The 72,089-nt window shown below is 36.3% G+C and overlaps 1 protein-coding gene across 3 annotated transcripts; it reads right to left on the bottom strand.

Annotated features, from left to right (window-relative positions):
• Positions 1-36,932: 36,932 nt before the first annotated feature.
• Positions 36,933-46,957, bottom strand: LOC149183498 (uncharacterized). Of its 3 annotated transcripts, none has more exons than XM_089417155.1 (5): positions 46,805-46,957; positions 46,435-46,635; positions 37,607-37,693; positions 37,421-37,513; positions 36,942-37,248 (listed from the first exon to the last, which is right to left on the bottom strand). In XM_089417155.1, the coding sequence occupies exons 2-5, from the start codon at positions 46,549-46,551 to the stop codon at positions 37,051-37,053; spliced, it is 495 nt and encodes a 164-aa protein (XP_089273281.1). In that variant the 5' UTR covers positions 46,552-46,635; positions 46,805-46,957; the 3' UTR covers positions 36,942-37,050. The 3 variants fall into 3 exon arrangements, with proteins under 3 accessions (XP_089273283.1, XP_089273281.1, XP_089273282.1); XM_089417156.1 differs by having other exon boundaries at positions 46,726-46,944; XM_089417157.1 differs by lacking the exon at positions 37,607-37,693 and having other exon boundaries at positions 36,933-37,248.
• Positions 46,958-72,089: the final 25,132 nt, after the last annotated feature.

Below are 72,089 nucleotides of genomic sequence, written 5' to 3'. Positions count from 1 at the left end.
GTGGTACGTACGTTTATGACTAGCAGGAAGGATATTGATTATTGACAAAAGCATAGGATGGATAAATACCTTTCCTTGGTTCTGTCTCCCTGTCTCCCATTCACCCAGTATCACGGTACGGTACGGAAGGATATTCGGTCAACTATAGATTTCTGTCTCCCTGAAGGTCTTCTTTCTCAGGAAGTCGGTCAGCCAGAAGGTCTGTCTTCCAGTCAGAAGTAACGAGTTACCCCGAGATATTGAGAGGGAAAGAACCTGATCACTCACCCCCAAAGCATTATATAGGGGGGGCTTGACCGCAACAAAAGAGAGGGCGGGTACGAGACCTTTCAAGCATCAGAGCCCACTTTCTACAGAGATGACAAGTCTTATCAACCACTACTTACTTTCGGACCTACCCGGCTCATTCTCAACCTCTCCCCCAACCAGCTATCTCTCTCATTAGGAATCATTCTCAACCTCTCTATCCATCTCACTCTGAGATGGGGAACGAATACTGAGCATCGTATATAATATAATCACCCTGAGATCACGAGAAAAGAAAACCTACCCTTCCTCTCCTCTCCTTAACAGTCGAGCCCCCTAAAGGGTCCTTATCAGTCGAGCCCCCTAAAGGGTCCTCATCGACCAAAAACGACTTGTTCATAATTAGAGTTATGTTCTCCGGGAAGCAGCTCATGCACGCACTTCCAGCTCATTAATGAGACTTCCACCTTCCACTCGATTGGAGAATGGATGAACCAAATCTCTCTTCAGCCATTCACCCTCGTGTCATATTCCAAGCATGAATATGGGATCTTATAGAACACATCAATCAAAACTCATCCAAGGCTTCTAGAGGCCATCCACCTCAACCCATCAAACAATGATTCCACCTCACTGCCACACATCACAAAACCATCATCAGATTGGTCTCTATCCAAGCCTTCCAGGGCTCTAGAGCGTTTGTCCAACCAAGGCTCCAGGACTAGTAACTCAACCCATAACTTTTACCTGGATCTAGAGCGTTTGTCCAACCAAAGCTCCAAGACTAGTAACTCAACCCACCAAAGGTCTCCAAAGCATTTTTCCAACCAAGGATATGAGACTAATAACTCAACCCAAGTTGTTCCAGGGCTCCAGAGCATTTGTCCAAACAAGGCTATGGGACTTGTAACTCAACTCAAGCTAATGAAACATGAGAACCAACCAAAAACACAACAATGAAAATAAACCCACAATCACCATGGCTATCCAGGAAATTGCAAGACTAGGCAATCCACTGTCAATCTTGTCCATCCTTTATGCCAATGAAAGATCATAACTAACAAACCACATGCATATGCCATGCATGCCAAAACTAGTGAAGGAAACATACATGCAACTCAGTATCTGTAAGAAAATCTGATGTAGTTGTTGATCTCGATGCCCCCTTGCGCTTTCCTACTCTTCCTTTGCTTTCTTTCTTCAAGAATCCAAGTATGCCACACCCTCTAAGAACGTTGATTTGGGGTAGCATCAGATGTGATCTAGCCACGAAATTTGGTGGAGAGGTTGGGGCACATGAGATATCCAATACCCAGAAAGGGTTTGGGCAGATTCTAAACAGATCAGAAGATATTAAAATAATTAATAATTTTAATGGAGTCCCTATTAATGCGTATTAATATGAATCTGTGTTAGAGTGGTCCAAAAGACATGGATCAAGCCAGATCTATTCTTAGCCTTTGATTAGGGAATTAATCTCGGCTGTTGAGATGTCAACAGGAAAAGTATAAGAGGAGGCTTGAGGGTCACTTGGAGAAGCACACCAGATGATCAGTCATTCTATTCTCTAGAGCGGGGTTTGCTAAGAGAGATAGAATCAATGATCGGGAGAGCAACGAAGGGGAATTGAGTACAGAGAAACAGAGAAGGCAGAGATTGTGCCAAGAGAGCAGCGCAACAACCAAGGAGGGTGACCGAGAGCCAGCAAGGGCTCACGCAGGGCCACGCAGAGGCAGCCAAGTGTTGCGCAGAGCACCAGAGGGGACAGTGCAACTGACATAGAGGCTCCCAGAGCTGACGTAGGGCATCCTAGAGCTGACGTAGGCCTAGAGAGATTGATGCAGGGCCAACGTGAGACAGACAGGGGCTAACGCAGTCTAGATTGGGCAGATGCTGGGGTTGCAGGAGCAGTTTTGTGCTGAGGAGCTGCCGGAAGGATTTTCTGGGGTTTCAGCCAAGAGATTTCTCTCAAACTGTGAGGTATAGATGCTAAGGAAATTCTCTGTTGGGTAGGCTAGTTTCAGCACCCAGATTGTACTATGATATTGCTTAATAAGAAAACCCTCAGATAGCTACACCGGTTTTCCCGCATTAGGTCTTTCCGGGGACATTGGTCCAAAAATAATGGTGTCATGTGGTGTGTTTGTTCTTATTTCTTTTAGTTACTAATCTATAATATGTTGAGCATGCACTGGTGTTTATTTTCAATATTTACTTTGTAAATAACTTGTTAAAGAAAAATAACAAGTAGGTAGGAATAAATTAGAAAAAGTGCATGAAGGGTTTCTAAACTAAGTAAATTTAGAAACTTCAACATGGTATTAGAGCATGATTGCAGATCATAGGAGGACTAAGAGACATTAGTCGGGCGGAGCAATAGTAGCAGAAAACAACTGCCCCGAGGTGACAAATGCTGTTCCTAGCAGCACAGAGGCCAAGAAGTGTGACATAGAGCCAACCAGAGCCATGCAGAAGAAGCCGAGAACTGTGCAGAGCCTCAGAGAGGCCAACGTTGTTGACGCAGAGGGCTAGATGGTTGACACAGGGCATTTCAGGGCTGACACAGACCCTTCCGGGGTGACATAGAGCCAGCGTGGTGCAGAGAGGGGCTAACACAGTTCGCAAAGAGGTAGCTGCTGGGGTCTAGAAGGCTGCAGGAATATTGCAAAGTGGAGCTGGTGAGGTACTGTAGTCAGAACAATACCTGACAGAGAAGGGCCAGAGGAGTTGTTACCGAGGGTTTTTAGCCGAGGAATCCATATCAGTAGTGTAGTTGCACAAGACGATTAGAGTAGGGGTAATCTCAACAAGCGACAGAAGGATTTCCAGGAGGACAATCAGGGTTCAGAGGGATTCCAGAAGAGAACTTCCAGACGGGAAGTAGAGACTCAGAGGAGTCGAACAGAGAAATTCTAGGCTGGAAGTAGAGGAGCGTCATGGCACTACATGGGGTAAGAGACCAGGATAAACTAGACGGAGCATCGAACTTCACAGTCTGGAAGGCCAGAATCTTACTAGTTCTTGACAGGAATCATGTCAAGAACTTCACTTTGAAGATGATAGCTATCCTAGTTGAAGAAAATGATAATGATAAGTACGAGGAGGCGATGGTGAGGGCCAAGTGCATTATCCTTGACAGGGTCAAGGATCATGTGGTACCACATATAGCCGAGAAGGAAACAACAGTTGAGATGTGAGAGGCTCTCAAGAACCTATACAAGCATACTTCTATGCAGAGAAGAATGCTGCTCGAGAACCAGATGAGGTTGTATCAGATGAAGAAGGGTCAAACAATTGAATCCTCCCTCGGAGGACTGAATGAGATTCGAGATCAATGGACTGCTATAGGAGCGACACCGGATCAGGAGCTTATGGTGAGGACAACCCTGAATGCTATCTCAGAAGAGTAGGAAGTGTTTGTCCAAAGAATCCTGGGTAGAGGGACTCTCCTACCTTGGGATGAGATGTGGGCAGCTGTTCATCAGGAAGAGATCAGATGATAGTCAAAGACAGGTAGCAACAACAAAGGGATCAAGGTTCAGCAGGAGGAGGAGGATGTGGCCCTAGCATCTGTGGGAAAGAAAGAGAAGCGGAAGAAGAAAGATCTATCCAAGATCAAGTGCTTCGACAATGGGGATATGGGTCATTATGTGACCCAGTGCCCAAGGAAGAAGAGTAAGGGAGAGTCTTCCGAGACTAAGGCAGCGCCAACACGGGCAAAGAAGGAAGTTCTGATAGACGATGACTGTGCCATGAGTACACACACACCACTTGAGCAGAATTGTGGAGACATTGAGCTGTAGTTAGGTGGACTATAGGTGATGAGGGGCAGGATCCTTGAGGTACCCAGCCTCTTGGATCAGACCTTGCTACGGGAGCCCTGAAGAGGAGTAGCAGGACTAGCTGATGTGGGTAGAGACAGATGCAGATGGAGCGGCAGAGAGAGCTACAATGCAGGAGTCCCGAGATAGTGCAGAGCTAGTAGGCTTCAACAGTGTGAGAGGCACATGAGTGTTGCACGAGTGTAGGAAGGCACAATGAGGTGTGCAATGGTGTGAGATGCAGGGAGTTGCTGCAGCGACGCAGAGGTAAGAGAGAGGGAGCACTTACCAGCGGTAGAGGGAGCTTCAACATTAGTGGGTGTTTCTAGCCCAACACAGAGGTCAGTTGGGAGATCAATTACTTACTTCTCAGTAACTGGGTTGCATTGCAGAAGTCGGAAAAATGATGCAATATTATGAGAGGAGGTGCAGTGCAGATGCAATGTTGGGAGAAAGGACCAGCAACAACACAGATGCAGAGGGAGTTGTTGTACAGATGCAACAGTGGCAATGGCAGAACCATAGGCAACAATACAAGAGGCAGCAATGTAGAGGATGGTGGGTAGAAAGGCCCAACATCAGCACAGGTACTAATGTTGGATGATCAGAGTAATACTCAGTGAGGAGTATTGCTAGAGCATAATCCTCGCTAAGAGGGAGTGTTGATTTGGGGTAGCATCAGATGTGCTCTATACACGAAATTTGATGGAGAGGTTGGGGCACATGAGATATCCAATTCCCAGAAAGGGTTTGGGTAGATTCTAAACAGATTAGGAGATATTAAAATAATTAATATTTTTGATGGAGTCCCTAAGTCTAAACTTAGGGAAAATATTAATGTGTATTAATATGAATCTGTGTTAGAGTGGTCCAAAAGACATGGATCAATCTAGATCTAACCTTATCCATTTATTAGGGACTTAATCTCGGCTGTTGAGATGTCAACAAGAAAAGTATAAGAGGAGGCTTGAGGGTCACTTGGAGAAGCACACCAGATGATCAGTTATTCTATTCCCTAGAGTGGGGTTTGCTAAGAGAGATAAAATCAGTGATCAGGAGAGTAGCGGAGGGGCATTGAGTACAGAGAAATAGAGAAGGCAGAGATTATGCTGGAAGAGTAGTGTAGTAGCCAAGGAGGTTGACGCAGAGCCAGCAAGGGCTCACGCAAGGCCACGCAGAGGCAGCCAAGTGCTGCGCAGAGCACCAGAGGGGCCAAAATAGTTGACGCAAAGGCTCCTAGAGCTGACGCAGGGCCTCCTAGGGCTGACGCAGGCCTAGAAAGGCTGACACAGGGTCAACGGGAGATAGAGAGGGGCTGACGCAGTCCATATTGGGCAGATGCTGGGGTTGCAGGAGCACTTTTGTGCTGAGGAGCTGCCAGAAGGATTTTCCAGGGTTTCAGCCAGGAGATTCTCTCAAACTGTGAGGTATAGTTGCTAAGGAAATTCTCTATTGGGTAGGCTAGTTTCGACACCCAGATTGTACTATGATATTGCTTAATAAGAAAACCCTAAGATAGCTGCACCGGTTTTCCCGCATTAGGTTTTTCCGTGGACATTGGTCCAAAAATAATGGTGTCATGTGGTGTGTTTGTTCTTATTTCTTTTAGTTGTTGATCTGTAATATGTTGAGCATGCACTGGTGTTTATTTTCAGTATTTACTTTGTAAATAACTTGTTAAAGAAAATAACAAGTAGGTAGGAATAAATTAGAAAAAGTGCATGAAGGGTTTCTAAACTAAGTAAATTTAGAAACTTCAACATGGTATCAGAGCGTGATTGTAGATCATAGGAGGAATAAGAGACATCAGCTGAGCGGAGCAATAGCAGCAAAAAACAACTGTCCCGAGGTGACACACGTTGTTCCTAGAAGCACAGAGGCCAAGAAGTGCGACGCAGAGCCAACCAAAGCCACGTAGAAGAAGCCAGGAATTGCGCAGAGCCTCAGAGAGGCCAGTGTTGTTGACGCAGAGGGCCATAGGGCTGACACAAGGCATCCCAGGGCTGACGCAGACCGATTCGGGGTGATGCAGAGCCAGCGTGGGGCAGAGAGGGGCTGACGCAGTTCACAAAGAGGTAGCTGCTAGGGTCTAGAAGGCTGCAGGAATATTGTAGAGTGGAGCTGGTGAGGTATTGTAGTTAGAACAATACCTGACAGAGCAGGGCCAGAGGAGTTGTTATCGACGGTTTCTAGCCGAGGAATCTGGATCAACAGTGCAGTTGCACAAGACGATGAGAGTACGGGGCATCTCGACAAGTGGCAGAAAGATTTCCAGGAGGGAAATCAGGTCTTAGAGGGATTCCAAAAGAGAACTTCTAGACAAGAAGTAGAGACTTAGAGGAGTTGAACAGAGAACTTCCAGGAGGGAAGTAGAGTAGCGTCATGGCACTACACGGGGTAAGAGATCAGGATAGACTGGACGAAGCATCAAACTTTGCAATATGGAAGGCCAGAATCTTATTAGTGCTTGACAGAAATCATGTCAAGAACTTTGTCTTGAAGACGATAGCTATCCCAGTCATAAAAAATGATAATGACAAGTACGAGGAGGCGACAGTGAGGGCCAAGTGCATTATCCTTGACGGGGTCAAGGATCATGTGGTACCACATATAGCCAAGAAGGAAACAATAGTTGAGACGTGGGAGGCTCTCAAGAACCTGTACCAACATACTTCTGTGCAGAGAAGAATGTTGCTCGAGAACCAGATGAGGTTGTATCAGATGAAGAAGGGTCAAACAATTGACTCCTTCCTTGGAGGACTGAATGAGATTCGAGATCAGTTGACTGCTATAGGAGCGACACCGGATCAGGAGCTTATGGTGAGGACAACCCTGAATGCTGTCTCAGAAGAGTGGGAAGTGTTTGTCCAGAGCATCCTGGGCAGAGGGACTCTCCTACCTTGGGACAAGATGTGGGCAACTCTTCGCCAGGAAGAGATCAGACGACAGTCAAAGACAGGTAGTAGCAACAAAGGGATCAAGGTTTAGCAAGAGGAGAAGGATGTGGCCCTAGCATCTGAGGGAAAGCAGGAGAAGCAGAAGAAGAAATATCTCTCCAAGATCAAGTGCTTCCACTGTGGGGAGATGGATCATTATTTGATCCAGTGCCCAAGGAAGAAAAGTAAGGGAGAGTCTTCCGAGACTAAGGCAGTGCCAACGCGGGCAGAGAAGGAATTTTTGACAGTCGATGACTGTGCCATGAGTGCACACACGCCACTTGAGCAGAAGCGGGGAGACATCGAGCTATAGTTAGGTGGACTACAGGCGATGAGGGGTAGGATCCTCGAGGTACCCAGCCTCTTGGATCAGAGCTTGCTACGGGAGCCCCGAAGAGGAGTAGCAGGACTAGTTGATGTGGGTAGAGACAGATGCAGATGGAGCAGTAGAGAGAGATACAATATAGGAGTCCCGAGATAGTGTAGAGATATTAGGCTGCATTAGTGTGAGAGGCATAGGAGTGTTGCACTAGTGCAGGAAGGCACTTCGAGGTGTGCAATGGTGCAAAAAGCAGGGAGTTGTTGCAGCAGTGTAGAGGTTAGAGAGAGGGAGCACTTCTCAGTGACATAGGGAGCTTCAGCATCAATGGGTTTTTCTAGCCCAACAGGGAGGTCAGTTACTTAGTTATCAGTAATTGAGTTGCATTGCAACAGTGGGCAGCACGATGCAACATGATGAGAGGAGGTGAAGTACAGATGCAGTGTTGGGAGAAAGGACCAGCAACAACACGGATGCAGAGTGAGCTGTTGTACAAATGCAACAGTGGAAGTGGCAGAACCATGGGCAACAGTACAGGAGGCAGCAGTGCAGAGGATGGTGGGCAGGAAGGCCTAGCATCAACACAGGTACCGATGCCAGATGATCAGAGTAATACTTAGTGAGGAGTATTGCTAGAGCATAGTCCTCACTAAGAGGAAGTGTTGATTTGGGGTAGCATCAGATGTGCTCTAGCCACGAAATTTGATGGAGAGGTTGGGGCACATGAGATATCCAATACCCAAAAAGGGTTTGGGTAGATTCTAAACAGATTAGGAGAGATTAAAATAATTAATATTTTTAATGGAGTCCCTAAGTCTAAATTTAGGGAAAATAAAATATTAATGTGTATTAATATGAATATGTGTTAGAGTGGTCCAAAGACATGGATCAAGCCAGATCTAATCTTAGCCATTGATTAGGTACTTAATCTCAACCAGGAAAAGTATAAGAGGAGGCTTGAGGGTCACTTGGAGAAGACACCAGATGATCAATCATTCTATTCTCTAGAGCGGGGTTTGCTAAGAGAGATAGAATCAGTGATCGAGAGAGTAGCAGAGGGGCATTGAGTACAGAGAAATAGGGAAGGCAGAGATTGTGCCAGGAGAGAAGTGCAACAACCAAGGAGGGTGATGTAGAGCTAGCAAGGGCTCATGCAGGGCCACGCAGAGGCATCGAAGTGTTGTGCAGAGCACTAGAGGGGCTAGCGCAGCTGACGCGGAGGCTCCCAGAGCTGACGCAGGGCCTCCTAGGGCTGACGCAGGCCTAGAAAGATTGACATAGGGCCAACATGAGATAGAGAGGGGCTAACACAGTCCAAATTGGGTAGACGCTGGGGTTGCAGGAGCAGTTTTGTGCTGAGGAGCTGCCGGAAGGATTTTCCGTGGTTTTATCCAAGAGAATTTTCTCAAACTGTGAGGTATAGCTACTAAGGAAATTCTCTATTGGGTAGGCTAGTTTCGGCACCCAGATTGTACTTTGATATTGCTTAATAAGAAAACCCTCAGATAGCTGCACCGGTTTTCCCGCATTGGGTTTTTTCGGGGACATTGGTCCAAAAATAATGGTGTCATGTGGTGTGTTTGTTCTTGTTTCTTTTAGTTTTTGATCTGTAATATGTTGATCATGCACTGGTGTTTATTTTCAGTATTTACTTTGTAAATAACCTGATAAAGAAAAATAACAAGTAGGTAGGAATAAATCAGAAAAAGTGCATGAAGGATTTCTAAACTAAGTAAATTTAGAAACTTCAACAAAGAGTCCTCCAAGAAAAACTCTAAGTCTCCAAGAGTATGAGAGAGAGAGAGAGAATAATGAGAGAGCTCCAAAACTGAACTGACAAAAGGTTATTGACTGATCCTCAGAAGCCTTTTTATGAATGAGGCCTCTATTTTCTTCATTTTCCATTATTTTCCTTCATTTTCCTCCTCACATGAAGCCTGTGACCTTTCACCTCCTTTTTCTCCTAATTTCGATTATTTTCATAAATAAATGTGCCAAAAATTCCATTTTTCCTTTCCAAAACCTTAGCCAATTTCCTTAGCCATAAACAATCACAAGTGATCCCCATCACTAGGATTTTTCCCAACATTCAGTTTGGAATAAGTGTCCCACCATTCGTGGTTATTAGTTTTCCTTTATAAACTTTTATTACATGGAATTTTCACTAGGGCAGTAACAAGGACAAAACAAGTATATACCTATTAGTTCAAGTCATGGGTAGAAATCATAATGTAAGGGGATGAAATATAATATTTCCTCAACTACCTATCAACTAAGGGGAATTGATCATTTGTTTCTATTGGGGATGCTCCCTTCATCACAATGAATGCGCGATGGCAATGCATGATGACATTCGAGGAGGAAGGCTACACTGCCACTTGGGAATGAAAAGAATGGGTTGCCAATGAAATGCTTCTGCAAAGAGAATGTTCTGTAGAAAAATCATCATTCATGACAATAATCTAATCGACGTTGTCTACCGAGGCCACAAATTTGCCCGGAAATTTATTTTTTGCTGGAATTCAGTGATTTTTTTAATAAAAAAAATATGATCATAGGAGCGTTTAATTTTTTTTTTGATGGTGGAAATGGATTCAACACCATAAAAACCTTCTCTACACCCAAAATCCTAAAGTTTTAGAGTTGTAACCGAGATTTTCCAAATTTTCTGTTGGATTTTGACAAAAATCACGTTGAAATTTCCATTATTTTCTGGGCGAATTTGTGGCCTCGACAAACTAGATTAATCTAATCTAATGTAATCTATCTAATATAATAGTACACTGTTTGAAGATGGAAACATTCATTTTGGAATCCCAATGCACATTTAAAAAAGAAAGAAAAAAGCCCATGCCAATAATGACCTAAATATTCAATTTTAATATAATTTCTATGAAATAAAAGATTGTGTGCCAAATATTAAAATTTATCATATACATGAAGAAATAAAATCATTTTTTAAGAATAATTTAATGGTTTTAAAAAGGAATGCATGTGGGATGTTAAATTGGCCATTACAAGGAGAATTAGGTAACTAGGTTAGCGTTTTCTACAATATTTTGAATGAAGCATTCAAATATGTGAATAAGAAGGTTAATAGTAGAGATGAGATTTAACGTTTTATTTATTTTTTATTAGATATAACAAAAATAATGAAGCATTCAAATATGTGAATAAGAAGGTTAATAATAGAGATGAGATTTAACGTTTTATTTATTTTTTATTAGATATAACAAAAATAAAAATAAATTTGGGAAAACATATTAGGAAATAATAAGATTCTTATGAGAGGATAAAGAAGTATGCTAGATATGAATATGAATTTAAAGTGGTATTATGAAAATGTAATATTATGATTATGATTATGTCAATTTGAGAAGAAATATGTCTAAAAGGGTTGGATTTGATGGTAGAGAGTAAGAAGTTTTTTACTATTCAACAAGGTTTAATTCTTGTGAGAATTTAAATTGAAGTTATGGTATCACCTCGAGGTGGTAGTCAAACATTCTGTTGCACCCAAAGAGATTATGTTAAATGATTTCTTGAGCCATGAACACATAAGTGGATCAAAGACCACCTCCATGTCCTTCAAAATTTAAGTCAAATCTCACTAGTGCGATTGGTTTTGAAGGACCTCATTCTATAAGGTGACCTAGGTTTTAAACTCCACGGTAACTTGGAGGAGACACCTAAAATCCAACCATGTCAAGGTTTGGTATGGTCTAGGTCGGCTGTGATCACAAAGTGATTTTATAGTGTAAATGCACTTGAGTCATAGTTTCTTAGGCCACAGACTAATTGTGAAAGTCATAGAAATACCCAAAATAAAATAAAATTGAAAATTATTTTATTTACCATCAATGACGTGAATTTGATTCTTTCAGAATTTTTTTTTTTTTTTTTTAATTTGAAGTTGAACTCAATTATGATCAATATTTTCCAAGATGGAGTATTCTCTCTCATTACAAAATGAGACTTTATTATCCTGCCGCGGGCAGGTATAACGTGTTTGATTCATTGTTGACTACCTAATTACTTAGGTATTGACCAAAAATTAAACTTGTTTGTATAAAGTTCATATTATAAAACTCAAAATATTTATTTTTTTTAAAATAATTTGTTTTAATTTTCTTACCTTCTATTGGTTATAGTCTTATTGTGCTATCATTATACTTGGCACTTTTTTATCAGCACATTTAATGTTCAAGTTGATTAGCATCTGTAGCGCTGGTCTTTTCCACGTTTTGTTTGTCAGTGTGTCAATGAAATTCATTTAACATCTATACTCCCATCACATTCAACTATTGTGAAATGACAATAATCCTCCATAAGAGTATTACACCTGTGTAGTAACTAACATGGGATTTGAGCGTGTTGTTTATTTCATATCAATCACATGAGTGGGATCTGAGCATGTGCTTCATATGATTGATTTGAATCCACGAAGAGGTGGCTCCCTTTTATTAATTAAAGCCTATTTCTTGATAAAATATTTACCCATGAATTTATTTGCTTTCATATATAATATGAGCTCTTTGTTTCTATATGATTTATATGTAACAAGGGCCGAAGGGAACATAACTGTTTGCACTATAAGTTTAAAAGCCATCATAGATGACAACTCTACCACACATTGATTCTTTATATACCTTATTGTATTCTTTCCATACCTTAGTGTATTGAACTGTTGGTTTATAGAGCCCATACTTTGAAATTCACTCATATATGTCCAACCTAAACACTAATCAAACTAAAAAGATTTAACTTTATCTCATTTGTTATGATTTTACAATATTACTTTATGTTATAAGTTAAACAAAAATATTTAAATTCTATTTACATTAATTAAAAAAAATGATTTTTTTAGTCAATTTTTATTATAAATTTACATAATCATCATTTATTTTAGTAATCCAAATTTGCTAATAAATATAATCATTTTAACTTATATTTTCCTAATAAATTAAAGTAAATTTATATAACGTAAACTAATACATATTGTAGAAAATAACATTATAGATATAAGTATGTTGAGAGGTGGGGTACCCAAACTTAGAAAATAACAATATAGATATATGTATGTTGGGAGGTGGAGGGTACCGAGTCGTGTGAGAGCGAGAAATTTTCCAATTAAATGGATTCCATGTTTAACCTATTTTATTTCATATCAAGTCACATTAGTACTATTTATGTATATGTATGTTGGGAGGTGGGGTATTAGATTTTAGAAAATAACAATATAGATATATGTATGTTGGGAGGTGGTGTGGGGGAGGAGGGCGGGGTGGGGGGGTTTGTACTAGGTCGTGTGGGAGTGAGAAATTTACCAATTAAATGGATTCCATGTTTAATCTATTTTATTTCATATCAATCACATTAGAACTATTTATGTCCATTGACAAGTAAATAGATTGTTATATTTTTTACACTTTAGTTAAAATGGTAAGTTAAATCGTAATTTTCATTATTTTTAATTTAAGTGTATTATGTGGTTACATTTTAAGTTAAAACATGTGACAAGTGATATAAATATGGACAACTAAGTATGATTGATTAGTTAATAACTATTACGTGAAAATGTATTACTAATAAAGTTATCCCACCTATATTATTTTTCGATATATGATAAGTTATTTTATTTACCTTTTTGGACTGCATAAATTAAAGTGTGGTTTTCATATTAGTTTCTCGGAAAAATAGTTAATATTATTTAATACTCATATAAGGGTCATTGTTCATCATGGTCTTTGGGTAACGTTTGTGCTTTGCAAAATTGTTTTGTGAACCCTTTCTCTACCTTAAGGGATATCACATGGGAAAGTTTATGATGATTTGCATTTTCCACCTGGCATTATCATAATTTAAGACAAAAGGCCACTTTCTCTAGAGTTCAAGGAATGTATTAAAGTGCAAGCAGATGATCTACTTTTGATTTCTGGAATATGTGAAGATATAATTATTAAGGAATTCGAGTCATATGGAAAGGCATGAAACCATACTAAATTTCACCAAGTCACGAAACAAAAAAATCATATTTTTAAATAATATTTATTTTAATTAAAAAATAATTATTATATCACAATTACAACTCTTATTAAATATCATTTTTTATTAATTTAAATTAACTCCGTTTTTAAATCATGTAGGATTTTTTTTATAATTTTTATTTTATTTTATTATTATTATTAATTTAATTCAATATATAATATGTATGTAGACAAATATTTTTAATATTATTAATTTAATTATATATAATATTATAATTCCTATGCTAATGCCACTCACTCAAATCCTTGACGCTAATGTATAATATAATGACTGCATGTACTTGTACCATCTACGAACTTGTAAATGTGGTCAAAAGAATATTAACTATGAAACAAAGAATTTAAAAAATATGAATATGATTAACTAAAGGTTAATACAATCAAACTCGAAGCTTTATGCACATAAAATTTAAAACTAAGACTTATACTTTGCCTATTATTATAATTATATCTCTCTCAATCATCCCCAATGAAAGTTTCTTTTTTGAATCTAATTTAAATTTATTTAAACTAATCGATAACATCTACAATAATTCCCTTATTCAAGTATGGCAGTTGATTCATATATTTGAAAGTTCAACAATTAAACTAAACGGCAGGAACGCTAGCTATGCGGCCTTGTTAATATAAAGTGACACGTAAGAAATCTCTTCTACCCACGTCTCTTATCTCGAAAATGATTGATCTCTCTCAATGTAAAAAAGATGATCCTATATAATAGGATCAAGGTATTTATGTGTTTATGTACTTATGTACACTTATTAGTCATAGATTTATTTTCGCATCTAGCTATGATCTATGCTTCTACTATTTTGCTACAACATTATGTGTAATTGTAATGTGAAAGTGTGATTTTCAAACAGAAATGTTTAGCCCTCATGTAATTATGAAGGATTTTGTTTTTGTGTAATTGTAATTTTGCTTTATTTCGGTTCGTTTCTTTAAGTGTAATTGTAATATGATATAGTACTAAGACTAGAACAAACTTAGAGAAATGGGTATATTTCATAAATAATTTAGAGACATGTACTAGGAGTGGAATAGAAAAAGAAAAATGGGTATATTTGATAAATAGTTTAATGCTTTATTTGGTTTGGGTTTAAGACAAACTTTATTAGTGTTTATTGATAAAAAGTTTGTAAAGATTTTCCTTGTATATCGAGCATGATTGTCCTTGCATATGGAGCATGAAATGAAATCTATATCCGTTAAGTTGAGGGGGAGGGATATTGGTTGCTTGGAGTTGATATGATTTGACATGTATGTAATCCTAACCATAAATTCATATTACATAAGCAAAGGAAAATAAATCCTTCCAAGTAGTGTAAATATCTTTAATGTGGATGCCACGACCAAGACTTAATTACAAAGTACTTCTTAGTTCAAGTAGTGGGCTAGCATTATGGTATGTGTGTTATGTTTTAAATAATCTCCACGTGGATAATATCACAATGCTCTTAAGCAATGTAAAAACATGTGTAAATAAGAAAATGTAATATTATAATTTCCACAAAAAGGTTGTTCTAGGAGTAACAAAGAGACTAGAATGCCACAAGAGAGGAAGATGAAGGGGTGTACATGGGTGAATCAACCTTACACTTTCCTTTGGGGACTACTACCATTTTTGATCTTCCTCCTTCAAAAGGACTTCACATCAATATTTGACAACTTGTCACATCCTTGGAAAGAGTTAGAATCCATGCAAAGAAAATGAGTCTTTTGGCCTTTCATTCATGACACTCTAAAATTATCATTCTTTTCATTATCATTATGCCATTTTTCCTCTCCTTGGTTGCAGGGAGAATGTGTGAAAACCATGATTGTCATGCCTACAAATGAAAAGAGAATCACGCGTTTGTAGATGACAAGAACCTTTGGTAAGACAGGGATTCATTATTGAAAATATGAAAGGAAATGGGTTGGTATTTAAGAGAGAAACATGGTTTAGTTGTCCACAATATCTAAATCAAGATGTAAACATTCAACCCCGCGTTTATGCCAACAATCATCTTTAATTGAACTAATGGTTTACGATTTCAAGAATTCGAAGAGGGTATTCAATGAATCAAATTCTTCTTGTCTTTAGTGGAGCACTATAAGGGTAGACGATTTTCTCAAGGGAATGTTGAATAGAGAAGGGAAATACATTCCCTTGCATTATGTTTAAGGTTAGGGTAAAAACTCTAGAGCTAAATGAAAGCTAGGTGAGAATACTGACTTGTTAAATTTATAAAAGTGGTGTGGTTTTATTGCCCCCACTTAGGTTCAAATATTTACAATGCAAAATAAAATATGAAAAGTATAAGAATATCAAAATACATGTGACAAGTGCCCCATTAAGAGTCACTGTGTAATTTTCACCTATTTGTAAAAAAAGAAAACTAAAAGGTGTATGACACGAGACATGCAACTAGTTCAATTTGCTAGAGCCATAACTTTTTAATCATAGCTTTGAATTGTGACCCTAAACATGCATTGGAAAGCTTGGAATGAGATCTACAATGTGAATATGCCCATACCTTTATTTTGGGATGTTTGGACCCCAAATGCGTCAATGAAGGAATTGAAAATAATAGATATTAATTGAGAGAGAGAGAGAGAGAGAGAGAGAGAGAGAGAGAGAGAGAGAGAGAGAGAGAGAGAGTTTTATGTGTGCATGTATGGTTTATTGAGTTCTAAATTCATAACCATTTGATTATAACTTAGGTTAGAGGGGTTCCTTTGCTAAATTTCTTATTGTCTTGTGATTATAGACTATAAAATCTATGGAAAAACATAGAAAACAATAGTAATTCCCCTTGAAATCAACCACCTAATACCGCCTTTACACTTTAGATCAAAGATCTAGGGATGGGGAGGCTAGGAGATGAAAGGTAGACTACTTTGGGTTAATACTAAGCTTTGAACCAATAATAAAATGTAATTTCTGGCAAGATAGAAATTATATACCTCTGGTGATGAGGTCAAACACCACTGGGTACAAAACCAACTAAATATTCCAGCAAATAAAAAAATTCAACGACAACAAAAAATGATGTTTTTAGGCTCTAAATAAAGTATATTATCAAGTAAAATCAATATAGATTATACCTACAAGGTTTTAGTGATGTAGCTTACTTGGAGTGCGCCTTGTACATTGAAAAATCTATGGATTTTGTTGTATTACAAAAGTGTTTTAATACATATACAACATAAAACTAAATATACTCGTGAGTATAATGTGGAAATAATGTTTAAACAATAAGTATATTGATCCTTGGTTTAAGTATATATTTATTGCTCAAAATACCAAGGGTTAAACTAGCTAATAAATGACAAGACTTCGAAACACTAGCTAGCAAATAACTTAAACTAAAACATAAATAAAAGTTTTTGGTTTTTTTAACCAAAGATAGAGAGTGTTAGGTCCCATACTAGTGTATCCCCCTTATTGTTATTGTTAGTGTAGCCCCCTATTGTTATTTTTGTGCCCATGTATCCCCCATATTGTTATTGTTGTGTCCTTAAATTATTATTGTTATGTAGGCTCTGATTATATTGTGACCCCTTAGACTCCTATATATACCAAGGAGGTCTTATCGTTTGTATCATCCAAGAATTGTTCATTTATGTAATGTAAATGAGGTTCCCCCCTCAAAGAGAATAATTTTTAAGAAGTCGATCTATCTTTCCATTCGTTTTGTGAGCTAGTTGCATAACATTTGGTATAAGAGCTTTAGATTTTAGGGTTTCACTGCTTCAAAAGGTCATCTTGGAATTTTTGCTATAAATTTTTTTATATGAAGCTTCAGAAGCTGAAATGTCCACAATGTGGAGCCAAAATCTTGATGAACTCCATGTAGAAATTTCGGATCTTGGTTCACTATATTTTATGAGATATGGTCCGAAGAAGTTAGGGTTTTTTGCATGCTTCATAATTCAGTCTCAAATAGGTGACCTAGGGAAAATTGTCATAAATTTATCTACAAAAATTGGATTTGAATTTTGTAAAAAAGAGACTGAAAGCACACAAATTTTAGTTTTTTGTGTATCATTTTCAATGCCAAAGATTAAAAAAATGACATATGACATTTGTACAAGTTCGCTATACTAAACCAGTCCATAACTAGGTCGTTGTGGGAGATTGGAAATAAATTTATCTTGAATAATCCAATCTCAATTTGACTTGTGGTGTTGGAAAGAAGACTCACAGGGCTACCCCATGAAAAAATTTTAGACCTTGGAGAGACAAAATCACTGAGTTACACTGTTTCAAGATCGAGCTCCTAAAAGCAAGAAAAATGTGTGTAATGTTTTAAAAATTGCATAAATTTTGTTTGAAAAATCAGTTGAAGTGATTCCAAGGGAATATTTAAGCATATAAATCAATGTTTGGTTCTAAAATTACTCCCAAATAAAACAATTCTACACCCATTAAGCCCCTAGAAATGTCTACCATGACACATGAAGAGAAAGAATTGCAACATGATATATCAAAATTATGAGACCAAGTGAAATAAATTTCCTTCTTACGAAGAGCAACCAAAGATGAGCTAAAAGGGGACATGTATGGCTTAAAAGTGGACATGGATGGTTTAAAAGAATAAATAAAAGTATTGAATGATGGTTTAAAAGTAGAAGTGGAAGCAATGATGAATGTCAATATGGAAGGGTTGACAAAGTTGTTGTAAGAAAGGCTTTCCAATGGTGACAAGGTAATCCATGAAAATCACGATGAGGACGAAAATAATATGAATTATGATTTTAGAGACTCCAATGTTGGGTTTAAGACCCACCACATTCCAAAGATCATTTTGAATAATTTTGATGGCAAGGATCCAGTAACATGGATACTATAGATGGAGCAATATTTTGATCTCCATGATGTGCAACACACACAAAAGGTACGCATTGCATCTTTATATTTAGAACCCAATCAGTTTGTATGGTATTGATGAATTTATTCTCATAAACCACTTTTCACTTGGTCATTTTTTATGGAGGAAATGATAGCACATTATGAGGATACAAAGAGAAACTCCTTCTTTATCCAATTGATAAATCTCAAACAAAAGGGTTCAATGGAAGAACACATTGAGGAATTCCAAGAATTGAATATTAGGGTAACTGATACTCCAGAGAAGCATAGGATTGATGTCTTCATAGGGACTTTAAAGGATAACATCCAACATGAGGTTAACCTTTGGGAACATGATTCATTTGAGAATGCATTTAGGGTGGCAAGAAAAGTTGAAAGTAAAATTATGGCAACAAGAAAGTCCACCACTCACAACTACAAAGATGGAAGTGTTGCTGCTCCGAGACTTCCACAACCTACAAGGTTTACACCATAAAAAGTAGAGGAAAAAATAGCAAAATGGCTTTGTTACAATTATGATAGAAAATACATTAAAGGTCATAAGTGTGCCGAGAAGAAATTATTTTACATAGATTGTGAAGAGGAGGAAGAAAAGGAACAAGAAACATCAAAAGAGGAGCATATACATCAAGAACTAACCCCAAAGAAAGAATATATGAATCCAACAATATATTTTAATGCATTGGTGGGAACTACCACTCCCCAAACTCTTAAGATAGAAGGATATATCAAGAAGAAAAAAGTAATAGTGTTGATTGATTTAGGTAGTACCCATAATTTTGTTCATTGTAAGATAGCCAAGGAATTGAATTGCTTCCTATATCTAGAATCAGAGTGTCAAGTGATGGTTTCAAATGGAGGAACTATAAATTCCTCTGGAAAGTGCCATAATATCAAGCTAACCATGGGGGAATATGTATTGAATAGTCCAATGCTTTCCATTCCAATGGGTGGTGCTGATGTTGTATTAGGAGTCCAATGGTTACAATCTTTAGGGATGATAACTTTTAATTTTCAAGAACTTTTCTTGAAGTTTTTTGTGAGGAAAGGAAGTTTAATTAAGGGGTATCACTGGAAAAATAGGACAGATAATCAACTCTAATGGCATGAAAAACCTTCTGAAGAAAGAACAATGGGGTGTAATTGCACAATTATGCTCACTAGAGGTTGAAACATCGAAGTCATCTATTTATGTAGATCTCCAAAAAGCCTTGGACAATCATTACAAGGTATTTGAGACTCCCAAAGGCCTCCCACCTATTCTTGATAATGATCATGCTATTCATTTAATTCTAGGAAGTGTTCCTCCAAACATCAGGCCTTACAAATATGTTAGGTTCCAATAATACTAGTGATTACCCCATTAATATTGTAGTTTTATCCCTTATTAATATTGTTGTGCCCCTATTGTGCCCATATTTTAATTATTGTGCCCCATAGAATCCCTCTATTGTTATTTTTGTGGCTTTATATTATTATTGTTAGGTCGGCTGGGTTATATTGTGACTCCTTAGACTCCTATATATAGAAAGGAGGTTTTGTCATTTGAATCATCCAAGAATTGTTCATTTATGTAATGTAAAGGAGGTTGCCCCATCGAAGAGGTTGAATTCTAAGGCATTGATCTATCTTTTCTATCTTTTTGTGAGCTGGTTTCATAACATTTGGTATCAAAGCTTTGGATTCTAGGGTTTCGCTGCTCCAAATAGGTCATCGTGGCATTTTTGCTATAACTTTTTTTCTGCGATGTTTCAGAAGCTTTAAAAAAACCCATTTGAGACGAAATCGCGCTGAACATCGAGTATGAATTTCAGAGCTTTTTGCACTATATTTGCAGAGATATGATCTGAGAAAGTTTGTCTTTTTGCAGACTCCTGAATTACATTCCAAACAGGTGACCTGGGGAAAATCTTTATAACTTTCTCTCCGAGCATTGGATTGAAATTTCGTAAGAAGGTACAGAAAGAGGACGTACTATAGTTTCTTGTATATATTTTTTACAGCCAAAGGTCGAAACGGTGACTCGTGGCACGTCGTATAAGTTCGCTATACTGAACTAGTCTATAATCAAGTCACTGTGGGTGATTTGGCATAAATCTTCCCTGGAGAATCCAATCTGGATCACACTGGTGGCATTGGAAATAGGACACAGAGGGCTATTGTAAATCACAATTTCAGACCTGGATGATCCGAAATTACAGAGATACATCAGATTCAATATCAAGCTCCTACAAAGTGAAAAAAGGTGTGTAGTTTTTTTTAAATTTTTGCATAAGCTTGGTTTGAAAAATTAGTTTGAAGGAATTCAAAGGGCATAGTAAAGCATTATTATCGGTAATTGGTGCCTCGAGGAAAGGAAATTAAAACACCTAGTAAGCAACCTAAAAGCTCTAGCATGACTCATGAAGAAGAGGAAGAAATGCAACATGATATATCAAAATTACGAGACCAAGTGCAACAAGTGTCACTTGCACAAAAAGTAATAGAATCTAAGATGGATGGTTTAAAGAAAGATGTAGAAGCTAAGATGGATGGTTTAAAGAAAGGTGTAGAAGCTAATATGGATTGTTTAAACAAAGGCGTATAAGCTAAGATGAATGATGTGGAAGCTAATTTGAAGACAGGCATGGAAGATTTGAAGATAGGCATGGAAGATTTGAAGAGAGATTTGACAAAGTTTCTACAAGAAATGCTTACTAATGGTGAAAGGGTAGTAAAGGAAACTCATGATGAGAACAAAATAAATGTTAATCATGATTTCATAGACTCTAATGTTGGACCGAAGACCCACCATATTCCAAAAATCGATATGAAGAAGTTTGATGGCAAGGATTCCGCAACATGGATATTACAGATGGAGCAATTTTTCGATCTCAATAATGTGCAAAACACACAAAAGGTACATATTGCAACTTTATATTTGGAACCAAATCAGTTTGTATGGTATCAATGGCTTTTCTCTCATAAACAAATTATCACTTGGGCAATTTTTATGGAAGAATTGACAGCACATTATGAGGATACAAAAAGCAACACTTCTTTTAGCCAATTGATAAGTCTCAAACAAAAGGGTTCAATAATGGAGCACATTGAGGAGTTCCAAAAATTGAACATAAAGGTAAAAAATATTCCAGAGGAGCATATGATTGGTGTGTTCATAGGGACTTTAAAGGATAATATCCAACATGATGTTCGCCTTTGGGAACCTGATTCATTAGAGAAGGAATTCAGGTTAGCAAGAAAAATGGAAAGCAAAATTATGGCAACCAGGAAGCATACCACTCACAACTATAAATATGGAAGTGTTGTTGCCCCTAGTCTTCCACAACCTATAAGGTTGACACCACAAAAATTGGAAGAAAAAAGAGCAAAAGGGCTTTGTTACAGTTGTGATAACAAATACACTAAAGGTCATAAGTGTGCTGAGAAGAAATTATTCTACATAGATTGTGAAGAGAAAGAAGAAAAGGAGAAAGAAAGGTCAAAAGAAGAGGATATACTATAGGAACAAAGCCTAGATAAAGAAGAAATGAATCCGACCATATCTTGTAATGCATTGGTTGGAATTATCACTCCTCAAACCATCAAGATAGAAGGACAAATCAAGAAGAAAAAGGTAATAGTGTTGATTGATTCGGGAAGCACCCACAATTTTATTCATTGTAAGATAGCAAAAGAATTGAATTACTTCCTATATCTAGCACCAAAGTGTCAAGTGATGGTTGCAAATGGAGGAACGATAAACTGCTCTGGAAATTGCCATAATATCAAGCTATCCATGGGAGAATATGTATTGACTAGCCCAATGCTTTCCATTCCAATGGGAGGTGTTGATGTTGTACTAGGAGTCCAATGGCTACAATCCTTGGGTACAATAGCTTTTAATTTTCAAGAACTTTTCATGAAATTTTCTGCGGAAGGAAAGGAAGTTGAATTAAGGGGTATTGCAGGGCAACCGGGAAAGATAATTAGCTCTAACGGTATGACAAAGCTTCTAAAAAAGGAACAAAGAGGTGTAATTGCACAATTATGTTCGCTAGATGTTTCCACATCAGAATCATCTATTTCTCCATATCTCCAAAATGTCTTGGACAATCATTCCAAGGTATTTGAGACTCCCAAAGGTCTCCCACCTATTCGTGATCATGATCATGCTATTCATCTGATTCCAGGAAGTTTTCCTCCAACATCAGGCCGTACAGATATCCCTATGCCCAAAAGAGTGAAATTGAACGTATGGTTGTAGAAATGCTAGAGGCTGGTATAATTCAACCTAGTCAAAGTTCTTTCTCTGCTCCAGTAGTATTGGTGCACAAGAAGGAAGGATGGATAATACTAGTGATTACCCCATTACTATTGTAGTTGTATCCCTTATTAATAATGTTGTGCCCCTATTGTGCCCATATTGTTATTACTGTGCCCCATAGAATCCCTCTATTGTTATTTTTGTGGATTTATATTATTATTGTTAGGTCGGCTGGGTTATATTGTGACTCCTTAGACTCCTATATATAGAAAGGAGGTTTTGTCATTTGAATCATCCAAGAATTGTTCATTTATGTAATGTAAAGGAGGTTGCCCCCTCGAAGAGGTTGAATTCTAAGGTGTTGATCTATCTTTTCTATCTTTTTGTGAGCTAGTTTCATAACAAAATATCGCTATGCCCAAAAGAGTGAAATTGAACATATGGTTGCAGAAATGCTATAGGTTGGTATAATTCAACCTAGTCAAATTTCTTTCTCTGCTCTAGTATTATTGGTGCACAAGAAGGATGGATCATAGCATATGTGCCTGGATTATAGGGAGATCAACGAGCTCACTATTAAATATAAATTTCTCATTCCTATCATTGATGAATTTTTGGATGAATTACATGGAGAAATTTACTCCACCAAGCTGGATCTTTGTTCAGGATATCATCAAATTAGATTGAAGACTGAAGACATTCCAAAAACAAAATTCAGAACTCATGAGGGTTATTATGAATTTTTGGTTATGATGTTTGGCCTTACTAATGCACCTTCCACATTTCAAGGTTTGATGAATTCCATTTTAAACCCTTCCTTAGAAAATTTGTGTTAGTATTTTTTGACGATATACTAATCTACAACAAGTCTTGGAAGGATCTTGTTCAACATGTTGACAGGGTGCTCAAACTATTGGAGGAGAAACAATTATATGAAAAAGTCTCTAAATGTTTCTTTGGAGTATAGGAGGTGGAATATTTGGGTCATATTGTTTCTCATGAGGGTGTTAAGGTAGACACTAATAAAATGAAAGCCATTAAGGAATGGAAAATCACCACAACCACAAAGCATCTTCGAGGATTTCTGGGGATTCCAGAAGATTATCGCAAGTTTTTTAAGAATTATGGGAGAATAACAACACCTCTAACAACATTACTGAAGAAATATGCATTTTATTGGACTCCAGAAGAAACTAAGGCCTTTGAACATCTTAAAGAGGCAATGTGCCAAGCACCGATCTTTGCTACTCTAGAATTCACAAAAACCTTTATTGTGGAATGTGATGCCTGAGGAAATGGAATTGGTGTTGTTTTAATGCAAGAAGGAAGAGCCATTGCTTTTGAAAGTCATCCAATCAAAGGAAAGTATTTACACAAACCTATTTATGAGAAGGAAATGTTGGCAATACTACATGCACAAAAGCAATGACGTCCTTACCTAATGGGAAGACACTTTAAGGTAAAAACAAATCATGATAGTCTTAAATACTTTTTGGAACAAATATTATTTTTAGAAGAGCAACAAAAATGGGTCATAAAGATGTTGTGTTATGACTTTGAAATCATCTACAAAAAAGGAAGAAAAATGTTGTTGTATATGCACTCTCAAGAAAGGATGAGGATGTGGAAGCATTTCTTTGTGTCAGGTCTATTATCCAACCCGATTGGATAACCAAAACAAGGGATGAATGGAAGAATGACGAAGAGGTGTGGGCACTTATTCAAAATTTGCAGGAAGATCCCAATACATATTATACATTTAGCTTTAACAATGATTCATTTTGGTACAAATATCGCTTATATCTTTGTAAGAATTCCCAAATCAAACAAAATATTCTTTTGGAATTGCACACCTCCCCGTTACGAGGGCACTCAAGATTTTTAGAAACTTACGACAGGGCTAAGAAGGATTTTTTTGGGATGCCCTTATATCTGATATTCAAAAGTTTGGGGCAAAATGTTTGGTTTGCCAACAAAATAAAGTTGAGACAATTAAGACCTTGAATCTGTTACAACCTTTAGCGATTCCAAGTCAACGTTGGGAGGAGGTCTCAATGGATTTTATCTTAGGTTTACCCAAGTATAAAGGAAAGAGTGTCATCATGGTGGTAGTTGATAGACTTAACAAGTATGCACACTTTTGTGCATTATCTCATCCTTTTAAAGCTAGTACAATTGCTACTGTGTTTATGGAAACAATTCAAAAGCTACATGGAAACCCAAAGATTATTGCAAGTGATAGAGATCCCATTTTCACTGGAAATAGTTGGACGAAATTATTTTCTTGTCTTGGTACTCAATTAGCTCATATCTCATCTTATCATCCTCAATATGATGAGAAAACTGAGATAGTGAACAAATGTTTGGAAGGATATCTTCGTTTCTTTGTCTTTGTGACTTGGGTTTTTCTAACTAATTCTACATATCACCTTTAATGTATTTCGTGTCTCATTTTGTCAAAATCTATCCCTGTTATGCCACCTAAAAGCCCCAATGACTATTGGACCATTTTTGAATATTATTTTCTTTATGATGCATTCACATTTTGGAAAAAAATCCAACATAGCATACCATCTATATTTTTTGTTGAGCGTCTTGAGACTAAGTTGACATTTTTCCTTTTAGGATCACATGAATTGGGAAGTGTGTACTTCCTCAGGAAATCTTAACCGTTGAATTTGTGACAATACCATGTTGACAATTATTTGAGGAATACTACACCAAGGCTAAGGCCACATACATACTCAATGACACACATAACCATGTGGTAAGACATAGGTGCACTTCCACACGAGCTATATTGGCCCATACATTAGTGATCACTCCTACATAACCAAGGCTCCTCTAAACTATGAGTTCCAATGAGATTCATCACAAACCCATTGATCCTTTACAAGAAAAAGAGACCAAAGAATTAACCTAAAAGAACAGGTCATGTCCAACCATCACAAGGCCTAGGACACCTAAATACAAAAAATCACACGGTTTTTACATGTCTTTTGACCTATGACCTTGGGCTTACAATGGTGATAATGTAAAGTGAAAAAATGTATGTAACCCTACTAACATGATGGGTAACATGGAAAAAGAGAAGGGAAGGTCACCAAAAACTCAAAGTTGAAAAAGTGAAAGTGGCAAACCCAATAAGAACTAAATCAAGAAAGCTAAGACAATGGGAATAACATACATTATCAACTCTATATGTTAGAAAATACCAAGAAGTAGGTGGAGCTATTGGGATGTAGAATAAACTAGAAACAAGTTCAAACCACAAAGCATGTGATTAATGAGGAGGCTGGGTGGGTTGCCCCTAACCTTGAACACTCAATAGAAATAAATTCCAAAGAATCCCACTATTAACGTATATTGGCATGTGAAGGAAATGGTAGCCTCCAATACTGAAAGGAAAGAGGCTAATCCAATTCCAGAAAATCCTAAACAAATGGGAAGTAAAAATGAAGCCTTAATTAATGTAATTCTTAGCTCATGCTAGGAGGACACTAGAGCATAAAATGTTGTTTAAGAGGAGGGCTAGGTTGTTGTTGTTGAAGGAATACATGCATGGACCCCAAAAAACATAATAACCTTGTAATTGAAGGTTAGGAATGATCTTTAGGCCCATTATGCCTCCTTTTGTTTATATGAAAAATGTTACTTTAGTACTCTATTTATGGGTTTCCAAACCTTCTAGATTATAGATTCGTATTAATGTTATCTTTTGTGACATTAAGTAAAATCAAAGTTTTAGACTATAGTGGTCTCTAGGCCCAATTTTGGTTCTAATCCATGTTTTATTTTATACAATTATGAGAACTATCTTAAGGCGAAAATGCATATGTGTTTTAAAATATTTACCTCCCCTCTTTTGATTTGTATTATTTACTTGCATATTAATAAAATAGACCCTAAGTTAAAAAATACAAATGATTGGAACTCATCAAAGGCCAAAATATATCTTTATATGAAAAGCATGGGATACATTGCTCTAGACCCATTTAAACGCCTAGAGCTATCAAATTCTAAGAGGGATCAAATCCCTCAAGGTGCCAAACTTTTTATAATGCAGAAAATTGAGGAAAGATTTGCACCTTGATAGATTTTATCACTCTCGATTCTTCTTAAATCCAAGGTTTTAATAGATGTAGTTTGGTTAATTATTTTGGACACCTAAAAATCAACTTCTTTTGTTATTTTATTTTTTGGTTAACTTATTCCACATTAGAATTACAAACATTTAATATGTTTCACATCTCCCTCACCTACATTATGGAATGCACCTATGAACACAATCAATTGAATTCAAAACTTGACATGAAATGCATTTAAACATTCTAGAATTTGAAGGACCAAAAAATGGTTCTATCATGCCTTGTTTCAAACCATACTACTTGAGAAATATAAAAAAATAATCTACAAACAATAATAAAAATATTAACTACCTTGAAAGAACATAGCTATGTTTGTCGAATTCTTTGCTAAAACCCTATTCCACTGCCATCGTTGTCATCAACATTCCTGTTATTATGTCAACCTTCATTCACGACCAATGCCATAAGGGGGAGTGATACTCCCTCCTATAGCAAAATTGTTATCGAGGATAGTTTCCCCAAGAAATTAGTTGCACTTGAGACTTGGGATCCAAAAACTCTAGGGCCAATGCAAAATAAACTGAATCTAGCTAGAGAAAAAACACATACGGTCAAGTGAAAAATAGATGAAGAACTCTATGGGGCTACTTTCTGAAAGCAACAACAAATTCAAATTTTGAAGTCCATTCGAGCCACATCAAAGAATATATTCAATACATGAGAATTCATGTCCTCATAGGAAAATTTTTGGGCATATGGCCATTAGAGAAATCCCTCTCTCAGTGGATTGAAAAAACATGGAAGCTAAAAGGCTACATCAAGTTGGAACTTGGAGAAAATGGTTTTTTTTATCCTTATATTTTCCAACGTGAAAGATCATATGAGAACATTAAAAAATGGCCCATACTTCTTTAACTTTGCAAGGCTCTACTTATGGTTTTGTTCATAGATATTCATCCTTGACAAAGAGGACTTTACCATAACACCGATATGGGCTCAAATGTACTCCCTACAAAGAGAATTTTGGGATGAGGAAACACTGGATGGCATTGGAAATGCGTTGGGACATTTCATCAAAGTTTCAAAGGCCACAAAGAAAGTAAGTTTTATATGAACGTCTTAGAACCCTTACCTAAATTCATTGATATATACTACCAAGAGGAGCTCTGGAAATAAACCATGGATTATGAGAAAATTCGTTTCAGATGCCACCATTTCCATGAATATGAGCATTTCTATAGGAATTTACCCAGTCTAATCTTGATGGTTCCAATATACCCATCCCAAACCTCAGATCAAGATAACTTCTCCAAGCCAAAAGGTTGCTAACGAGGCCCTAAACCCCCTCAGCTACCGCCACACTCTAGAAAAACCCATGTCACTAGCAATAGTTTCAACCCTCTCACCAACCTCAACTCCTAGACCCTACTCATTGAATTTTTACCTCTTAAACTCGTAATTTCGGATACCAATAATCCTAAATCTCCCTCATGATCCCCTCAACCCACCTTCGCTACCCCTTCAGAACCTGTTATTCAAAAACTACCAATTGTTGATTCAAAGATAACCCCACAAATTGAAGAAGAAAAAGACATGGAACTAGATTCCATCGAAATTCTAAGCATATAAAAATCCTAGAAAGGAAAATACTAGAGTTCCATCTCTTAGCATCAAGTATAAATCCTCAATAAATCCTTCCTTAAATCTTGACAACAAGGAAAAAAAGCCCCAATAGGGAAAATAAGTGCCACTCCCCTCGGGGTTCATGTATAACCCTTAAAAGAGATTACAAAGCCATATAAAGATGAAAAGAAAATAGGAAGAAAGAGCATCCAACAAGTCCTAGGGGAACTAGGAAAAATATTAGTTAACTCAAGTAGAATTAAGTTGATTTGGAAGGTTTACCCCTCCAACACCACTTCTCCACCATGAAAATGATATCCTAGAATATTAGAGGCCTTAAATGTAAGGGAAAGCAAAGGATTTTGAAAGAAAAAATAAAGACAATACATCCATTATTTTTGACACTACATGAAACAAAAACTTCAGGAAATGTCATCAATCAATTGATAATGAAATGGGGATAATATTTCCAATCATAAGCGATCAATTCCCAGGGATGATTTAGTGGCTTAGCCATTATCTAGAATTCTTAGGAGGTTTCAGTTCTTAATATGTTTTCATTATACAAAATATTAACCATCCAATTTCAGATATTGGGATCCTTGGAATCATGCTTTCTCTCAAATGTCTATGGGCTCCTTCACTTCTTGGAGACAAAGTAAAATTAATTAACTCCATAAAGAAAATCAAACTTTTAATCTCACTAGGGCCCTAGATTTTGGGAGGCAACTTCAACTCCATTAAATATATTTAGGAAAAGAAGGGAGGGGATCAAGAAATAAGAGGGGGGATATGCTCCATTTCAAGATCTAATGGCCTTCTCCCATTCACTAGATCTCCCTCTATCGCATCAACAATTCATGGATGCCACCATGTTCATGGACATCCCAACACTCCAAGAAGCGCAAGGTTTATCACAAGTGTTGGAGGACATATCCATTGCATAAGGTATGGAAATGAATAAAGCTAAATCTCAAATAATTTTATTTAACACTCAATATCTATGTACACTCATATAGCTAGAACTCTGGGATTCAAAATCAACAAGCTACCCTCAAAATATCTGGGAGCCCCATTGATGGATAGTTCCCTCAAACAAAACCGCTAAGTGGATCTCATTAGTAAATTTAATAGTAAGATGTCTAGTTGGACATTCTGATCACTCAAAATTGTGAGCAGATTGGTCATACTCCAATCAATTATTTAAGCTCTTCCAATATATATATATATATATATATATATATATATATATATATATATATATATATCTATATATATATATTTTCCTCTCATGGTGCCCTCTTCCATACTTAGCTTAATACACAACCTACAGTGATCCTTTTTATGGGGTGGATCCAAAATGGAGAAAAAAATGGTCATTTGTCACCTAAGGCAAGCTATGTGGACCTAAAATTAGTGATGAGGTGCTAAAAAATTAGCTCAAAATTCAAAGTTGTCAGATCGGTGTGGAACCTAAACGACCATGTAGTGCTCATCATTCTGAATCTGGCACAACTCAGTTCGCACGAAACAAACACCCTATGCTCCCAGAAACATGTTATGTTTGTTTTCCTAAATAGGCAAATTTAAAAAGAAATGATGACAACCTAGTCAACAATCAGTACAGCTGGCTCAACATGCCTACGTGGCAAGGTAACTGTGCAACTCCAGTGAATGGTGTGGTGGCAAGTGGCATGATGTTATTGGTTCAGATTTGGGTGAATTTGATTGGTTGGAAGGTGGCCAACCACAGGTTGACATGTGGCCCAGCCAGAGGTTGCCACGTGGCAGCCCCAGGGCCACCAAAAATTCGTTTAAGGCCCGGGCAGCAGTGGCGGGGGTCGAACCCGTGACCTCCAAGCACAAGTCCAAGCTTCCTACCAACGCGCCACATGGTTATTTCTTATTATATATGGTTATCGGTGTTGATTTAAATGGTAAGTCGTGTGTACTCCAGGGAAAGGGCCAGCCATGGGGGCCAGCCCTTGGATGCGCCACCCACGGGACCACCATCAGAGCAGAGTGGGGGCCCAACCAGCGAAGGCAAGTCATTGGCCTTAGCTCCGGGCACGTGGCCCCCCACATGTTCATAAAATTGGGTTTTTAGGCATTATAGGACATTTAGTGCGTTCGACAAATTCGCCTTGAAATCGGTGGGAATGGCGCACTGTTAGCAGAAATCTGGCGAATTTGTAGGATAGTGCCGGATTTTGGGGAAATTGAGGTGCGATTAGAAAAAAGACTTGGAGAAGCCATAACTTCTACAGTTTTTGACCAAATTAGGAGCATAAAGAGGTTAGACATGCATTTTTGGGTATTTTGGAGCCATTGGGACAGGTTTTAGAGCTATATGAGCATTATAAACTAATGTATTCACACTTTTGAGCATAATAGAGAGGGCCAAACCATTGGAAGCTTGACCAAGGAGACATAGCCTAGGAAGGGTGAACTCCTTCATCATGTGCTATTGTGATACTATTTTGGTGATGTTCATGTTTGTTATATGTTATTGTTCAGTCATTTGTTTATGTTAATTTGTACATGAAATTTACATAAAAACACTCAAAAAGTCATGTTTAAAATGCAATTAACCTCATGAATCCTTAAGCACTTTGACATGTTCTAAAGAGGAATTTAGCACAACAAAACTAATTTTCCCATTCAGATCAAGTTTGGTATCAAAGCTCTTGGTTTTCTTTGTGCAAGAAGGATTTAACTATTTGCAAGTGAATGCGATGCTTACAAGGTTGAAGCTCAAGAGAGGAGAAGGGAAGCTGGTTGAAAATCCTGAAGTTGGGTCAAGGAGAAGGAGTGCAAGGTTGCCACAATCTCCACCACCAGTTCTACCTCAAGTTGTAGTTGAGGCTTCAGTAAGCATGTCGCATGAGGGACGACCTACAAATATGACAGAGGATGAGAAGATTTTTAAGAAGGATTTCTTTGACATGATAGAGATGGTGAAATTCCTCTACGAAGAGAGGAATACCAGACTACAGGGTGAAAGCTCCAAGCCTCCAAAAAGATAAGGTTATTCAGGAGGAGGAGGTAATGGAAATGAGGTAAATCTCCACCCTCTCCACCATCATCTTCATCTTCATCTTCACATACATCTTCACCCTCTTCCACTAATACAACCCTTACTCATACTCATCAACATACCTCAAAAGGAACTGGTAAAACACCCCTATTAAAACTTAATGTTAAATTTGAACTACCCATGTATAATGGTGAAGTGAATGCAGAGAAGCTTGACAATTAGGTTTGTTAGTTGGAGGTCTATTTCAGAATTCAAAACCTTCAAGGTGATGAAATAAAGATTCAACTAGCTTCCTTGAGGCTATAGGGTGCAACACTAGTATGGTGGGAATCCAAGACACAAGAAGAGATAAGAAAACATGGTAAGATCTCAATTTCTTGGTCTGATTTCATTGCTGCAATTAAAATATAGTTTTACCCTCTAGCATATATACAGAAAGCCATCATGAATTGGAAAAAAATTAGACAACTTGAAGGTCAAAATGTCAAAGATTACGCCCAAGCATTTAGAGAAATGTCTCTAATGTCAGGTGTAGATTTGCAATCACAAGACACGTTGCTGAAGTATATAGGAGGTTTACACAATTACCTTAGGCATACTATCCTTATGTTTAATCCCAATAATCTAGATTAGGTGTGTGTGCAAGCCACTCATATTGAAGTAAGAGGAAAAAATAATTCAGAAGAGGGTAGTAAAAATCCATTTAAGGGTAAAGGAAAAGATAAGGGTTTCAAAGGGAAAGGAAAGAAAAATGCATCCATTAAGAAGGAAGGAGAGAAATTAACATGCAATCATTGTTCCAAAGAGGGTCATGATGAAGCTCATTGTTGGAAGCTTCATCCTGAGATGAAACCAAAGAAATTCAACAACAAGGGAAAACAAAAGACAACTGCAACCACTAAAAAATATTTGGGATCCGATTAAGGTGATGAAACTAGAATTACATCCAGGGGCATGAAAGGAAAAAAATCCATTGCTAGCACTAGTACTTCAAATTTACACAATGAAACTCCAAATGAAAAGAAGAGGATATAATTTTTTCACGTAAGGGTAATCTCAAACCATAAAAAATTGATACTCTTTTTGATAGTGGCTCTCAAGCCAATCTCATCTTTGAAAACATTGTCAAAAGTTTAAACTTGGAAACCATTCACATCATAAGCCATATCCATTAGGATGGGTTTGTGACAATGCACAATTTCAAGTAACTAGAAAGTGTAAACTGAAATTCGTCATTGTTGCAAATTTCATAGATGAAGTGGAACTTGATGTTGTGCCATTAGACATATGTGGTATAGTTTTTGGCAGCCCATATCTCTATGATAGAAAATCTATCTTCCATAGACATGAAAAAAAATACGATTTATTCAAAGATGGAGTAGAATACATTGTAAGAGCCCATAGCAAGAAACTAAATCTTTCACTTGTAAATGTAGGGTAGATGAAAAGACTAGTGAATTCTAGTAAGAATTTTGTGCTTCTAATGATCAAACCCAAGAATGATATTGATAATGAAGATTTTCAAGGTTGTGACTAAAGATTGAAATCTGAATTGGTTGATGTTGTTAACCAATATGATGAGATTTTTCAGGAACCAAGAGGATTGCCTCCCAAGAGAGGAATCCAACATGAGATACAGTTGCAACAAGATAGCCCTCTTCCTAACATTGGCATGTACAGGATGTTAGTGATGGAAAGTGTAGAAATTAAAAAGCAATTCAAGAGTCGTTGGATAAAGGGATCATGAGGCCAATTTCTTCACCATGTGGGTCACCTATTGTTTTGGTGTCAAAGAAGGATTGAACATGGCGCATGTGTGTGGAATTTCGTGCATTAAACAGGATTACAGGAAAGAGCCGTTACCCACTGCCTAGAATAGATGATTTACTTGATCAATTGAAAGATGAAAAGTATTTTACTAAGTTGGACTTAAGGAGTGGCTACCATCAAATTATAATTGCTGAAGGAGGCATTTGGAAGACAACATTCAAAACAAAACAAGGTTTGTTTGAATTTCTAGTTATGCCTTTTGGTTTATGTAATGGTCCTGCTACCTTCATGCGTGTGATGAATGATGTGTTGAGGTAATTTCTTGATGAGTTTGTTATAGTCTACTTAGATAACATCTTAATTTTCAGTAAATATCGTGATGAACATGTCATGCATGTGAGAAAAGTACTTGATATCTTAAAGGAAGAACAATTGTATTTAAAGATGTCAAAGTGTGAGTTTGGAAAAACTTCTTTAGTTTAATTGGGTCATATTGTTGGAGGAGGTGAGTTGAAAATAGATCCCTCCAAGGTTGATGTCATTTTGAATTGGCCAAGGCCCAAGACAATTACTAAGGTAAGAAGTTTTTTGGGAGCAACCCAATATTGGAGGAAATTCATTGTTAATGTTTCTTCTATAGTAGCTCCTTTGCATGCATTGACTAGTGTGAAAAAGGTTTTTCAGTGGAGACAAACAACAAAAGGCCTTTGATGCATTGAAGGAAAATATCAGTTCAGCCCCAATACTTGCACTTCCAGACTTGAGACAGTCATTTGAAATCCATACTGATGCTAGTGACTACGCCATGGGTGCAGTCCTCATGCAACATGGTAAGCCTATCTGTTTTCATTTGGAAACTTTCGGTGGTGAAATGATTAAGTATCCTATGTATGACAAGGAATTGCATGCATTGGTGCAAAGTGTGAAAAAGTGGAAACACTACTTGATGGGTAAGGAAACAATCATTTACACTAATCATCAACCATTGTAGTAATTTCAATCTCACCTTTCCAATCTCGATCCATTTGGCCTTGGAAGGATTTGTTCCTTTAAGCCTCACATGTGGTAATCCAATAGTTGGTCCTATAGTTGGATATTGGAAAGCCTATTGCAACAAGTTTCCTCCATCATTATGACTATCCTGATGATCATTCCCACCCACATACGCAAATCATGGAACAATATTATAGACAAACTGGAGAATGAGGGATGTTCTGCTCAAGCTTCTTCAATTTCGACCTATTGGAAATCCCTCCTTGCCTCTCCCCTCGAAGAGGAATGTCGGCTCTTAGTGCAATAAGATCAAATTTCCAAAATGGGGTGTTGCACACAACAAGAAGGTGGGGGGTTTGTTGCCACTATCCCACCAACCCACATGCTAGTGGGATGTGGCAACATGCCCCCATAACATTTTTCGTCTATGACATGCAACACACATGGGATGGCATATCATTTCATCAATTTGTGTAATGGCACATCATTCATTAAAACCTTTAATTGTTTGATGGCTGAGAAACTAATGTAGGTCCTCAGTGGAGTTACATGATGGATTGCTAGCCCATAACTATCTCTTCACCCATTTATCATTCATTACGTAGCACTCAATGGGATTTTATTCATAGATATTGGCACCAGGGAGGAGACCCAATCATTGGACCTAGTATATGTTTTTGGAAAAAATTATCACTAAGGGCATGGGAAGTTTCAGGAACTCAAGAATTATGCTTTTCCTTATTCTTTGCTATTAGAGATATGCACTCAGAGTCACCATTTTAGCTTGGTCTGATGGAGTTTTAATTGGAAAAGTTAGAGAGATTCCTAGGAGCATAGGTAGGAAAAGGAGGCCTAGCTAGGATGTTTCCTTGGCCCTCATTGCAATCTACATATCTTCACAACACTTCCAAAATCTTTCAGTTGCATGTCCCTAGTACCGATTCCTGAGCTAAGCCAAAGCTCCACCACTATTCTTAAATAACCTACTCGATACTTTTCTTGCTTCGTTTTAGACTTTGGCAACAAAAATATGACTTTCTCATGGCCACAAGGGTCCTTCATCCACTACAACAAAACCAGCGATTTGCGCCAGATTTAGCGCCAGATTTTAGTGCATTTTTTTTGTAATTGTGATGAGCAACCTGGCGCTAAATCTGGCTCTATTGTACAATTTTTAAAGCGTCCTTTTTTGCACCTGATTTTGCATCCTTTTTCATGCTAGATTTTGCATCATTTTTTACACCAAACTATGCATCATTTTTTGCGTCAAATTTTGAACCAAGATTTGCATCTTATTTTATGACAGGTTTTGCTTCTAGTTTTGTGTCATTTTTTGCATCTATTTTTCATTCTCTTTTGCTTCCTATTTTGTGTCATTCTTTGCTTCCATTTTTGCACCATCATTTGCATCAAGTTTACACTGTATTTTGAATCCAATTTAACGTCTTTTTATGCATCCATTTTGTGTCAGTTTTTGCATCTAGTCTTACGCCAGGTTTTGTATCTAGTCTTACACTAGTTTTTGCTTCTATTTTTGCACCAGCTTTGGTGCCTATCTTTGCACCATGTGTTGAATTTGATTTAGCACCAAATTTTGCATCCATTTTTGTGCCCATTTTTGCATCTTTTTTTGGACCATTTTTTACATCCACATTTATGTTTGATTTGTCTCCATTTTTCCCATCTCATTTTGCACCATATTTTGCGTCATTTGTTTCATCCAATTTTGCATCATTTTTAACACCATCTCTTGCATCTAATGTTACATCATTTTGAGCATCCAAATTTGCATTTATATTTGCATCTTATGTTGAGTCATGTGTTGTGTCCACCTTTGCATCTTATTTTGTGTCTAATGGTACATTCAATTTAGAGCCATTTTTTACGTCTACTTTTGTATTTGTTTTTGCATCAAGTTTTGCATCCAATTTTAAGCTATTTTATGCCCCTTTTTGCACCATTTTTTTGTGTCTACTTGTGTCCAATGTTGCACCATTATTTACACCGACTTTTTCATCCAATTTTGCGTTTTTTTGGTGTCAAGTTTTACATCGTTTTCACCATCCAAATTTGCATCTTTTTTGCCTCATTTTGTGTCCAAATTTGCATATAATTTTGTGTCTGAGTTCGAGCCTAAATTTGCATGTGATTAGGAATCATTTCTTACATCCAATATGGCATCCTTGGTTTCACCTTTTTTCAGCCCCATTTTGCATCTTGTTTTATGTCTTTTCTTACATCTTTTTTTTTTTTCCTTTTTTGCACCCAAGTTTGCATCCCAAATTTACACCATTATTTGCATCATCATTTGGCATATTAATTTATAACATTTTTTGCTTCTTTTTAACGCTCAACTTTGCATCTTATTTTACATCTAGTTGTTGTCTTTTTTTGCATCTAATTTGGTGCCCATTTATGTGTCCTTGTTTTTGCCCAATTTGATATCCTTTTGTATGCCATGTTTTGTTCCCTTCTTTGTGTCAACTATTGCACAATTTTTCACTTCTAATTTAAAACACTTTGTATGTCAATTGTTTGCATTTTGTATTAATTCCTAGTTTAACATCCAATTTTACTTTCAATTTTGCATTCATGGTTACATCCGCATTTGACTTCTTATATAAAGTATATTTTTCTTTACATATATGACCCCCTTTATAGATTCATAGTGAAATATATGATAGTTTCTAAATATCATTAAAGCAGATATCACAATTCAAAATCATTTGTAAAGAAATTTAAGAGAAATTGACAACATCCATCCAAAAAAATAACAATGTGTCATTAACAATTTTCAAAACATGTATAAAATAGCAACATAATACTAATAAAATCAGTATTATTTTTAATCAAAACAAGTAAAATTCAAATATGATTAACAAATCAAAATATTTCATGAATATCGTTATTCTACGATAAATTAACAACATACATAAATCAAACTCATCGTATGATTACAAAATCAAAATGTCTCATTGATATAGGGTAAATTCACAACACCCATCTAAACATAACAATGTCATTCTACACAATAATTTCTTCATAAAAAACAATGCATGTGCATGCCTAGCTACCACCACCAAGATCATCCTCATGATCATCTTGACCATCCTCATTACTCTGATCCACATCATCACCAACACCGCAACTATCATCATCATCTCCTCCTTCACCACCATCATCCTCATCCTCATCCTCATCATCTCCTGATATATGTTGAACATAATTTGGATCATCGTCTTGGCAATCATTACCTATAGCATTCTGACAAAAAAAATCAATATTACATGTTAGTATTAATTACATAACACAATGCATGTTTTTGTTATACAATGTTAACCATAAAATGAGGTAAGATATAATATCTAATAGTACTAAAAAATAAAATGAAAATATGGTTTAAAAGTATATTGGAAATCCAACTAAGATTACATACCATAGAGTCCATCCAAACAACAAATTCAACCCATCTCTTTTGCTGCAGCACCTCCTTTTCCAAATGATTTGGAGGTCTTCCATATTTTAGTTCCTATCAATCAGTAAATAGGGAGAAATTAGATAACAATGACTTTCTTCTAGTACAAAATTTATTAAAAAAATATCACATGTTTAATATACTTACAAAGGTTGTTATCAGTGCTTTTAAACCTTTCTGGCCACTACAATGAGTGACTTTTGTCTTGGTTAACCTCGCCTTGGATGCCTTGTCCTTAAACATAAACCAATTCAATTTATTTTCACACAAATACATGTCTAAGATACTTATAAGTATTAATACATTCTAAATAATGTTTAATGAAAAATTCAATACCTGAATGCTCTCATTGCCGGCTTTTCTTTGTGCATCCAACTTCTCATATGATTTTACAAGTTCTTTCCATACTTTAAAAGGTATGTCAATAGGTCTTTGTTTCAGTCTTTGATCTTGAGGCATTTTTTTAATTTTTCTTGTTTGGTTAAAAATTTTGGTTAAAAAAAACCGAACAAGTAATTCACATCAATGGCATGGGGACTCTATGGATATGTGTAAAAAAATGGCTATAAAGAAAACATCCAAAAAACATATGAGCTCTCCCTTTGATGGTCACTTGGGGCATATGGCTGGAAAGGAACAACTCCATTTTCGAAAATCAAGGACAATCCTTTCTCAAAGTCCTTCCTAATATTTGCTCCAAATGTCTTAAAATGAAAAACAAAATTCAAAAGTCATCCTCAAACATCTCCCTTAAATATAACGTTGGACCATAAATTCTTCACTTTTATTGTTATCGGCTCTGGAATGATTTTTCTATATGCAATTATATAATGAAATATGTGTGCACTAATGAAAAAACATTGAGTTTCATTTTTCATAATCACAAACAATGAAAAAAGAATCACACGTAACTAGCATCATTTTGGAAATTTTATATTTATTAAAAATCTTTAACATGTTTTCCTCCCATATCTCATAAAAAGGTGTGAAATTTTTTATATACTGTCCAATAAGCATAAGGATCACATACCTTTTAAAACTTTGCATTACCATTATATGTTTCTCCTTGAAGATATATAATATGTTTCTTCTTTAACATATATATTATGTTTCGCATTTCTTAATATTTGACAAAATACTAAAGTTGAAAACAGTGGTCATTGTCTCAATCATATTCCTGGTGATCTTGTTCAGCATAAAACAGTTTGGTACAAGCAAAGTAGGCATGACATTTTCTCTGGCACTCATGATATGGTTTTTCTCTATTGGTTCTATTTTACTTTACAATATTATTTAACATGACATGACAATTTTAAGGGCATTCAATCCTGTTTATATCTATTACTTGTTCAAGAGGAACACTATCAAAGCATGGATGTCCCTAGGAGGTTGCGTGTTATGCATAATAGGAGCTGAAGCTATGTTTGCTGATTTGGGTCACTTCTCAGTAAGATCCATCCAGATAGCCTTCACATGTGTAGTATTCCCATGCCTACTATTGGCTTACATGGATCAAGTTGCATATCTTATGAAGCATCCCTCTGTGGTGGAGAACGTATTCTCTGCTTCAATTCCAGATGGTTTTATCTGGCCAGTCTTCGTGATAGCTAGTGTTGTTGCCATGATTGCAAGCCAGGCAATGATCTCAGCAACAATTTCATCTATTAAAATGTCCATGGCCCTAGGATGCTTTCCCAGATTGAAAATAATTCACACATCCCGACGGTTCATGGGTCAGATCTACATTCTTGTCATCAACTGGGTTCTAATGATAATGTGTGTCTTGGTATGTGATTGTTTTAAGAGCACGGTCGAGATATCAAATGCATATGGCATTGCAAAGGTAGAGATGATTATGGTGACTACAAGCCTAGTGACTCTTGTCATGGTTCTTATATGGGCAAAAAATATATTCCTTGCGATTGGATTTCCTGTTCTATTTGGATCAACTGAGCTAATTTATTTTTCTGCAGTTTTGATGAAAGTGGGGGAAAATGGTTGGATAAATGGTTTTTGCCACCTACTTCCTTCTTGTGATGTACATTTGGAACTATGGAAGTGTTCTGAATTATCAGGAGTTGTATATCTTGTTGGTCACAGAGATGTCAAGGCTAGAAAGGATTCATGGTTTCCTAAGAAACTGGTTATAATCTACTTCTATGCTTTCATGAGGGCAAACTACAGGGCAGGCCCCGCAAGCCTCAATGTACCTCACACTAATCTCTTGCAAGTTAGCATGACATATACTGTCTAACTTGAAGGTTTCCATGAATCAAACATGCTGAATGTTTTTCAAGGACCAAGTCACAACATCAATATGGTGATGGATAACAAAGATTTCCTTGAAGGTGGCAGAGATGAAGTGAATTTTAATGTGAAGTTAATAATCATAAGTTTTGTTGTCGACCAAGATCTTCATTACTTAGTCCTTGATTTTGTTCGATAGAGAATAATAGCCATTCCTACGATTAATCACTGATATTTATGAACAAAGACACCATTCTTTTTTCAATGAAGATGATAGGTGGTATTTTATATGCATGGTTAAGCCTAAGATAAGCCATGTTTTCTACATAAGAAAGTTATATTAAGTTATATCCATGAAAATGAAAGGAAGATGACATTGCATGTTTCCTCGTATAGCTAACCATCGCTCAATAACATTGGATGCTTCTCCACCTCATTCATTACATCATTGCTTAAGAACCTTGGATGCTTCTCCATTTTTTTTGACATCATGTATTGATTATGTTGTTGTTGGAGGTTTTACACTAAGTTTTTCAACATCGAGCTTACTAGGGCTTGCACCACCGGGGTTATTAGTAAGAATCTCATGAGTTTTGCATAGCCATGATTATTAGAATCAAAATAGTAGGATTTGCACTAAAAAATAGTTCATAGAGCTTTCCTGCTGGGGAGAAAATCACAAGCTCAACTTCTGCAGTGCAGAGCACCGAGAGCTCATAAGCTTTCTTCAGCAATCCACCTACGTTTGGAAAATGTAGCCTGCCTGCTGGCGATGTTCTCAATCCTCTTCCTCTGCATCTTTCCCCTCACTATTCTTGTATGTCCTCTTTCGTTTTTCCCTCCAAACAACCCTCTCAAATTGAGAAAGCAGAACAACTCACTCGATGAGAATCCGAATCCAATTATCGCTTCTAACAATAACCCAATACGATACCAGAAGTGATTACACAAAACCTCATTGACTCTTCATTTGTTTGGAAAAGAGCCAAGCATATACTTCTGACGAGGGTTTCCGTCTCAAGTCTGGCTCACAGGACGTCGCTTAGTCAATTGCGAGAAAAGTTTTCCACCTGCCTGTCACATACGGTTTGTCACACTATATATTAAAATCAGGGACAATCCTTTCTCGGAGTGGACAATCCATTTGAATGCATTGATCAATGCTTTGTGCAACGCTGGTAGAGTGGACCATGCAAGGAACTATCTAATGGAGATGAAAAAATTTAAATCCTGATATAGTTTGCTATAGGACATTCATTGGAGGCCTATGCAAGTTGGGTATGGTGGATGAGGCAGTGAATCAACTGGCGATAATGATTAGAAAGGGTCTCTCACCCACATATGCTCTGTACTATTCACTCATCAAAGCTTGCTGCAAATCAAAGAAAGTTCAAGCCGCTGCCCAGATACTGAACAAAATGCTTAGGGAACGTGTTGTTCCAAGTCATGCAAGTTTTATCTATGGCATGCATCATCTTGGGAAGGTAGGAAAAAAAATTGAGGCATAAAAAGTTCTTGAAGAAGTGATAGATTGTAAATCCTCTGTACATGTTAAAGTATACACAGAAGTAATGTCTGCTCTATTTCAGACCAGTGAAGTGGAAAAATCATTACAATTAGAAGGCAAAAGAATTAGAAGAGGTTGTGAAACTAACTTTTTGACTCTGTAAAACAATGTTTCTCTAAGGGAAAAATTGATGAGGTATCCAAGATTTTAGAAGGCGTAAAGCAAAGATATCCGGTACAAGGTATTACATTATGAAAAAATTGAAATGGTCAGATTTATTGTTTTTCCAAGGAGACCACTCTTGCTTGAAGGAATGGAGAGGGCTCTGCTCGTAAGAAAGTACTGAACCAAGACCATTGTCAAAAAATGTTGAACCAAGAGTATTGTTAAAAAGCAATGTTGCTTAGTTGCATGAAAATTTAATTGTCCAAAATTTAATTTTGGACTCTTTGCTGGCAAAATTTCATATAAAGGTATGCCCTTTTGCCTTATAACATGATGATTTTAATGAAAATGGAGGAAGGGAATCAACTTCAGAGAATCAAATGAAGTTAAAAAATATTAGATTATCAATTATAATCCATAGGAAGGGAGGAAAATAAAGGGTATGGTTGTGCTTAGCCTAAAACGTTTGCCTCTCATTTGAGAACTTTTCAAAAACTCAACTTTATTTCTGAATCTATAAACACAACTCTAAGTTTACATCTCAATTTACAGGTAAAGATTCGGTTTAAAGCAAATCTAAAAATAAGAATAAGCAAATCCAGAACTAAGAAATTGAAGCATTATTATTATGGCAGAGCAAGGCAACTAAAATTTGAGTGTGTGGGAACAAAGTGGGATCTAGAACATGGAAAACTCACCAAAAAAAACAGCGAATATTGTGGAAAGCAGAAAAGAGGAAAAAGAGCATCATTCCTTTGTTAATTCTCATACAGAATACAAATTAGATGCATGGTGTGAAGGAAAATGAAATTTACAAATTAGATGCATATGACCATAACATGGGATGTCCCCCAACTTTAAATTTTGCATCATGCAGACATCAGGTAGCAAGCCAAGGAGCATCTCGAGCTGTTCAGGACATTTCTGTACCTCCCCCCCCGACAAATCCTGAATCCTGGATATAGGAGTTGCAAATAAAGTATGGAGCTTCTTGAAAAAAAATGTTAGCAATGGGTACTAATGCTAGTTTTAACTTTAACCTGCTTGCAATGAATACTCGGCAAATCCAAGTGTATCTTGAGGTAAAATTTGTTGACAATAGAACAGGATGGTTTTCCTACTGTTGATACAAATGGCTATTGCTGTTAAGCCTAATTTTAACTATGATATGTTGCCAAAAGACATGTCCCCAAAATTTTGACAAATCCCTCAGACCATAGGATGTGTTCCTCAATCCCAGGTATGCATCCTCCTACAACATGGCATAGAGCAAAATATGCTTAACAGAAGTAGTCATTCACATCAATAGCAGGAAAACCATCCTGATGTGTTTCCAACAAAACATTATCTTGTGATACCCTACACACCACCATATTGGGTAAAAATGTAAAACTAGCATGTGTACCCCCAATGCCAACATTTTTTTCAAGAAGTTCCAAACCATAGCAGACAAGACTCTAGATACTAAAATGACAAGAAAAGTTTACAAAACTTTGAGAATTGTCAAGCCTGTTTCAGACTCTCAGATATCTAGTGGGCTATGCCTGTCCATGAATGCACGTGAGAGACCAATAATATACAAGAAGGCAATGAAACAATCACAAAAGCACCTACACTCAAAATTCCATTCTGGAAAGAAGGAAAAGACTCACTAAGGATACCAAGGGGTGCAAAATTCTAGATGTGAGGAATAGCAGTTACTGAGGAATACGGTTCATCTATTCTTACTGTTACAGATAATGCATTTACCAGATTGACTCAAGGTCTATTTCCTAGTGTCATGGAACACTGTGTTTTGATGATAGCTTTTGGTCTTGTTCCCATGGAACTGTAGTTGCATCTGGCTTAATCAATATGAAAGGGCTGCCCTATGCGCGATTAGGAAGAAGTTTCCTTTCTTTCTCCTCTGGGTTATGTTTCAAAATTATAACCATCAGCTATCGGCATGTTGAAGGGATCACACACATTTGAAGCAGAGCCCATTTTTCTGCAGGATTGTCCATAGGCATTGTTGCAGGTAACACCCCTTCATACAGAAGCCAGTTTTCCACAAAAGAATGGTGGTTGTTCAGTGACTCAGGGCCTCTCTGTGCAGTCACAAGTAGTATCAACATTATAACATATCCTTTCAGAATTCAAGTATATCTTCTCACTGGATAGCATGATTAAAATGTAGAAAAATGTTATGGAGTGTCCAAGTAGTGTAGAACAGAGAAGCAAGAAAAAATACCACAAGACAACCATAGGGTTGATAGAACCATGTTTAGGCACATTAGATATTGCTTGGTGACAGAGTCTTACACCTTTGAAAGGAATATTTGTTTCCCTACATTTCTATTGAACAAATACAAACCTGAATATGTTCTAAGGACTATCATGGAGGGAGTCGAGATGACCCACAGGACCCATAGCTGAATACACAAGGGGATTTCAATGCTGGAAATCTAGTTTATAGCATAGTAGCAAGATTTGGTCATATTTCTCTTTATTATATGGAAATTCGGCAACAGTACAAAATTCAGTATGTTTTCACTGCAATGCAGATACATAACAGTTCACTTACCTTATAATGTCTTTGATACCCATCAACATATAAGCCCAAAAAAAACAGAGCAAAAACCTCAAAAAAATAAAAATAACAGTAAGAAAACACTTAAAAATAAACTACATTGCAAAATTTTCAAAGAATAAATTGCTTTTTCTGGTTTTAGTGTGTTCTGAGGATGAAATTCTTCTAAAATATGGAACAAAACGCTTATTTTCATACTGAGAAATATAGATTTCCATATTGGAACCATGCTGCATTTCTTTATTAGATATTTTCCATCTGAGTTGTATTTGAATACATATTCGGATTCAAATTTTGCTACTATGGTTTATAGCCATTCCTAGTTACACGTATGCTGAAATCAGGGAGGTCAAGGTAATCAGATAAATTGTCACAACAATTATGAACAAGAGGCAACCTTCCTTGAAATTCTTGAACCTCCAGTAATCAGAAAAATTGTCACAACAATTATGAACAAGAGGCAACCTTCCTTAAAATTCTTGAACCCCCTACCCTTGCCTGGATTTGCTCACGGCGCCAATCAGTCCTCATGTACATGTACATCAAAATATTTATTATATAATTAACTATAAATTTGTTAACATTAAAAGGACAAATAGATCCTCTGTTCATGTAGAGATGCTCACTGACGACCATGTTGACAATGGCGATGAGAGGGAGAAACTGCCGTGATATCCAATCTTCAATATGCATATTTTAGATAATAAAGACTGACCTACTAAGTTAACCAAGTAGCCGTTATACAAAGTACACATAAATGAAGCTCAAAGCTAAGAGATTTTTTTTCTCACTTTCTTTGCTTCCCACACAAACTATTACTCGATTTCAATTTTTCTTATTAGATTCCAAAATTTAATGAAATTATCTGGCTGGGAGCATTGTTGCAGTGCATGGCTTTTATCCACTATCTCCACTACAAATTTTGAAATGACAACAAAAAATCCATTAAGACCGGAATCTCCCCACAACAGTGAAAGCAGAGTTCATTATTCAAGAACAAAGTAAAGCGAACCAAATACTCTAAGAGCAGGGCATGCATGAGTCCTCCAGACCCAGATCCACTAGATTGATTGCATCATTTTTTCAGTTGGATGAAGCATCGATGACCCGGTAGATGCACCAGTCATGAGCAAAAATAACAGACGATCAGTGATTCAGAAGCACCCTTACCAAGCACAGTTGAGATCATCCAGATAATCCACAAGGCCATCTAGGTATGCTATCTTACAAAAGCTATAATTCTCAGCTTATATCTTGTAGACACTAGACAGACACCCATCACCAGGGTTCTCCCTTCCACACGTAACCCGTCAAACTTTGCAGTCCGATGAGCTTCAATAAAGTTTGCCAGGATAGAATCCAGCCTGGTTTATGGCCCTGCATACCTCTCCTTTGACGCTTAGATAAATTAGGACTTATTTATTTTCTAGGCTTCTGCTATTAGTCTCATCTTCATTGTATCAGGTTTATCTGTTATTATAACCCTTGAAAATCTGATAAGGAAATCCAAGAGATGCTTCTCCATATTTGTGAATGGCATTCTTCGTAAAACTGTTGGCATAGACTAGTGCACCTAAATCTGGGGGATTTAAACTGGTTACCTACTAACACGTAACCAGAACCAGCCAGATGCTCGTCTTCATTGTATCAGGTTTATCTGTTATTCTAACCCTTGAAAATCTGATAAGGAAATCCAAGAGATGCTTCTCCATATTTGTGAATGGCATTCTTCATAAAACTATTGACATAGACTAGTGCACCTAAATCTGGGGGATTTAAACTGGTTACCTACTAACACGTAACCAGAACCAGCCAGATGCTCAACAACATTGGCTACAAACAATTGAGATAATCACCCCTTTGTTATTTTATCATTTGTCATTCTGTTAAATCTGAAATCTTATTTGTAGTCTCTCCTTTTCAGCGAATACCTTTAAGCACTCCAGCATCAATATATAGTTTTAGTCCCATTAACCTAATGTCCTTTCATCATTTGTGGACATTTATATAATTTATTTCTTTATTCCGAAATTCTTCTTAAAATTATTATTTCCATTTCTTTATGAACCTTCTGCTGTCGAGCAATTGGTGTTATTTTGAGCAAAATAATTTGTAAACGAAGTTTCTTGGTTAGTGAAAAGCCCGCCAAAAGTACCTCTACGCCAAGTAGATCCCTGGAAAGTGTCTATCTCTCAATGTTAGTGACATCTCAACGCATTCACCCATTCGGGAGCTTTCGTAGGTAGTCAGCGTCGTATGTAGAGCATCTAGCTCGGCGGGCCTCACAGTTTGTGAGGAAGAGTAAGCAGATCGCAGAGTATTTGCTTATTTCACTCCTTTCGGAAAACCTATAAATTTTTTAAAGTAACTGCTACTTACGAATCAGAAGTTTTTTAAAATAAATTCTACTTAGTTTCAGATTTTTAGATTTTTAAGGGGTTTTACCAACCCAAAAATAGAGATTCAATAAATGGAAGAGAAGCTTACTGATGGTGACATCGCCGTCGGGGCTCTGGAGCATCTTGTCCATTCCCTTGGGGCCGAGTGAGGTGTGGAGGATTCTCGCAACGGACCTGGCGGCCGCAATGTTGGCCTTCTGAGCATCTAAGCCTCTGATTCGGGTCTTCTGCTCCTGCTCCTTTATTATGATAAATGGCCTCCCGTACTCATCAAATGCCAGCGCCATCCCTGCAAACAGTAACAGATTGCATCACAGAGATTAAAACCTAAACATACAAGAGTGGCTGCTAAAAACACACTGGATTTTGAACCAGAAACCTGAAATGCGTGTACTCCTCTCTGTGTGGAAGACTGAATGTGCGGGTGGAAATCCATTGAAGTTAAAAATGGAACATACCTTGGCGCCGTCAATGGACTGAAGAACCGATCGTGGGGTTCGAGTGTCTGCTACTGGTGAAACCCTAATTCGCAAATCTCTGCAATCTCGTTTTTGCTCCCGCCCTGCGAAAAGCGAACAGATCCTCCTTCTTGTTCTAGAACGTAAATGAAGTTTGGGTTGGGAGGGATTTTGTAAAGAAAAGTAAAGCTTTACCTTTTTTCAAAAATGCTAATTTCATAGTGAAAAACAGTAAAAACATTTTTTTATTTTCACATCACTAGTTAAGTAGCTATATAATGTTTTTGGTTCTTGGTTAGGTTGGAAAATATTTATAATAATATAATTTTATGGTTGTTTAAGTTTATTAGGTGTTATTAAAACAATAAATACATTTTTTTTATTTTCACATCACTAAAGAAGTAACTATATAATGTTTTTGGTTATTGGTTAGGTTAGAAAATATTTATAATAATAATAATATAATTTTATGGTTGTTGTTTAAGTTTATTAGGTGTAATTTTTTTTAATTTCAATTAATAATTTTTAAATGGAAAAATATGATTTTAATTTGGTTGTATTGAAAATATTTATATGTTTTTACATATAAGGTGGGTGCAAACAAAGGAGAATATATAGTAAGTCTATTTAATAGTTAATAACAAGTGTTAATTTCTTAAAATTATATGATAAATTTGAAAGGAGTAGGATATGTATCTTTTTTCGGGTGAAATATATTAAAATTATTGTGTGAATGGGGTTGTAAGACCCTATATTTTCATCCTGGGAAAATATAGTCCTCTCTTAGCCACTTGCATAGTTTAGATTGTCATAAGCAAAGTAGGTACATTGTCTTAAGATGTAAACATTTCATTTTAAGCAGTGTCATAATGTGGTTTCAGTGAAGCATTAAAAGATGGAATGAGCATGCACATTTGGGATGCTAGTGTTATATTCAGCTTGAGGCATGATTGCACGTCTAAGAAGACTCTAACAAGGGTTGCAGAGGAGAGGTTGGGGGATTGTAGTCTCACTTAGAAGTGTATACAAGCAAGTTAAGCCCTATGAGAAGTTGTGAAACAAAATTAAGGGATTTGACAAGTTGCACGAAGGCAACTTAGTAGTGGTACTAAGTGAGCAATCCTTGATTCAACTTGATACTCTCTCCTTGGCACTACCACTTTGTAAGATGGAGAAGAAATGTGAAATAGATGTGCAACCCACTAAAGAAGTTGAAGGTTGTTGTAATGTATATCGGTGGTTATGTCATGATGTGAAACGAAGTGTTGGAACTTGGAAGGTGACCATTAGAGTAGATTTACCATGGAGTGCAAGGAGGTGCAAGGATCTGATAAGGAGGGAACTACACAAATCTAACAAGTAGGCCATATTGGGTTAGGATATTACTATTTTGGGACATCCAAAGTTGAAGGTGCATTTTATGGAGGTGCAGTCGAAGTGCTTGGGTGCGTGCCACAGCGTAAGGGTATCTAGGACTTTTAGTGTGTGTTAGTGGTGTTAGTGCATTGTGTTTGATCAACACTAGCTAGAATGTGTTCCATGAAGGAAAAAATCCCACAAATTTGGGATGACTTAACCATTTGGCATTTAAGGTGTGTTATGTCCTAGTTTTTAGGAGACAATTAGAACCATCTTAGAGTGTGATGGGTTGTGCCATGGACTTAGGTCCACTTATATGGGTTGAGGTGTAAAGGTACCGTGTGAGTTGAGGAAAATGATTACAATGCTTACCTATATAAAGTGTTTATGCTATAAGATTAATAAGTTTTTGTTGGAGAATGGAAGAGGAGGATAAGAAAAGAGAGGCATTAAGGTTTGTTGTAAATCAATCAAAAGGAACGAATTTGTTAATCTTATTAGCAAGATTGTTCAAGTTGTCTCTTCAATAGGAGTGAATTTTGGCTAGGACTAGGGAGTTAAGCATTGATTGGGTACTCTGGAAATCCAAGACCTAACATATCCAAGCTAGTCCATTAAATAGATTCATCTTGGGCAAGGGTTGTTAAGGCTAAGGTGCAAATATCCCCTCTGCTCAAACTATTTAACATGCAAAGTTGGATCTGATTCTTCAACTTGTCCTGACGATGAACCACACTGGTTGGTTCGAAACGCCTAAACAAATGATATATCTTGTGATTTACGCTGGAAAAATTTCTCGTAAACTACACATTAAGAAATTTTGTGCACTCCTATATGGATAAACATGCTTATTATCTTTCATGAGTTTCATCAAATATTTAACATATTATTCATCAACTTTATTTAGATATTCATCATCTCCAATTAACAAATATACATTAAGCAAGTTCATGCACTCTTATATCGATAACATGCTTATTATTTTTCATGAGTTTCATTAAAGATTTAACATATTATTCATCAACTTTGGATTTGGCGAGGATGAATTCTAGTATATTACCAAGTGTGGTTTTTTCAATTGTAGTTCTTACTTTCATGATTAATTTGGTTGTAATTTTTACTTCCACGATTAATTTAGTCTAAGTTCTCTAGGTAGTCATTAATGATCTATTCAGTGCTATGTGGGGGTTTTACTTTTCAACAAATATGAAGTATCTATGTTACATTGGGACCTAGTGACCTTGTTGAAAAACCCTAGCAAACATCTTTGAAACCATTTACTAGCACTAGTTGAACTTGAGATATCTCAAAAACTAAAAGGAACAAATAAGGGTTGCTTTGCCAATCCACTCATAACCTAATCCACTTTGGTGTACTTATATTCTCAAAGTGAATCAAATACCAAGAATGATCTATGTCTGCTAAAACCTATAATCACATTGTTTCCCTAATAGCAACTAAAAACTTCTATACCCAGTTGTTGAACTTTTGCAACCAATTATAAACCTTCAACAAGAAGTAGTTTTCTAACGAGAATTATTGCCATATCTTCCTTGGTTTTACGAGGAAAAAGAAATAAAATTTCATTTGTTATCAAAGGTAAACCAAATTCATTATTTGCATACTTCCAAACCTAGGGTTTCGTATCCAAAATAGATCCTAACCACATCAATGAAACAAACTTTGTTTTTATGTAACATCCAAACATTATGTACAATTACAGACTCACCTCTAATCCATTGTTTATAAAAATGTTGAATATTTTGATACATGATATACTGAACAGTTGGACAATGAAAATAGTTGTCATCGCTATTCTTCCATTTATATGCTTTTTGCAACTTATTTGAAAGAGCAATTTTGTCCCAACAATTAGACTTGTAGCATAAAGAACATGGTTAATACATATGATTAGACCAAAAACTAGTTACTACCAAAATTCAACCAAAAAAAATATTACTACATAAAAATAGAATTAAACACAAAAAATATAAAAACAAAAATTTCCCAAATTAAAAATAAATAAATGATAAACTTTTTTTTACCAAAATTTAGTGATTTTTTTGGTGCTAATACTAACATCACCATTACAACAAGATATTCTTCTAGTGCTAATACTGCCATTACAACAAGATATAAGAGGGATATAATGCAAAAAGTTTAATAATAATATGTATGTAGAAGATGGTCTTCAGACTGGTGAATTCATGATAATCAATGGGACTACAGTCAAAATAATTGGATGTTATTTACTTTTTTACATAGATTGTCAAAATAATTGCATAAATCGGTTTTTTTTAACCAAAATTTAACAAAAACTTTGCTAGTGATAACATTAGAACCACCATTACAACAAGATATCTTTCTAGTGTTGACAACACCATTATAGTAAGATACCTCAAGAGAGACAGAAAATCTAAAAAGTATGATAGTAATACGTATCCAGAAGATGGTATTGAAACTAGTAATTGTTCACGAATCCATAAGATTGTAAGGTCATTCTCATTATCATAATCATTGTCATCATCATCACATCCTTGTCATTGTTATTGCCATCATTACATTATCATCATAATCACCATTCATGCCATCATCATCATCATTATGGACATTGTTTGCAATTGTTCATAATTGTAGATGTTGTAAGAAATATCATCAACCCAAAAAATGTGATCAGTGCTAGAAAAGGGTTGTTTAGGACACATTGATATACGTAAGAGAAATAACAACTCTATTTTTGAGAGATGATCGATGATGATCATCATCACCACCATTATCATCGTCATTGTCATTTTTATCATCCCCATCATCATCATTAATGTAATTTCTATCGACATTGTTGTAATCATCATCATCATTCATGCCATTATAGTTTTTGATGATGACCTAGATGAAAATGATGATGATGACACCAAAGATAATGCTTATGATTATGACAATGACAACATCTAAAATTGGGAAGATTCGCCAACGTCATTAGCATCGTCATCATCATAATCATTGCCATCATCATCATTGTCATTGTAACCACTATCGTCTTTATCATCATAATCACAATTCATGTCATCGCCATCATCTTCATTTTCATCATTGTCAATATTATTGACATTGTCATCAATTGTTCATAATTGTCAATGCCATAAGGAATATCATCAATGCAGAAAATATGATGAGTGTTGGAAAAGGGATGCAAAAGCGAACATAGAAATGGGGGCAACAATAGAAGTAAAATTGGATGAAAAGTGGATACAACATAAGTAGATGCACAACAACATGAAAAACCTGACACAAAAGTGGATGCAAAAGTAGATGCAGTTGTCAATGCAAACTTGGATGCAAACATGAAGGCAAAAGTGGAAGCAAACATGGGTCCAATGGTAGGTGTAAAACTTGGCACAAATTGTGGTGAAACAAATGTGGATGCAACAACGGACACAAAAGCAGATGCAAAAATGGATGAAACAAAAGTGGATGCAATAGGGGATGCAAACGTGGAAGCAAATGTGGTTGCAATGGTAAGCGCAAGATATGGTGCAACAAAAGTGGATGTAACAATAGACAAAAAATATGCAAAATAAGATGCAAAAATGGATGTAAAAGTGGAAGCAAACATTGATGCAACAGACAAAACAAAATTGGATGCAAAAAATGGATACAATGTAAGTAGATGCAAAAGTAGATACAAAACGAGATGCAAAACCCAATGCATAAACCTGACACAAAAGTGGATGCAAAAATAGATGCAATATTTGATGCAAAAGAGGATGTGAACATGGATGCAAAATTGGAAGCAAACGTGGATACAACAGTGAGTGCAAAACATGGTGCAAATTGTGGCATAACAAAAGTGGATGTAATGATAGATGCAAAAAAAGAATCAAAGTATGATGCAAATGAAGATGTAAAAAGGGATGCAAAAAGTGAAATTTAAAATGGGTGCAACAGTGGATGCAAAATTGTGTGCAAAAGTGGATGCAATAGAAGTCGATGCAAAAGTAGTTGCAAAACGAGACACAAAACCCGATGCAAATCCTGGTCCAAAATTGGATACAAAAAGGGATGCAAAAATAGATATAGTAGTTGATGAAAACCTAGACGCAAATGAGGATGCAAACATGGATGCAAAATTATAATCAAAAGTGGGTGCAAAAGGAGGTGCCAAACTAGGCGCTAATTTTGGCACAAAAATATTAGATGCAATAGTGGGTACAATAATAGATGCAAAAGAGGATGTAAATATGGATGCCAAACAAGATGGAAAAGTGGATGCAACAAAAGTAGATGCAAAATTATATGCAAAACTAGACACAAAACTCGATGTAAAACTTGGCGCAAAAGGGATGCACAAATGGATGAAAAAATGGATGCAAAAAATGATTTAAAAAAGGATGCAAAAAAGGATGCAAAAGTCGATGCAAAAAAGGATGCAAAAGTCGATGCAAAAGTTGATGCAAGTGTAGGTGCAAAAAGTGGATGCAAATGAGGATGCAAAAGTATGTCAAACAAAATTAGGTGCCAAACTTGATGCAAAACCTGGAACAAAACCTGGTGTAAAGGATGACACAAAACTTGGCATAAAATTTGGTGCAAAACGTGGTGCAAAACCTATTGCAATACCTGGTGCTAAACTTGGTGTAAGATTTGGTGCAAAACTTGATGCAAATTTTGTGTCAAGTTTTGCACCATATTTGATAAATGGATGCAAATAGCACCAAAAATGGGCTCTAGATGCAAAAAAAGAAGTAAAAAGGGACGCTAATCGCTGGTTTTGTTGTAGTGATCCACATTGCAACCCAACTCTCTATTTGATTTCTCATCATGCCCGAACATAGAGATAGAGTGCATAGGGGTGCTGTTTATTACCAAGGATGTCACTCAAGAGCTCAAATGCAAGTTGAAATATTGACCACGATATAAAGAGATTTGATTCCTCAACCAATTCAGGAGGAACTTACATAGGTGGAAAGAGAACTAGCCATTGAGAGGCGCACCCTTACGAACATAGAGGTACTCATAGAGGTGGAAAGTTGGGTTCCTGATGTAGGTCATAATAGATGTTGTAATCAATATATGTACACCATGGACATTTATTGACATCTTAAGTTTATCCTAGGCATATTTCTTATAGACAGGAACAAAATTAAGGAAGATATAATCTTGACTCAGAATCAAAAGCAGAGGCACATGATCACAATGGATTATTGGCTCGAGAGGCTAGAGAAGCACATGGGTATTCCTCCTAATCTCGATTTCTCCCCAGGAAGTGGCAAAGATCCCATCCCTATTGAAGCCACTGTTTCAAATAAATCGAATTAACTGCCTTTTTGTTTTTTTTCTTTTATGTTTTCGTTCCGTAGTTTCTAGTTGGGAATGACCCTAGTGACCCAACAATTAGAACGTGTGTTTTGATTTCTAGTACTTTGAACATATATTATCTTTTGATATTTTGAATCAATTGAAGTTCTATATCTGGTTTTGTTTCCCCAGTGGAAAACTTGAATATGCTTCAATAACCATGGATGTAAATCTCTAATTTCAAGTAATAAAAATTTCTTTACAAATTACTAACCCAAGTTCACAAGCATCTTCTTCAAACATATTTGAAATCCCAAAAAAGAGATGAAGTGATCGCAAATATTCAAACTTACATAAAATTAATTGAAAATAGAAACCTACAAGGGGGATTTAGTTAACCCCAAGCCCATGAATAACTTTAGTAGTGAAAACACAACATAAAATTTCCTTAAGTAACATGTGGGAATAGATGGTGAGAAGATCGAGTCAAAGTGTGAAGCTCAAGGTAAAATATAACTTTATATGCTTAATTTGATTCTTCTATCCATAATTTCTCTACGTGCGACTTTGTAGAGGTATAATGATGCAAATTAGCTTTTAAAGAAGCATTTTCAAATTTTCTTTACAAGTTAATTTAAATGTGTGAAGCTCAAGGTAAAAGAACACTTTGTATGCTTAATTTGATTCTTCTATCCATAATTTCTCTATGTGCAACTTTGTAGAGGTATAATGATGCAAATTAGCTTTTAAAGAAGCATTTTCAATTTTTTTCTACAAGTTAATTTAAATTTTGCTTGATAGAAATACAGATAATAACTATAGCATAGTTAGTCATAAAACTAAATTAACAACAAAGCTCAAATCTATTATAACAATATATTCATTTAAATTTAAACTTATCATTTGTAATTGAATTTATATAGAGAAAATAACATTAATCCTTTTAATTATTAAAACTAAACTTGATAGATACATTACTTTTATATACATTAAACAAAAATAAATATAGACTAGTTTATCTGTAAAATGTATATTTAATACAATGTAACACTGGTATATTATATTTTTCCCTTCAAAAGTTGGTATATATAAATTTTGAAATGCTAAATTATTTTTCATATTTAAATTCAATCAATGAAAATCTAAAATAAATTTAAGATACTAAATATCTCAATAATAAGTATCTCCTAAATTTTTTTAAATAAAAAATATTTTTTAAATAACAATTTAATATTAATATAATGATATTAAATTATTTTTATTAAATTAAATCAAAATAAATATAAACTAAATTATTTGTAAAATTAATAAAAATTAATATAAATATATTATATTTTCCTTCTGTAAGCTTTTATATATGAGTATGGAAGTGTTACATTATTTATTAAATTCTCATTTATCAATCAAATCTAAAATAAATTTAAGACACTAAATATCTCAACAAAAAATAACTAGTATGAACATATTTCCAAATCAAATAAATATATATTCATTTTTTAATTAAAATAAAATTTATATTAATAAACAAAAGACTTCCAAATCAAAGAAATTCATATTATTTTTAATTAAAATAAAATTTATATTAATATAGATAATTAATATTAAAATATCGTAGTTTTGTATATCTAAAATTTATATAGAATGCATTCACTTTGGAAAATTAATTTCATTTATTATAAAAAATAAATTAGAATAATTAATTAATAAATATGATTTAATTATTTAATATTTTATATATATATATATGTGGTGTGCTAAATAACAAATGAAAATATGACATTATTCAAAATTTAATATTTATATGTAAAAAATAAACTATAGAAATATTATAATTAAAAAAAACAATATATTATAATGAAGTAAAATAGACTTATGAAGTTCTTAATTATAGTCACAATTCAAGTTTGGGCAATAATCATATAAAATGAAACAAAAAGATTAAAGTAGAGTTCTAGCAGTTTTTATATATAGAATTAATGTTATTTTTTATGCCACTTGATCATATACTAATCATTGTTTTTGATGGTGCAAAGTCACATCATAAAAATGAGATGTATGAAAATTTAATACATATTATGTGGGGATTTAATTGTAGAGCTGAGGCTTTTGTGATCCATAACAAGTTTGCGAGAGATTTTTCGGCGAAAATCACATGAGAAACCATTTGTCGACGCGTTTCGAACCAACCAGTGTGGTTCATCGTCAGGACAAGTTGAAGAAACAGATCCAACTTAGCATTTTAAATAGTCTGAGCAGAGACTCCAACGGCTAAATCGACCAACGGCTAATTTTGACCTATGGTCCATAGGTCAAATACTATTCATTAATTTAATATTATTATTATTTTTAATACATAAATTATTTTTATTGGTTAGTTATAAAAATTAATTAATATATATATATATATATATATATATATATATATATATATAGATATATTAAAGTTATAATATTAGGTTAATAATACAAGTTAGGATCCAAAATAAATAAAATATTATAAGTGGTTAGTTTAGCCGTTGGTCGATTTAGCTGTTGGAGTCTCTGCTCAGACTATTTAAAATGCTAAGTTGGATTTGTTTCTTCAACTTGTCCTGACGATGAACCACACTGGTTGGTTCGAAACGCGTCGACAAATGGTTTCTCATGTGATTTTCGCCGAAAAATCTCTCGCAAACATATTATGTGGATTGTAAAGATAGGTTAATGACATTATTTATTACTAATAATTAATATTCGTGTATGTATATATTAATGATTTAATTAATAAAGTTTTAATACTTGTTGTTATGTTAATTAAAAATTTTCTTTCGCTAGTTGTAAATGTATACCACTTTTATGTTTAAGTAGAAATCATAATTCTCCCGAATGAAAGATTAATATAGTCATTGAATGCATTAAAATTTGATATTGGCAAAATGATTAAAATAAAGCATGTCAGTGAATGACATGAAAAAATATGGTAGTCGTGATTTCTTACGAGAATAATGATCTAAACAAGACTTTAATAATCGTTACTCTATATAAGAAAATTACAAACCTTTTAACACATAAAACCACCATTATCTGGTTGGTTTCCTAAGAATAATATCAACCAGAGTATCGATCAAAACATGCAAAATATTTATCCAACATCTCTTTAACTTCGAAGAATAAATAAATTCCAAGGTGGGATTTTAGGCAATTTATTGCGACACATCGAAGCTAACATTCCCTAAGTCCAATTTCACATGAAAACTACATACAACTATGGTTTAAGTTTGTATTTTACAAGTGTTGGCATACTAAAACCATCACATATTCACAAATGTATCAAGATTCCAATGTTTTTATCAATTAACTCATCCTATGTTTTCATTCGATCTTTCCAAACCAATTATTCTTGACAATTCAAACCTAACTTCCAATATGAAGTAAACACATTTACGTAAGAAATAATTCACTTACCATGCACTTAATGGAAAATGCATGTACATATAAGACTTATAAATACTTTTCCCAGTGAATTTCTACTTATTAAAATCATTACCTAGAAATACTTTTCCAAGTTAACTTTGAATCATGATATGAAATAACACCTTGAACAATAGTGAGTTTTTAGGGAGAGAGATCATGACTATATTGCCCCATTTTATCATGCCTGTGAGATAGACACTTTCAATTTTATTTGAATTTAGACACTGATATTGTGACTTACACTATATTTTTTGAGCACATCAAATACAGATGATCTAATTATTATTATTTCATGTGATGATGACTCCTGATGTGCTCATTTTGATTATCATTCTAAACTAAGTTGATGGTTATGGTATTAGTTGAAATGGATGATTTCAATGTTACTTGTCATGTATATATTTTGATGATATATCATTGTGATAAGATATCATCGAACAATCGTCTGAGTGTGATAAGAAAACATCTCGGTGCATATGCGCTTGATGAGGAAGTAATTTTGGTTTAGTTATTTGAGTATAGTTGATGTTGAAAAATTTAATTTGTCAATAATAAATTGTTACAAAATATTGATGAAGTGGTTGAAGACGCATGTAAAGTGTTTGACTAAATGACTCATATATGGGTGATGGGGCATGGGAGGGGTGGGATAACGTCTCTAATTCCACCTATTAGCACTCTTGTTGTGGCTTGGGTTGGAAGGTAATGGGAACCTTCGCCTTGAAGTTGCACAATGATGTGAGGGTTGAACCATAGATTCAGTCACTCACAAGGTTCCACTAAGGGGCATGAATCAAGGTGGACACTTTGATTCTAAATCACCATTAGTCTCACAACAAATGATGACCTTGGAGTTAACAATGGTCTCTACCATTGTGCCTATGCTTTAGTCACAAATACTTGAATAGAAAGTGTTGTGGCATCTTTGAAATTGCGTGAGGAGTTCTTGAAAGGCACAATTGACTTCGCACCTTTCGTATTGGAAAAACAAAAAAGAGTTTGGAATTCAAAATTTATGGACTAAACACTAGAGTTAAAAAAATACAAACAAAAATAAGTTTAGTGTGAAATAGATAGGACTCAGAAAAAGAGATTATGGATAGATCTGAATCCAACTTTGGAGAAATTAAAATGAAGCGAATTAAACTCAATTAAATATCTAGCTATCTTAAAACATGCGGGGATAATATTCTAAATGAGAAAAAATGATAATAAAATGTTAAATAAAATATAACACTAAAGGGGGTGGAGTGCATGAATCTAAAAGAATCATATTAACAATTAAGAAAAATGACATTTATGAGAACCCTTCATGTGGAAGGAGTATATAATTGGGATCTATAACTAAAATTTGAAATTGAGAAAAGGTAGAGGAGGCTACATACATAAAACTGGCACCTAATAAGTTAAATCTAGTTGAAGAACCATGTGGGCACCAAAATAGGGGAATTTGAATAGGGGTCAAGAGACAACTAAGAGAAGAAATAGGAAACATGTGTGGGGTTAAAGAAATTAGCCTTTTAAAAATAAAAAATAAATTTATGAGAATATTGATACAATTGTGATACATAGGTAGATGAATACTAGGAATTTGGAAATTAAGAAAATGATAAAATTTATATAAAATGGAAATTGGTAACACTAAGGCCTATAGTAGAGAAAACTATGAGAAGCTCACTTTTTGGATGCACTCTAATGCTGAATTACTTTGAGTGACTAAATATAGTTATGTTTGTGAGTTTGATGTGTGTGGAGTTTCCATTGAGTGGTAACCACTTGAGTTTGAGAGCTCACCTCTACATTTCTAGTGTATTAATTTCTCATACAACCCCATTGCAACTCGAGGGTTAGCGGGGAAGAAGAGTACCCGAGGAAAAGTATGGGAGGACAACCAGTGAGCCAGTAAATCCTGATCAAGATGTGGTAATTCATCAAGTTCATGAGGACTATGTCAAAGAAATGTAGAAGTCCCACAATCAGATTCCAAATTTAAATTCTCAGTGAATAATATTTGTGGTTTGATGATTGAATTTAAGTAAATGTACAATCTCTTTTTATGATTGATGTTGTTAAACAAAATGTTTTCTTATTATGGTTAGTATAAATAACTTAATCATTTACCCTCCCTTGATAACACTTGCAAACAAGTTTTATAATTCTATGTTGAAAAGGGGTAATAATAATTCTATTGTTTCAATAAAATGACTTAAACTATGCTTTGAACTGTCTAACTATGGTATTTTGGTTGTAGTATTCTTTAGATAGATTATGTTATTGATTATAAATAATCATGATTATCCTAAGTAAGAACTGTCTGTAATTCTAGAATGATTATTGGTTAAAAAAAATTAAGTTGAAAAAACATTGTTTTTCCCTTATCGAATGTAATATTTTATGTTCTCTTTGAAATTAATATAGATTGAAATCTCCAAGATGGTGTGAAAAGTGGCATCCAAAATTTTAAGGGTCTCTCTTATGATTTCTCTTCTACCAGATAAATTAATTGTTTATTCTATAATGAATCATCTTAATCTCTCTTTTTCCTTCCTATATTGATGTATCTGAGTCCTCTTAAAATTTTGGTTGAACGAGGAGTGCTCCAATCATTATATCTTTAACCCATTGACTTGCATGCTAACTCTGCTAATTTGGTAGTAGGAACTATTATTATTTCTCCTTTTCTGGATTGAGCATGTATACAAATTCATATATATTTCTATGTAGCGAATAAGTATAGCATATTTTCTTTATTGTAGATACTCATTGTGTTTGTTTGAAATCATATTTCAATTAAGAGACTTTATTTTAGTTATATTCATTTAATCTGGTTAGTGAAAAGCAAAAGCTTTGTACAAATTGAAAGGAATTCCTATCATAATATATTATTCCATCTAGTGCATCCAAGTTGTCGATTAATTCAATTACAATGTCAAGTTTGACATTGTTAAACACAAAATGGATGTCTATAGTTTTTCTTATATTATTATAGATGGGTAGGACTCAATTGCTTTTGATTGTTTATTATACAAACCAATTTTATTTGATAATTTAATAAAGTCGAATTACTTTTCCTTTCATTCAACCTTATCCCTCATCAGATACTTAATCTTTGACCATCACTTATTCTTTTATCTTCTTTTCTATTAGGATCCAATAACTATGTTGTATAGTAGACATCAAAATAATAGTACTAGCTCTATGCATAAGTTGAGTTGCACATACCCAAGATTGATTTTCAATGTTGATCAGATACAATCATAAAATTGTTAATTAAATATGCTATTGTTTATGCATTTAAACTTCCTTAAACAATAGAAGGAAAAACATGTGTCTATAACTTGGAAATAGATTTTGAAAATAGGGGGTTATCTTTAGTTCAGATGGAAAGAGTAAGCAAAATTTTAGTAAACCAACCTTGAAAATAAACACACAAATTAGAATAATTTTTTGATTGCATAGTTACTACCAGTTGGAAAATCAAGATATTTGTAGATTAAAGTTGATTCTCCTCTCATGATAATTACTTGTGATATTTGTTGGCATTATATTATTTAGTTTTATTTCTTCATCAAGCAATTACCAAAACATGAAGATCACAAGGACAAAAAACACAAGATATATGCTCCAATCCAGGGAAAAACCCCACAACTAGGGAAAACCAAAACAATCCTCTTATAGAATCAAATTAAAATGAGACCTCCAAGACCCAAAGACCTAGACCACCTCCAAGCACCAAGTCAACCCTTCCAAAAATTTCTTCAATAAAGTCAACATTCACCAAGTCAAAGATGGTCAATCTACTCCAAGTCAAGATTTTGGTCCTATAACTATAGATATGCAACTCGTCCTTCAATCTTTGGCCCTGCAAAAACCCTAGCCTTTTCCCATGTGTGAGGAAAACAAGTCAACAATTCAAGTCTCTTCCTTCTTCCTTAAGTTTCACTTCTCTTCTAGGCCTTTGCTCTACTTTTATTCTTGTCATATTGTTACACAATATTTTGTCACACCTCCTGCACTTCCCTGTGACTTACCCTGAAGTGCCTGAAACATGACCATCATGCAGTGTACTTATTCAGATATGCAGCTCATATCCTCCCTAGAACATTGATTAGAAAATGCCTTGAGCTTTCCCTAAAGAAATAGCTCTAAAACCATGATTTTGAGACTCATCGCTCTTATGAGGTTAAAAACTGCGATGGTCACTTGTTGCATCACTCTTGACCCGTGATGTCATCTCTCTATTCCCTTGCATACCCGCGATGATCCCAAAGAGGATGAGAAGCTTCGTGATCTAGAAGCTTCCAGAGCGTTGAGCTAGAGATTGTTTGGCATAGATGAGGTCGAATCCTCCCAACTTGGCATCTTGGTCTTATCCCTATGAGCTACCTCCTTGAGATGAGGGCCTAATCCTATCTTTGGAGAGGTCCTAACTCCCTTTCCTGGCTTATAAGTTCATCGTCTCCCATTCCCAAATGGTTGGTCTATGTCTATTTGCACCCTTATGCTAAGATTGTGCCTAAAGGCTATTCATTTGACTTGGAGAAGGAGTGCTTGGAGAGTTCTTGGCTTGGACTTGGATTACCACTCAAGGAGAGCCTATCAACATCAAGGCTTTGGTTGTAATCTTCCCTTTATTTTCTAATAATACACAACTGCTGGTTCATCTTCCCAAAATGTATATGTTCATGTATCATTTAGCTTGACATTCCTTGATCAGTTAAGTAGGTTGCTATTGGATTTGATATTTTTTTTGGCATGCCTTGTTGTGTCTTGATCACTTGTGCAGGTGAATAAACACTGAGAGAAGCAGGAACAAGCCCGTGACACAAGTGGTTCACGGTAATCAACAAAGGAAATCAAAATAGCATCAAAATGAGGTAGGCCATCTCCTTCGTCCTTCTTTTCAATTGTAACCTAGGAAGATGTCTAGTTGATTGTCACTTCAGTTGCTAGACCCACTCATTGGGATAAAGGGATCATCTCTGTTTGCAGAGAGGATTAAACTTGTCAACAAAATGGTGACTCCACTGGGGAGCCTATGATCCTTTCCATCCAATCCTTCACCCTGATCTTTTGACTAGTTTGACCAACCGTCGATTTTTCAGCTTGTCTGCATCCGTCTGGGTTTATACCATAACTGATTACTAACTTAGAGTGTTAGGTCTGGATTGTTTCTTGGAATATTTTTAGTTTTTTCCCATATTCCTCGCCCATTATGGTTTTAGCCTTAACATTCGCGATGGCATCGCAATTTTTACCTTTACAGTCGCGATGATTTTTTTTCTTCATTATTTGGTCACGCTGAAATCATCACTACTTTTGGTATACAAAGTAGTGATGCCATCGCGGATTTTCCTATGCAAAGTAGTGATAATCACAGGTTTGGGTATATAAAGTAGCCATGATCCTTAAATGTGAGAATTTTTGAGGTTTCTTCCTAAGAATCCAGTGTGTCTTGGCCCCTAAGGTATTTTCCCATCCTGTATGCTTGGATTTGTCAATGTTTTAATTGATTGCCTTGATTAATTTGCAAAATTTGTCTCATTGGCTTCAAAGTGAAATCTAACTGAATTATAGGGTTTCTAGTAATTGGTCATTGCTTGCTGCTTGTTGATGTCATTGAGATGTTTGCTTTGCTGATTGATTGTGTGTTTTTTTCTATAGAATTCATTGAAAACATTGTTTTGCATTTGTTTTAGCCTGTATTTCGAAATTTACTTTTTGTGAAAATGCATTAGATTAATTGCATTGAAAAGTTATTTTTTGAAATTCATCATTGAAAATAGATCACTTTTTTCAGTGATTGAAAGATAAAAACTTTATTAGGTGCATCAAATCATTCAAAATGAAAAGAAAATCATAATTCATATAAGTGCATCTTTGTAAAGTCAAAATCATTTTGCTTTTGAAAAGTTGCATTTAGGATAGTGAATAGTGAAAATATTTTTTACTTTTGGCATTGCGTTTAGAAGACGAAAGTGAAAGTTAGTGGAAGGAATTTTTCATGATGCACTTTGTTTGATGCATTATTGATTGAAATTTCTTCCCTTTGTTAGTCTAGCTTTCATTGAAGTGGAAAAGTTATATTTTTCTCATATAGTTGCATCATAGGTGTTAAGGTGAAACCATTTTGAGCCCAAAACTGAAACATAATTGAAGATAAATGTTTAAAATCTATCAATTAATCTAAGGAGCATTTAAAACATTAACATTCATACTTAGTGGTCTAGGCTAGAGACGTGTTTCGGCATCTATAAAACTTAGCAGCTGTCATTCTCTTTTGCATTAGACAACGCTAGCACAGACTTGTGCTCCCTGTACCGTCGAGTATATAAAGGGATACCCTGATAGTTTGAAAACCTTTATCCATAGGAAGCCGAGTCTGCTGCCCTATAAACGTGATACACCGAACACAACATTCAGGGAGATTTCCTGCACGTACATCAAGTCCTTGGTAAATTTATTTGCTGAGGTGTATATTGTAGTTCACGGTTACTTGGTACTCCTTTTGCCTAGAGTTACCTGAGTAGTCATTTCAATCTTTTCTAACTCATTAAAATTGAAAATATCATCAAGTACTTGTCCTTTCAAGCTCGTTAAACCAATGAAAGCGACTAGAGTCACCTTTTCATCCTTTTATAGACTCTTAAAACATGAAAAGGCAAAGTTTTTGTTTCAAATTCTAAAATCAATTAATTGACCATAGGAAAACATCCTTCTTGTGGAAATAATCCTTAGTAGATCTTAGGCTAATGTTGATGGCAACATTTCTTGAGTCTACCAGTCAAGGAAACTGTTGGGCACCAAATTGGGCTATCTTCCTGTTGCATTTCCATCACTCTTTTTGACCTTTTTGCATTTATTCACCTATGTTTATTATGCTAAATCCGCGAGGTAATCACCCCTTTGCTGTCTATTGGAATATTTTATTAATGAAGTAGAGTCACGGGGTTTTGCTATTCACAGCACTAAAACATATGTTTGATCGCAGCTTCTGGAGAACATATACCAATCTCGCAGCGTCCCACAACAGATCCGCAATTCACAACAATGACCAGCCATAAGGAAGCCGTATAACTGGAGTCGCAGATCCCCGAACCATTCTTGGACCACTTGCTAATCTTGTCTATCTGGTGTTTTTGTCGTTCCAAACTAATGTACATTTCTGGGTATACGGTTACCAGGTTTTGGGGAAAGATGTTGTTCTCCCTCGTTGTGTATAAAAGACAGGTTATTCCTGTAATTGGGGGATTCCCCATCGATATTGTAATAGCCCTTTACAGATAAATAAAATATCATCTCTTTTGCTTCTCCATTCTTCGCTGTGATTAACACAACCCTAATCAGAGAGCTGAGCCCACTCTCCTGACCAGGTTCTTCGTATTTTATGTGTGTGTTGTTTATTATTTCATAGTTGCTTTTACAGCTTGTTAATTCTTATAATTGCTTTTCTTGAGTTCTGTAGCTAGTTAAGTTTTACAACAATGTTTTGAATCTTAATCACGAACCCTTGGTTGGTAACAGATGGTACGCTTGCCCCTGCATATACCTTGCGCGTTGCCTTGAAAGGATATGCACCCAGATTGATAAATTAATGTAGGAAAAGGGTGAATAGATTGTTCATACCTGGACCCCAACATTTTGGCGCCATTGCCGGGGAGGCTAACAAGGTGCAAGATATGATCTAGACCAACCAGAGGGTCAATCTCTCGTCCTGGGGAGAGAACGAGTTTTCTCACTCTGCTCCAGGTCCTGAGCGTAGGTGTTCTTTTGCTTGTTTTTATTTGCTTTCCTGTTTTGATTGGGCCACCCTCTTGTCCTGGGGAGGGAGGAGTCTTTTGACGCCCTGCTCCAAGCCCTGAGTTAGATTTATTTCTTTCAAACCCTTGTGTGTTTTAATTTCAAGAAACCCTAGCTTTTACCCTAAGGAGGGAGGAGTCTTTTGACGCCTTGCTTCAGATCTGGAAGTATTAGGTCTTCTCGGAGGCATGTGTTTGTTCCTGGTTCTTGTCCTGGGGAGGGAGGAGTCCTTTGACGCCCTGCTCTGGGCCCTGAACCCTAGATTCTTGTTTTTTTTAGCTGTCTCTCTTTTTGTAAGCTCTTTCGTTGTGGGGAAGGAATGGTCCTTTGACACCTTACTTCAAGACTAGAGCGTTGTAGGTTGATACCTAGACCTTCTGTCATATCAACATTTGTATGAACAAAGAACCAAATAAGAGGGGCAGAGGAAGAGCCCCAAAAAGGGGAGGACTAGACTTGGGAAGAAAGACTTATATCCAGCAAATTATAGTGAAAGTTGAATCAGAAGCATCCTCTCGCGCAGCCGTGAGACTAGGTGCACAGAGAGTAAAGTCCGAGGGACAATCAGTAGATCAACCAGTGTTGTCTACAACATTCTGTGGTGATTCGACACAACAAGCCCCTCCAGTAGTTGAGGAGACATCCAGTAGTATACCTGACCAAGGGAACCTTATGCTGGTAATAGAAGGGGAAGAGGTTGCAAGCAGAACATCGATAGGGTCAGGCCACTCCAGCAAAGGAAAGGAGGTCGTAGCCGAGGGATCAAGTCATCAGGACGCAGGGGAAGGAAACAAAGGGGCACTTGCATCACCAAGGGACCGAGGAAGTGCTATCAAAGCAACCCAAACCCGAGTGGTAAGGAAACCTCGACCATCTTCCACAGAGCCTGTTGAAATACCCAGCGGTTATTGGAGGATATTTATGGCTCCTACAACCTCCACCATCGAATTTCCGATTGGGGATCTAGGAGCTGGTGCACCCACAAAGCCTATTCCATTAGCAGCCCTACCAAGCTTTCATGGGCTTGTTTCAGAAGACCCCGACACGTTTTTATTCGAATTTGACATAGTGTGCGGGGGTATGACTACATGACAGACGCCCAGAAGTTAAAAATTTTCCCTGCTACATTAAAAGGGATAGCTCTGCGATGGTTCATGGGCCTTGGAGGAAGCTCCATTTCCACATGGGATGATATGCGAACAACTTTTCTAGAAAAATACCAGGATTACTGCAAATCCCGGAACATCAAGGAGGAACTTTTTAAGTTCACATAGAAATAAGATGAGAGCTTGGAAGACTATGTGGAATGATTTAAGTACACATTACAGAGGTTAGGTCACTTCGACCTAGATAAGGAGATTCTAAAAATTATCCTCCTCCGGGATTTTTGTGAGGAATATTTGGAACTGTTGAACATTGTAAGAAAGGGAGACATCTCCAAGGAAAGCTTCGAAGTTATCTGCGAACTATGCATTCAGTGCTCGAGAGGGCTCGCAAGAAATAGACAAGGGATTCGCTCGACAAAGGTGTCTAGCGGGGGTGTTACGAAGGCAAAAATCGGAAACTTGCTAGACAATTTGAGAATGGATATCCTGAGTACTCTGTCAGCACAGATGGACATGCTACAAGTAAAACAAAAGCAGCTAGAATTGGAAAGGACCATGGCTATATTCTACCCGAAGTGTAGAAAGAAGCATTCAGAGAGGGAATGTCCATTAAACTCCATAGAGGAATGTGCAATCTGCGAATTAAATCATGAAACAAGCTCATGTCCCTCCTTGCTAGGCTTGAAAATAGTATTTCAAGGGACAGGGGAAGACACAGAGCAGTTGTACCTCATGGGGTCTAGAAAGCCATGGCAGCCTCGACCACCAATGGGAATTCAAGGTATGTACTAAGACCCATCTCAATATTTCAGTAATTTCAATATGAATCCTCAGTCCATGCCCTATCCTCCCATGTGGCCACAATACCGGTTTCCACCTTAGCAGCAGTGGAACCCTCAAGCCAGTTCGAGCTCCCCATGGGCTCCAACTTGGCGAGGACCCTCTCCTGGGCAGTTTCCTTAGCCGATGCCATAGCAACAACTTCAACTGCCCTCTAATGTGCCTCCTGGTAGTCAACCTGCCCATCCTCAGTTTCCAATCCAACCTAACCCGAAGCCCAATAATGAGGGAGTTCATCAAACCGACACTCTTAACCTACCTTCGTATAGCATTTCTACTGCAGAGTTGTATGAAATGAATTTGCGATCAGGGTGGACAGTCAATGTTCAACCTCCTCCAGTTATCATTGAACAACTTGATAGTGAAGGTAAGAAATCAAAATTAATTAATAAAGAACCAAAACAAATTGGTAGGAACCATGCACCTCCTGCAAAACAACATCAATCTGAACCACCTTATCCAGAGAGACTAACTTTGAGTAAATCAAACCCTCAAGCTGAATTTGATTTATTAGGTGAATTATAGAACTTATTTGTCAAAATTCCCCTATTACAAGCTATGAAGGATGTACCGATATATGCAAAGACTCTTAGGGAATACTGTTCAAAGAAACCTGTAAAGAAATCCAAAGACCCCCTTACTATTCATGTCATGGGAAAATTATCAGATTTTATGATGGGAAAGTCAATGCCTGTAAAGTATGGAGATCCAGGGAACCCAATTCTAACAGTACAAATTAATGGGGTAGAGATTCTGAATGTGCTGATAGACCTTGGTGCTACCATCAATGTTGTCACCACTGAAACTATGCATACATTAGGTCTTCGTAACTTGAAACATACACCTACAGTGTTCGAACTAGCAGATCGATCTACAATAAAACCAGTAGGGAAGTAAGAAGATGTAATAATTTCGATGGATTCATGGCACTATCCCATAGATTTCCTTGTCTTACATACGCAATCTTTGGTTGGTAGCCATCCCCTAATTTTAGGTAGACCATGGCTGGCTACTGCAGATGCTTACATTGGGTGTCGTTCAGGGCATATGGTTATTTCAAATGGGCACAACACTAAGAATTTAGTGTTATACCCACCTACAGAGCCAAACCCATCCAAAAAAACAACAGGTAGCAAGAAAATTTTATCTAGGAAGGAGCCTGAAATGGAAAATGAGGAATTAAGACCAGTCCTCACTATTGGACAAGCCCTTAAGTTAAAAATGGAATCAGAGGATGATGTAATCACCTCTTTCATGGATGATCCTTGCTCCGTCTTAGAGCCAAATAAACAAATCCTAGAATCTATTCTAAGCTGTGAGACACAAGAAACTATTGAAACAATAGAAGGATCATAGGAGCTACCTGTTGATGCACCTGATGGAAGCATCCCAGTGGAATTAGAACCAGGAAAAACCCTGAATACTGATCCAGACCTGTCAGAATCCCAGAAGAAGCAACTTGTAGTTGTCCTTCAGAAACATAAAGAAGCCTTTGCCTGGGATTACTCAGACATGAAGGGGATTCCTGATAATTTATGTACCCATCATATATACATTAAAGAAGATTGTTGTCCCGTGAGACAACCTCAGAGAAGGATGAACCCTGCATTGAAAAATGTTGTGAAAGAAGAACTTTAGAAATTACTGGACGTAGGTTTTATTTACCCCATTTCAGATAGCCAATGGGTTTCTCCATTAGTAATGGTCCCCAAGAAAAATGGTAAATGGTGGATATGCGTGGATTATAGAGAATTAAATAAGGCAACACAGAAAGATCATTTTCCTTTACCATTTATTGACCAAGTTCTGGACACATTGGCTGGAAAAAAGTTCTTCTCCTTCCTAGACGGATTTAGTGGGTATAACCAGATTTAGATAGCTCCTGAAGATTAGGACAAAGCCATTTTCACATTCACCTAGGGAACATTCGCATACTGGGTCCTTCCTTTTGGCCTATGTAATGCACATGCAACATTCCAGAGGGAAATTTTGGGGATCTTCTCTGATTTGGTCGATGATAGTGTTGAAATTTACATGGATGACTTTACTCCATATGGGGATTCATTTGTAGAAGGGTTGAAAAATTTAGAAAAAGTTCTTGAAAGGTGCATACAGGCATGTGTCTCCTTAAGTACAATAAAATGCCATATGATGATGGAGGAAGGAATTGTTCTGGGACATTTTCTCTTGGCTGAAGGAATCCAGATGGACCCAGCTAAAATAAAGGTAATTCTACACTTTCCGATACCCAAAACACCCACGCAAGTACGCAAATTTATTGGTTGTGCTGGTTATTACAGGCGTTTTATAGAAAATTTTGCTAAAGTAGCACATCCACTTTTTCACTTGCTGACAAAAGATGCAAATTTTGTGTGGACAGATGACTGTGATGTAACCTTCATGAAAATCAAGGACTTGGTCTATAGTGCTCCAATCCTTAGAGGGCTAGACTGGGCATTACCTTTCCACATTCACATGGATGCTTCCCAAACAGTGGTTGGTGCAGTATTAGGACAACAAGAGGACAAGGTACCATATGCAGTTTACTATGTTAGTAAGAATTTGGGTCCTGTTAAATTAAATTACATAGTGACTGAAAAAGATTTCCTTGCTGTCATCTACGCCATCAACAAATTCCAGCACTAAATTACCAGGTATCCTACCTTTGTACATACTGATCATGCAACTATCAGGTATTTAATGAATAAACCTGTTACCCCTAGTTGCATTACAAGATGGCTTTTTCTACTACAAGAATTTGATATTACTATAGTAGATAAACCAGGGAAAGACAATGTGGTTGCAGATTTCCTGTCTAGGATAGAAAATGATGGTAAGAATACACCAATTGAAGATAATTTTCCAGATGAGCATCTTTTTGCAGTTTCTGCTAACACTCTGTGGTATGTAGATATTGCTAACTATCTTGCTACAGGGAAGGTGCCTCGTCATGTGTCATATAAGGATCAGAGGAAGATTATTCATCATAGTACTCGATATTCATGGATGGCAGGGTATCTCTTTCATACAGGGGTTGACCAACAGATTTGACGTTGTGTGGAGAAGATGATATCTATGAGATATTAAAGGCCGCCCATGATGGCCCCTGTGGAGGACATTTTGCAGATAAGAGAACATGCCATAAAGTGATGCAGATGGGTTATTACTGGCCTTCCATCTTTTGTGATGCTAGGGATTATGTCCGTAGATGTGATAGCTTTCAATGGATGGGACAACCTGGGAAAGCAGATGAAATGCCTCTACAGCCCCAGGTAGTCCTCAAACCTTTCAATAAATGGGCCATCGATTTTGTTGGACCTTTCAATCCACCTTCTCATCAGAAAGCTTACATCTTGGTCTGCACCGATTATGTGACTAAATGGGTAGAAGCCAGAGCAGTCACAAAAGAAACAAAGCAAGTAGTGGTAGATTTTATTTTTGAAGAAACCTTTGCTCGATACAGTACTCCAAGGGAAATTGTGTTAGATGGAGGGACACAGTTCACATCTCACATGATAGGGAAGCTAATGTAGAAATATGGGGTTAAACATAGAGTGAAAACCCGCTATCACCCCCAGGGGAATGGACAGGTAGAAAGTACAAACAAGATATTGGAAAATATATTGACAAAAACAGTAGCAAGTCATCACCGAGACTGGGCACAGAAACTTCCAGAAGCTTTATGGGCGTATAGAAGAACATGGCAGAATACAACTAGGTTTTCTCCATTTGAATTAGTCTATGGGAAATCCCCCTTGTTTCTAGTAGAATTTGAGATCAGTACACTCAGAACAACTCTAGAAGTAGGCCTAGACCTATCAGAAGCACAAAAACATCGATTGGAATAGCTGAATGAGTTGGACGAGATTTGATCAGTAGCTATTCAGAAGACTATTGTTGTTCAACAGCAGAGAACGAAATGACATGATAAATTTATCAAAAGTAAGGTGTTTCATTTGGGGGATTGGGCATTACTTTATGACTCCCAATTTAAGGATTTCAAAGGCAAGCTTCACACTCACTGGATGGGATCATATGAAGTGGACACAGTGTTCGATAATGGAATGGTTAGACTAATTACAATAGATGAGAATCATACCTCGTTCTTAGTAAATGGACACTGTCTAAAACTATAGCACCGTCCAGCCTCTAGGGACGCCTTTGTCAAACACCTTTCTAATTCATCTGATTTAATGGTTGTTGGAATAAAGGACACTCTCACTTTGCTCTAAATATATACGTTCTTAGTAAATGGACACTGTCTAAAACTATAGCACCGTCCAGCCTCTAGGGATGCCTTTGTCAAACACCTTTCTGATTCATCTGATTTAATGGTTGTTGGAATAAAGGACACTCTCACTCTGCTCTAAATATATATATATAGAACTTCAAAAAGAAAAAAAAAATATTGTTATTACTTACTTGTTTGTTTTTTGTAGGAATAACAAAGGAATATGGCCAGGAGAAATGTAACACTTGGTGTTGTTACTTCGCCAGTGTTGTTACTCCGCTGGTGCTGTTACTCCGCAACTGTTGTTACTTCGCTGGTGCTGTTACTCCGCAGCTGTTGTTACTCTGCCGGTGCTGTTACTCCGCAACTACTATTACTTTGCTGGTGTTGTTACTCTATCGGTGCTATTACTCCGCAACTATTGTTACTCTGCAACTATCGTTACTCTATCGGTGTTGTTACTGCGTAACTGCCGTTACTCCGTTGTTGCTGTTACTCCACCGTTGATGTTACTTCATGTTGCTATTACTCCCTACTGTTGTTACTTTGTGTTTCTATTACTCCACCACAAGGTAGGTCCCCAGGTACGTCTTTGCTGACTTTTACAGATTTAATTAAAATATTCCAAAAATACATCATACCTGCCACAGACGGCTGTAATTAAGTTGGGGGGGGGGGGAACCATCATAAGAAACAACGGCGTACCATGAAAATGCATTCATGACACATGATTCACACCAAACTAAATCTAATGATTACGGTACTTTGTAATCACAACCTCGATGCATTGGAATGCATATTCATATGTGAAGAGTCATAACCAGTCACCTCCCCAACACGCTGCATTAAACCACTGAAATATCTAGCCGTACCGCCATAACCCACCATCATTCTCTGAGATTTCTCAAACGTACGAGTACTGTTCCATCCGTTTTCCCCAAGGCGATCATGACATTATTACCGTTGCCAATCGTTTGGGTCCCTGTCATTCTCCTTACCAGCTAACTGTATTCGTCATGTTGATCCCACCTCTACAACAATGGGTGGACGGTCTGTTCGGCACGAACTAAAAAATACAACAGGAGTTTGAAACAATCAGGAGGTATGGCAGGTCTTTGAGAATGCAAGTTGGAACATCTACTTTGACAGGTTGAGAGGGTCAAATGAAGAAATTGCGGCAGAATTCACACTCAACCTGGGA

Source organism: Pinus tabuliformis, chromosome 3_2, assembly GCF_031772625.1.
Source record: "Pinus tabuliformis cultivar Carrire ecotype Pingquan chromosome 3_2, CPIR1, whole genome shotgun sequence".
Taxonomy (NCBI): Eukaryota; Viridiplantae; Streptophyta; class Pinopsida; order Pinales; family Pinaceae; genus Pinus; species Pinus tabuliformis.
This window is presented reverse-complemented; position numbering and strand designations above follow the sequence as displayed.

Excerpts from the sequence above, each read along its gene's own strand:
- LOC149183498 (XM_089417155.1), bottom strand. The coding sequence starts at position 46,551 with ATGCTCAGAAGGCCAACATTGCGGCCGCCAGGTCCGTTGCGAGAATCC. Across the intron at positions 37,514-37,606 it reads AAGCACTGATAACAACCTTT|GAACTAAAATATGGAAGACC; the intron begins GTAAGTATATTA and ends ACTGATTGATAG. Across the intron at positions 37,249-37,420 it reads TTGTTTGGATGGACTCTATG|AATGCTATAGGTAATGATTG; the intron begins GTATGTAATCTT and ends TTTTTTTGTCAG.